Source organism: Spermophilus citellus (assembly GCF_964194105.1).
Source record: "Spermophilus citellus genome assembly, chromosome: 10".
Taxonomy (NCBI): Eukaryota; Metazoa; Chordata; class Mammalia; order Rodentia; family Sciuridae; genus Spermophilus; species Spermophilus citellus.
This window is the reverse complement of record NC_138197.1, coordinates 74,283,350-74,355,438: the sequence shown is the minus strand read 5'-3', so window position 1 is coordinate 74,355,438 and position 72,089 is coordinate 74,283,350. Positions and strand designations below refer to the sequence as shown.

The window sequence follows — 72,089 nt, the reverse complement described above, 5'->3', positions numbered from 1 at the left end:
GATTGGTTCCTTACTTTGAAGCTTCTATTTTTTCCCTCAAATTCAGAAGTTTCTGATGAATTTCTTAACATATTTATGTAGAGAGACTAAATCAATAAACTTCACTGGATTAAAAAATATAAATGACTCATTCACATTTTGCTTTTGCATTTAAATAAATTTATACTAGTTTTAGGAGCTGAAGATTGGTTACATTTTAAAAGACCTTTAAGTAAAATAATTAACTTCCTGCTAATTTATTCAAAGTTGCCAAGACCTCTTTTTATTTATTTATTTATTTTACAATATAATTCTTGATATGCCATTATACAATAATTTATCATATCTCTGATTATATATAAGGTATTTTGACACCAAATTCACATCTTCATACATGTATTTTGCATAATGATGAGGGTCTCCTTCCACCATCCATGCTATTCCCCTTCTCCCTCCCTTTCCCTCCCACCCCTATTCCCTAACTAGAGGTAATCTTCCTCCCTTGCTCTCCCAATCCCATTTTGAGTCACCCCCCTTATATCAGAGAAAACATTTGGCATTTATTTTGGGGGGATTGGCTAACTTCACTTAGCATAAGCTGCTCTAATGCCATCCATTTCCCTGCAAATGCCAAGATCTTATTTTTTTATTGATGAGTAATATTCCATTGTGTATAAATGCCACATTTTTTTATCCACTCATCTATGGAAGGGCATCTAGGTTGGCTCCACGGTTTAGCTATTGTGAATTGTGCTGCTATAAACATCGATGTGGCTGTTTCCCTATAATATGCTGTCTCTAAGTCCTTTGGGTAGAGTCTGAGAAGAGGAATAGCTGTGTCAAATGGTGGTTCCATTCCCAGTTTTCCAAGGAATCTCCATACTGCTTTCCAAATTGGCTGCACCAATTTGCAGTCCCACCAGCAGTGCCAAGACCTCTTTTTGGTAGAAATTTCATGTTCCTTTGGAAGGTACTTTAAGCTACTTTTTTTTTCTTTATTTATTTTTCACTACTATGGTGAAGAAAAGTGTTATTAAAAAATCATAAATATTAAGTGGTAAATTAAAAATTAAGGAACTATCTTTCTTAGGAATTAAGAAAGTGCCTTTTTTTAGGAATGTTCAGACTTCAATAGTTGGAAATTATTATTTACAAATTACATGTCATAAGCCATGTCATATAAAAAGGGAGAAAGACGTAATGAAGCATCCAACCATTTTATTCTAGTCTTGGACATAGAATACTTGACCTTGACTTTGAATTCCATTGGTAGCTAGTTGTGTTACCTTAGGCAACAAAATAGCTCTCATCCTTAGTTCGATGGTGTGCATAAACAATGGATATGAAAGCATATGTCAACTGTAAAGTGTTCTTTAGTGTGAAGTTCTGTTATAGTAGAGTTAAGAGTGGAAGGTTGATGTGTTGACTTTCTCTTATACCTTGAAGCAGAAGTTTGCCATGGGTGACAAGGGAGGAGGAGACAACCATTCAGAAGTGACTGACTTCATTCTTGTAGGCATCAGGGTCCGTCCAGAGCTCCACAATCTCCTCTTTCTACTATTCCTGATTATTTATGGGATGGTTCTCCTGGGGAACCTTAGCATGATTGGCATCATTGTGACCGATCCCCGGCTGAACACACCAATGTATTTCTTCCTAGGCAACCTCTCCGTCATTGACCTCTCCTACTCCACTGTTATTGTACCCAAAGCCATGGCCAACATCCTGTCTCAGAAAAAGACCATATCCTTTGCAGGTTGTGTGGCTCAGCTGTTCCTTTATGCACTTTTCATGGTCACAGAGGCCTTTGTCCTGGCAGCCATGGCCTATGACCGCTTCATTGCCATCTGCAACCCTCTTCTTTACAGTGTCCGCATGTCAAGAAGTGTCTGCATCCAGTTGGTGGCTGGTTCCTATCTCTGTGGCTGGGTCAGTTCCATCCTTCAAATCAGCGTAACCTTCTCCATGTCTTTCTGTGCCTCGCGAGTGATTGATCATTTCTACTGTGATTCAAACCCGATTGAAAAGATCTCCTGCTCTAATACATTTATCAACAAGATGGTGTCATTTAGTCTGGCTGTCCTCATTATCTTACCCACCATAGTTGTTATTGTAGTCTCTTACATGTACATCGTATCCACTGTCTTGAAGATTCCCTCAAGTGAAGGGAGAAAGAAAGCTTTCTCCACCTGCACCTCCCATCTGGGGGTAGTCAGTTTGCTTTATGGGACGGTCTCTTTTGTGTATCTCACACCTCCAAATAACCCTGAGCTTCGTAAAGTGGCTTCAGTCTGTTACATTTTGTTCACACCTATGCTGAATCCCTTAATCTACTCTCTGAGAAATAAGGATGTCAAAGATGCCATGAAAAGAGTCCTATGGAAGAAAAAACTTTCATTCTAAATCTGCTTCCGCTTGCTTTGTGGTTTCTTGCATTAACTGAATTTTGTCTGCCTGATCTTGATAGGCATTTGAAATTCAAGTGTATTTAAAAAAAGAAACGAGACATCCTCAACTGTTCTATCCCACGGCATTAAACATTTCCTGAAAAGAATGCTTCACATAAATTACTGACTCTTCCTCAAGGTAATATTTAAATCTGAATACTCAGGACATTTATAAAATTCTGCTGCATTTTTAATAACAGTTACATATCTCTTAACCACCAGGTAATAATATGTTATGTGAATGAGGACAAATAGTATTTTATTGTTTTTCTTTCCTGTATACTGAAGTAAAATTTAGACAGAAAATATTCTATGAAGTGATTAGTTTGAAAACTGCGTGTCCCATCTGGTTTATATGAAAATGATTCTGGATATAATAATAGTGCTGTGTTTTGGTTTTGATGGCATGCCGAAGATGTTAGAGCATGTGTGCATGATGAAGAGGAAGTGGAAAGAAAATTAATGAGAATACGCTGTTTAATTAAAGAAGAAACATGGAAATTGACTTTGGTTTGGTTTAAACCAAGACATTTTATATAGTGTTCTCTGAATGGAATAATCACCTCTGCTTTGCTCTAGTATAATGAAAACATCTAATGGTGTTTATAGTGTTTTTCAGTTCAGGCCTTCTATCTTTAGTATAATATAAATTATTGGTTGTGAATATGCAATAAGTAAAAGTACTATATTGACATGAACGTTTGAAAATCTCAATTAAAAGTAACGTAATACTTTACAATAACCTATATAAATAGTTAGATTATATGTATGTGTGTTTTCATATGTACATATGTGTACATGTGTCTATATGTGTATAGTTTGGTGGTTACAGAGTAATTTAACAACATGATTAATTCTAAACATCAAAAATCAATGAGAAAAGGGTCATTTAGATTCTCACAGATTTGACAGGTATCAATAGCAGCCAGGTTTGAGAGAAGATCATGCCAGAGTTGTCATGCCAGCGTGCAAGTAATTTAAGTAATGCTTCAGGTAAATAATTCCAATACCTAAATCTAGGCAATATTATCATAGACAAAAATTCAACCTAAGAAATAAAGAATAATTTCCAATTTAGTCCATATACCTAGCAATATGTAAACCTGAAATATGGATTGTCGTTTGGGTCTCTTTTTCTCTGTTGGTTAGGTAGCAAAACATCCTTTTATAGAGGCACAATGTCATGTATACTTGTGGGTTAATGTTTATTGGGATAGGAGATTTGAAGAATAATTCCTATCTAATAAATAAAGAGGGAAGCTAAGTGATGTAATAAGATGAAGTTATATTTATCCCTTTATTTCTAAATGTATCTATCTACTATTTCTCTTGATGCTTAGTTTCACAAAAATACCACCTGAGAGCAAATTTGGGATCCCAGAACATGGGAAACTGATTTTTGGCATGGTCTAGTGCTGGTCTGGAAGACTCCTTTTCTAAATTTAGGTTTTACTCATTTCCATGGTACCCTCATTAGCCTCAGGATGTTGAGTCTCTGCTGTATCTCCCAAGCAAGGGTTATTATGAACTATTGGGAAAATAAAATCAGATAGTGGATAAGAGTACAGTCTAGATCCATTTGCTTTTCTTTTAAATATAGTGCTTTCCATTTCCTGTTTGTAGTTATAACAGATTTCAGTATTTCATTGTATAACCTCACATATGTCATTGCTTGTTATTCCCAATGTTCAAGAGAATCCGGAAAAGTTGAAAATATAAGGCAGAATGCTTCCAAAAATGTTGAATTCAGATTTATCTCTCTTTTTAAAATTTTCATAAGCAATTTCCTTGGTAAGTTGTTTTTCTGTATACACAAGCCTTGTATAAAAAGTAATGCCTAACTTATCACTTGTCACTTGTGCCATCGAGATCCATCCAACCTACCCACTGTACTACCAACATGCTGTATTTTGTTTTTCGGTGGTGCATGAACTGCTTTTAAAATTTTGCCACATCTTAGAGAGTTTGAAGATTCTCTTTTGTGTTCTGAACATTATAAGTCATTGTTTAGAGGTAATTTTAAAACTACCCAAAAGTATACCTAGAGAAAACTTTGAACATGGTGCTATGACCTTAAGAGGCTGGAGATTGCATTGGCTTTCTGAAATGCTCTTACTTGTACTGCATTGATCATCTTCCCTGATTACAACTGTTTGGACATGCTTGTTTATCTATTGTACTACAACATCATGTGATGCATTTTAAATGTTATGACTGGGTGCAGTGGTGCACATCTGAAATCCCAGTGACTCAGGAGGCTGAAGCAGGAAGATTGCAAGTTAGAAGCCAGCCATAGATATTTAGTGAGACTCCGTTTCAAAATAAAAAAATAAAAAGAGTCGTGGATGTAGCTGGGTGTTAGAGTTCTCCTGGCTTCAATTCCCAGTACCAGAAAAAAAATTTATGTATAGTAGGTTTTTACTGAATATTTATTGTATTGATGCAGTGTTTAGTGTATTTTGTATCACCAGGATTTTAAGCTTTTCTGTTAATTAAGTACTGAGTCAAACTTCACAAATATAAGTCAAATTTATTAAATAAAACATTGCAGACTGGCACCTACAGCTTGTTCCATTTGCATCCTATTAGGCTAGGTTCAACTCATTATGGGATTTGAATTGTTATGCTGATTGAAGTAGCTAAAGTGATAAGGTATCCTAAAAACATCTTAGTGTTGAAACAACATTGGCTATGTTATTCTCATTCTCATGGGTGTAGTATTGTCTGTCGTCAGTTTGTCCAATTCCATCAGTATAGGTCATTAAGTCAATAGAAATTTTTTTTAAGATGTGATTTTAGTGAGGACAAAGCTATGTTGAGGGTAAAAAAAGGGAGAAGAAGTGGGAAAACATGAAAAAAGAAAAAAACATGGTATCCAGGAACTGAAAACAACCTGAGGACAGGAATTCATTTTGAGGTCATTTCTTAATTATTCCAGTTTAAAAAATAATAATAATAAGACAAGCAACAACAGCAAATCAAAAACTTTAACCAGACTGATTTCCATGTTTATTATTTTTATAGAATAAAGCTTCTAGATTTTGAACTAGTTTCTTCTTTCCTTTCATCAACATTTTAAAAACACCCATTCATACACACCCTTTGGCAATCAAATAATTGGCATCTGTTTCCTCCATTCAATGTTTGGAGTTAGGTTTCTTCTGTAACAACCTACATAAATTACCTATAGGTGGCTTAAACAAGATACAAATATTTACACATGTGTATTTTCTTTGCTTTGTGTGCACATATGCAATGGTAAGTTTGGAGAAGATGAGCTCCTACTTAACATTCCAGGAGGTTGGAAAATAGAAAACAGAGAAGCAACTTCCAAGCAGCCTCCCAACTTGTCAAATGCCACAGTGCGGAGATATTTGTTCCAAGAAATTTGGGGCTTTTGGTCCTTCTGTTGGAAACTCAAATTTTGGTGAAGGAGGCACTTATGTCCTAGCTTGACGGTGGGTTGCATTCATTTTCTCTGGGAAGGCAAGGTTCCTAACTGAAACTCTGTTAGCCTGTTCAATGTTCCCCCCTATCTTCAAGGGATACATTTCAAGTTCCCAGTGGATGCCTAAAACAGTGGATGATGCCAAACCTTCTCTCCACTATGCTTTTTCTAACTCTATAAACCCCAGGAAAGTTTAACTTATGAATTAGGCACAGTAAGAGTTTAACAATAATAACTAATAATAAAATGGAACAATTATAACAATACACTTAATAAAAATTATATGAATGTGGCCTTTCTCAAAATATCTTATTTTGCTGTCCTATATTTTTGAACTGCAGTTGAAATTGAAAGTGTATAAAGTGAAACTGTGGATACAATCCTGAAGTGCTAATTCTTCTTAAAATAAAAAAACAGAGAACTCTTTATAAGGGGAAATTTATGGTAAACAGATCAAAATAATATTCTCCCAATAACCCATGTATTTTACTGTTCAAATTCTATATGTTCTTCTTCCACATATACAATGCCAAATTTTACATGCTTTTCTTTCCATTTATACAATACTCAGATTTCCAACATCTAATATAATGCCAAAATTTTGTGTTCATACAAAACTATAGTCTGTCACCTAAGAGACAAGGCCCCAATTATACTCATTGTTACTCAACATCTCGTGTAAGATCTCTAGTTGATTTCCATTCCTCTATTGTTTATTTTAGTATCCTATTTTAAAATTTTATGATGATTAGAATAACTATTATCACTACTATAATCAATAATAAATTAAATGATATATATATAGGAATATATATCATTTAATAATGCTAAAACATAAGGCATTGAAACTCTATTAAAATATTTCCCAAAGCAGTAGATATGACCCATTCAATAGTCCTCATCTATGAATCTGGCCATGGCTTATAGTGCATATTACAACATTTTACACTTCTTTTCTGTACTTGGTATTCTTCTGGCTTTGATTTCTCCTGTTCATATTCCAATGTCTGGTGAGTTCTCTGTAATTCTATTCTTTAAGGGATCTATGCCTTGGATGGTCTTAGCTTTGTGTAGTACCTGGAGGGTAGTACTCATTGGCTGACTCTATGGTAGGCACTCTCTTCTTTTCTATCTGATTTATCTTGAGTCAGAAAAGTTCTTATCCTCAGGGGTTGTTTTTCAGTCTACTCTGGTTATGATGTTTTTATTCTTCTTTAGTGGTCATTAATTTAGGAATGGGAACATGTTCTACTAAAATATATTTAAATAAAATATGAGAGACAGCCCAAATATCCCTAAAGATCTGTAAAATTTTTGAGTTTATACTTTTATTCTGATTTTGATCACTCATAAATCAGCTACCAAAATAGTTGGGAAGATTTTGGTTGACACCTGTGTAGTGTTAGGGTGGGGTTCTTACTGGAGGGTAGCCAAGCTTCTCTTCATCTTATGGCTCTGTGTGAAGCAACTTGGTTCTAAGAATGTGGAGATGAACATAATCTGAATTAGTAGCTCATAAGGAATCTGTGTTGATCAAATTCATTCTCATATTCTCTCATTCTCATTCATTCTCTCTCTCTCTCTCTCTCTCTCTCTCTCTCTCTCTCTCTCTCTCTCTCTCTCTCTTTCTCTCTCTCTCCTTACTTCTTTCCTAGATATCCTGGTATAAGAGGACAGATAGATGAGGATGATGGAAACATGGTTAAGAGAATAATTCTATAAAAAGAGCCCACTGTATTGACTTTCCACATGCTTACTTTTCCAAAAAGTAATCTGCCTGCTGCCCTGTTTGATCTGATGGGACAGGACATATCACATTCCTTGATAAACTGACAAACTGAGGCAGGGAGCGAAGGTCTAGCAGGTAGTGTAGGTAATGAATGATGGGGGTGGAGAAGATGAGGGCTGGTTATCAAAGAAGAAACTATGGGTTGCTAACAGCTACCCTCCAGGGATCACACTGCCTAATTCAATTCAATGGATTGCTAACTCTTATCCCTTGTGCTCCTGCTCCATCCTGTCTTTAGGCCTAAAGAAGAAAGAGATGGTGGGGAGTCTTGGGGTCTACAAGAGAGCAAGACACACAACCCCCATGGAACCCAGCTCTGGGCTCCTGCCTACTCAGAAAAGCCTGTTGCTATTTCCTTTCTTAAATAAAACTTGCTTTCTACACTTGCCTCCACATTTCTTGTGTTTAGTCTTCAATAAGAACAAGAACCCATTCCTGATCTTCAAGACCAGAATCACTGGTAACTTAACTACCACAGGTGGACAGCATATCTATCCACCTGACTAATAAGCCAAAACTTCTACCATCATTGAAAACCAAATATTTTTTGCTATGTTACACAAATGACATGATTTGGACACTGTCTTTCCAGTATTCCCAAGATGTCAGAGAGGCCATTTGGACTTTTTTATCTCATACCAATGTCCAAAGAAAGAAGCACCTCAGCTGGTCTGAAAGTTGATGGCCATTCCTTTAATCACTGCTCAAGAGAAGATTTTCCTCAAAGTGTTTCTAGTGCCTCAGCTTCCTCTACTGAAACCCATCATTAGTTAACAGTTTATCAATCTAGAAAACTGTCAGATCTCTGTTTATTTACATGAGTGAGACATAAAATGTCAAATTCCTTCAAGTGCAAATTCTGCCCAATATCCCTCTTGCCTCCACCCCGCTAATACCCGGTGAAGAACTCCCATAATGTATTCACATCAAAATACCTTGCATTTCTGTCAAAATGTATCAGAAAACTTCTCAAATTTTAAAACCAGTCTGCTGTGCATTCTGAATCTATAATTAAGGAGTACTCCAGTCCAGCTGGCTGGGATCTGACTCTAGTAGCTGGTCTCATTAAAATAAGAAGTGAGGTGAGAGAAAATTAATAGCATTTTCCTTCAAGGTAACTTCCTTAAGGGAAGGAGTAAAGAAGTATGTCTTGAAGCAAGTGGACAAGAACTTCATCAGGGAACTGAGTAGTGTTTGCTTCCTTATGCAGAAGGAGTTAGGATGAAGTATAAAAAATCCAAGGGTATTTGATGTGTTTTTAATTGTCTGACACACTCAGAAATGCATTGTGTAGTTGTATAAGAGATGTTGAAGGTCTGAGTTCAACAGTTTATACTCAAAAACTGTGGGTTTCGTTTTCTGCTATTTCATCTCAGCAGGTATAAAATGTAAGAAATTGCTTTCTTATGGAGACACAAATTCCCTGTCCAGAGATGACAGTGTTAATGCTCTCAAATAAATTTTTGCTTTAAGTTATCAGAAGCACTAACATGTTTCAGTCTTTGAATTAATTATGTTATATTTTGAATTAATCATGTTATATTGCATGATGGTAGCCATATGGTCCATTAGATTCTTGTTTTTGGTAGGCAGTGATTCATTTAACCATGTGATAAGTTATTTGACAAAATATCCTCAAATAATGTGAACATTGTTTCCATAACCAACACATAATGAGTTCTTTTTCTTTTATCATATTTTCAGCCAGATGCGCAGTTCTAAACCTTAATTTTCTTTGAAGCAAGTGTATCATGTATGCCTTGGCACCAATTTGGGGGTATTTGTTCAGAATTTTGGGTGGATACAATAGAAGCTGATTTTAGGTAACCTAAGCAAGAAGTTGTATTAAAAGGATAAGGATATTGGTAACAAAAAGAATTGGTGGGGGGGGGGCAGAAAACTCATTTAAAGTAGGGTAAGAGCAAACACACTACAGAGCAAAAAGAAGTGTGACACTGACATCACGTATAACAAATTAGAATAAATAAATAATTTCATTTAAAAAATAAGTGGGACATACATCCATCTGATAAGAATGTCACAAATTGAACATATGAGCTTCTAGCATCATCAGTCTCTGAAGCAATCTGTCAAAACTTCATTCCATTTAAAAACATTCTATTGGCCTTCCTTTCTAATGGACACATTTACTTCCTTAAGAATAGAACCGTAGAACTGGGGATGTGGCTCAAGCGGTAGCGTGCTCTCCTGGTATGCGTGCAGCCCAGGTTCAATCCTCAGCACCACATACAAACGAAGATGTTGTGTCTGCCAAAAAACTAAAAAATAAATATTAAAAAATTCTCTCTCTCTCTTAAAAAATGTTCTTTAAAAAAAAATAGACCATAAAGTGATTTCAGAAGACTATATGAAACTGGAAATGGTCTACACCTCAAAAATAAACCAGGTGTTACTAAGAAGGAGAAACAGAAACCAGATGGCAAAAATACAATACTATTAATTAGAGAAATGCAGATTAAAACTATGCTGAGACTTCATCTTACTCAAGTCAGAATGGCTTTTATCAGGAATACAAGTAACAATAAATGTTGGGAAGGATGTGGAGAAAAAGGTACACTCATACGTTGCTGGTAGGACTGCAAATTGGTGCAACCACTATGGAAAGTAGTGTGGTGAGTCCTCAGAAAATCTGGAATGTAACCAACATTTGACCCAGTTATTTGTTCAAGAGGAAAAATCCAAGAGTCACTGGGATAGAAGAGAACATGCAGATACAGACTAAAGGCATCAAGCATCTTTTCAATGAGATAGTAACAAAGTTTATCCATATCAGAAATGAGATAGACATCAATATACAGGATGCATACAGGACACAAAACTGACAAGATCAGAACAGAAATTCTTCAAGACACATCATAATCAAAATGACAACCAGAGAAAATAAGGAAAGAATATTAAAAGCTGTGAGAGAAAAATGGCAGGTTATATTTAGAGGTAAACTAATAAGACTCACCTATGACTTCACTACTTAGTTCCTAAAATCAAGAAGAGCCTGGAGTTGAGATATCACAAGTTCTAAAAGAAAATAAATGCCAGCCAAAATTGCTACATCCAGCAAAACTTCATTCAAAATTGATGAAGAAATAAAAACTTTTCTTGAAAAGGATTAACTAGATCATCAAGCCAGTATTACAAAGAATACTCAAAGATATACTGTAAACCCAGGAACTTACAAACAAATCCAAACCCCCATACAGATGAAGATCACTAGAAGAGTAACCAACTAAATGAAAATCAAGACAATTAAACATATCAAACAAATCAAAATGGCAAGAAAACACAAACACATATCCATACTATGAATGAGTGTAAAGTCTCAACTCCCCAATGAAATGATGAGCAAAATGGATCAAAAACCAAGGCCGAACTATATGCTGTTTGCAAGAATCTCATCTCATAGGCACCTAGAGGTAGAAAGTTAAAGGATGGAAAAATATTCTAAAAAAAAAACAAAGTCTGAAAACAAGCAGAAGCAGCTATTCTCCTGTCTGAAAAAAAAAGCAGATTTAAATAAAAATTAGAAGAGGAAAAGGAGGCTACTACATACTGGTAAAGAGAACAATCCAAGAAGATGATATTATGATAGTAAATATATATATACCCCAAATGTAAGCATAAATAATTACATAAAAATGTACTTCTTGATAAGAGACCCCTGATATATCCCAATACAATAAAATGGAGTGTTTATAACATACCCATATCACCAAAAGACAAGTCGTCCAAACGTAAAATCAATGAAGATATTTCTGACTTAAATAATATTATAAATCAAATGGACCTAATAAATATCAACAGAACATTTCACCCCACTACAGCTGAATTTATGAACCTTCTTTTTAACAGCCCATGGAACCTTTTCCAAAATAGACCATATTCTAAGTCACAGTGTATGTCTTAGCAAATACAAAAGTGTCAATATAATTCTGTGTACCCTATAAGATCATAATGGAATAACATTAGAAATCAACACCAAGAAAAATAATTGAAACCACATAAACACATGGAGATTGAACTGTACTCTTTTAAATGAAAAATGAATTAGAGAAGAAACCAAGAAATTCTGGAAAACACATGAGGACAAACAAAATATATCAAAATCTTTGGAACAGTATGAAAGCATTACTAGAGGAAAATTTATAGCATCGAGTACCCATATTAAAAGAATAGAGGAATTCCAAATAAATAAGCTTGTGCTCCTCCTCAATGTCTTACAAATAAAGAACAAAATAATTTCAAAATCAGCAGAAGGTGGGATCTAATTAAGATCAGAGCCCAAATCCATGACATTGAGAATAAAGAAAACCACACAGGACCAATGCAACAAAGGATTGGTTCTTTGAAAGACAAATAAGATTGATCCACCCTTAGACAAACTCACCAAAGTAAGAGAAAGAAGGCTCAAATAGACAAAATTAGAGATGAAAAAGGAGATATCACCATAGACACTTCTAAAATCCAGAGGGTCATTAGAAACTATTTGAAAATTTATACTCAAACTGTGAAATCTAGAAGATACTGAAAAAGTTTTAGATTTTTATGACCTGCCCAAGTTTAACCAGGAAATACAGAAAACCTAAACAGACCAGTATTCTCTCTCATGTCCTGAGTGGGTAAGGGAAAGTGTTCCCCTCCACAGGGATGGGCTGGCTGATAAATAAAAGTTAAGAAGATAGTAATATGAAGTAATCACAGGACACAGAAAATTATGTTTCAAAGTGGGGGCAGCAACAGGCCAAGCTGTCCAGACAGGTGCAGCTTCTAAAGAGAAGAGACCACATTTATACCGGAAAAGATCAAAGGAATTTCATAGAAAGTTTTTCACCTAAAACACGATAGAGGTGAGGCTGCCTGGTTCCTGACAGGTCATGCCCATCTCTGATGCTGCTTTGGACCTCTTTGGGACAGAACTGAGAGGGAGTTCATGTGTATCTGGCCATCTTGACAGCAGGATTGCTGCGCTAAGTTCCCAAATACCAGACCTTCCCACTCACTGTCTTCAAAGACGAAAATGTCCATGCACATGTCATGGGTGGCTTCCTGCACAATATCAAGTAATAAAATTGAAATAGCAATAAAAGGCCTTCTAACAAATAAAATCCCCAGATGAGATGGATTCTCAGCCTAATTCTACCAGACCTTCAAAAAACAACCAACACCAGTCTTTCTGAAATTATTCCATGAAATTGAAACAGAAGGAACACTCCCAAATACATTCTATGAAGCCAGTATAATCCTGATATCTAAACCAGGCAAAGATGCATCAATAAAAGATACAGGCAAACATCCCTGATGAAAATAGATGCAAATCCTTAATAAAATATTACCAAACTGCATTAAAAAACACATCAAGATGTAATATACCATTATGAGGGGGGTTTCATCCCAGAGTTGCAAGGTTGGATCAACACATAAAAGTCAATAAATGTAACTGACCATTTAAATAGAATTAAGAATGAGAATCATATGGTTATCTCAATAGCTGCAGAAAATAAAATACTACAACCATTTATTGAAAAAATGCTAAGGAAGCCAGGGATAGAAGGAACTTTTCTCAACATTATAAAGGCTATATGTGAACAACTCACAGTCAACATCATACTAAAAAGAGAAAAACTGAAAGCATTTCCTTTAAAATCGGGAACAAGAAAAGGATGTCTGCTTTCACCACTTCTGTTCAACACAATTCTCAAAACTCTAGCCAGAACAATTAGGTAAGAGAAGGAAATTAAAGAGATACAAATAGGAGAAGAAGAAATCAAATTATCTCTCTTTACTGATTATATGATCCTATATCTTGAAGACCCCAAAACTCCAGGGAAAGACATATAAAGCTGATAAATGAATGCAGCAAAGCAGCAGGATACATAATCAATGCTCACAAATCAATAGCTATTCTGTACCTCAACAGTGAATCTGCTGAGAAAGAACTTATGAAAACAATTCCTTTCACAATAACCTCAAACAAACAAAAAAAGCCCCCAAACTTGAAAACCAATCTAACCATGGAGGTGAAAGATCTCTACAGTGAACATGATAGTGAACACTGAAGAGAGAAATTGAAGAAGATCTTACAAGAGGGAAAGAACTTCCATGTGCTTGGATGGACAGAATTATTATTGCAAAAATGGTATATAGATTCAATGAAATTTCCATCAAAATAAAATGCAGTTCTTCACAAACTACATACTAGATCTAAGCCAGAATGTCAAACAGGGATCTTCATAGAACTAGAAAAAATAGTCCTAAAAGTCATTTGGAAGAATAAAAAACCAGAATAACCAACACAACCCTGAACAAGAAAGGCAATGCAGGTGGCATCACGACACCTGATCTCATTTATACTACAGAGCTGTAGTAATAAAACAGCATGGTACTGGAATCTAAATAGACATGAAGACCAATGGAATAGAAGATGCAGAATGAAATCCCCAAACCTACAGACATCGGATACTTGTCAAAAATATGTTGAAGAAAATATAGCCTTTTTAACACATGGTGCCTGGATAGCTGGATATTCATATGTAAAGTAATAAAACTAGATCTCTATCTCTCTTCTTGCACAAACATAAAGTCAAAATGGATCAAAGACTTAGGAACTAGTCCAGAAATTTGCAACTGATAAAAGAAAACATAGGGTCCACGTGTTAGCACTTACTTCCTTAATAAGACCCTTAAAACTAAAAAAAAAGAAAAAAAACAAGAATAAACAAGTGGGATGGCATTAAATTTAAATGCTTCTGCACAGAAATGTAAACAATTAAGAACACAGGAGAGGGTCTAAATAATGGAAGAAAATCTTTGCCAGCTACTCCTTCAACAGGGAATTAATATCTAGAATATATAAAGAACTCATAAAACTTAACACCAATAAGTAAGTACCCCAATCAATAAATGGGCAAAAGAACCAAATAAACATTTTTCAAAAGAAGAAACATTAATGACCAACAAATACATGAAAAAAATTTTCAGCAACTCTAGCAATGAGGGAAGTGCAAATCAAAACACACTAAGAATTTTTTCTCATTCCAGTCAGAATGGCAATTATCAAGAACACAAATATAGTCATGCTGGCAAGATGTAGGGAGAAAGGTATACTCTTACATTGTTGGTGTAAAATTAGTGCAACCACTCTACAAAGCAGTATGGAGATTCTTCAAAATACTAGGAATGGGGGGCTGTGTGGGCAACACTGCATGCTGAAACTTATAACTCTGTTTTTCGGTCCCAGTCTCCTCCCGTTATTTCTTGGGTTTAGGGAGAGGCAAACACCACACAGAAGGGGGAAGGAAACCCCTTCTGTGTGGTGAACCCCCTACTGTGTGGTGTTTTCCTTGCCCTAACCCCAAGGAAGGTGTAAAGAAGGCCTCCACCTCTCTCAGAAAGTTTATTAGATAAATCTTGGGACAGTTTGGAAGCCGAGTGCCAAGAGGCAAGATAGAGGGTTGGTTCTTGGTTTGCTCTCCCACACCAGTAAGCTTTTGTACTCTTCACTTTGTGCCACTTGGCTACTTAGTTTTGGATAGCTTAGTTTTAAAAGACTCATTTAAAAAACAGTTTTAAAAAAAGCAATTTTGAAGCCACTCTCCAAATAGAGTTGGTTCTGTATCATTTGTATTAAATATGAACTTGAGAACAAATCTTCTTATGTCTGTTTTTTTTAACCACAGGGACACAGTGAATGCAGTGCCATTGTGTGTTTTCTTTTATCTTTTCCTGTGTGAAACAACTTTTATCATGGTGTTACTTTTTATTGTTTAAATAAATATACCTTGTTGAATGGTGTTGTTCTTTAGTGGTTGCTTGTGGTACGTGTGTTTCTTTTTAAATGTTTTCCTGTTTTGTTTTGTCTTGTTTTTTTGAAACTGTATAAAGTTTTTCCCCCTCAAAATAAGCATCTTATATATAATAACTCATTTGTACAAGGTTTTTAAATTTATATGTAAAATTGTATAAATTTTTTTGTTTCCTTTTTGATTTATTTTGTCTGAAACCCAGATGTCATCAAAGGACATTCACAGTTGCATTACGAATCAGTAGCATTAACAAAAGTTTCTTTAAAAGCCATTATGTAAAACAAGACCTGGACATTACTGAGGGAATCTTAGCAAAGCTGTCTGAGCGACAGAGGGAACTGCCTGTTGCCCCTTTGAACTCCTACTCAAATGACTGGACCCCCTTAGAGTTATGGACTGACTGTGTGCAAAACTTGATGTGCCAAAATTCTCAGTGACTTTAGCTTTTTCCCTGTTTTTGATGCTGTACTTTTTGTTCTGTGATGTTATATAGGTAGATTTGTATGTAGCTTTAATGTCACCTATAAAATATTGTGTTTGGTAGCAGATTGTCCTAAGCATTTTAAACAAAGAGGCATAAACACTTAAGAGCCAAAATTCTGCATATTGGATTATTCTTAAATGAAAAACCAGCTGCCAATTTTATGTATGTACACATACAAGTAGGTAGTGAATTTTAAAACAAACAAATAAAAAAGAAAAAAAAAAACCCTAGATGTGATGAAGTTGTAAAATGCTGTATAAAACTGAAAGCTATTTATTCAGTGGCATTATTATTGACATGAAGTGATTTTAAAACTGCCTTTAATTTTTCCCTGGTTTATTAAAATACTAACTATAATATTTCTTTTTGTGTGTGAATTCTTTCAATATTTCCTAACATTTATGATATTACCGGTCCATTTCATACTCTTATTCCAAGTTTATTTTTAAAGGCTTGGAAGCCATTTTTGTATTGAATAACTGTTCATGCTATACAGTGTCTGTAGCACACCATTCTGGATTAATAAAAGAAATTTAGTATGTATAGATTATGAAAAAACATAAAAAAAACAAAAAACTAGGAATGCAAACACCATATGACCTAGCTATTCTACCCTTTGGAATTTATCCAAAATACATATTTATAGCAGCAGGATTCACAATAGCCAAATTATGGAACCAGCCCAGATGCCTGCCAAGAGATGAATAGACCAATAAAATGTGATATATATGCACAGTGCAGTTTTACTCAGCCATAAAGAAGAATGAAATTATGGCATTTGCTAGTAAGCCAGACTCAGAGAATCAAGGGTCAAATGTTTTCTCTCATATGTGGAAGCTAGAGCAAAATAAAGGAAAGAAGGTTGGTGGAGTGTGTGGAGGGATTAGATATTACAATGATATAGAGAACATCAGTGGAATAGAAGAAGGAGATCAAAAGAGAAGTCTGAGGGATGGGAAAGGGGAGGAAATATAGAATGAATTTAACACAATCACATTATGGGCATGTATGTATATGCCTCAGTGAATTTTACCTTTATGAATATGTAGAAGTTACCAGTAAAAATGAATAAATAAACAAATGAAGGAAAATCAGAAGAGAAAGGAGAATGCAGGAGGGAAGTGGGGTGGGAATGTCGAGGAGAGGGGATTGAAATCAGATTTGACAAATGTATGGTTTTGTCAAAATGAACCCAACTACTATGTATAATATAAAATGCTAAAATTAAAAATTAAAAATAATGTTAAGGTGAAAATCTTTGTAAATACTACGTGAAAAAATTGTAATGGATGCTACTTGGGGAAGAGATACCTAAAGAGTTTCATTATTCTGAACTTTTGGCTTGGATTTGGGAAAAGAGGTGATGGAACAGGCACAAAATGAGCACAAGCCATTACAAATAATAACAACCTAAGTACAGAGTGAAAATAAACATGGACACAAATAACAATATTTGGGAATTTCAGCTTATTCAGAAGTGGATATAATTAAAAACTTGCTTTAAAAGCCAAAGCAAATCTAAGTGACAAGAGCAATGCTGGAGGTAACAGAAGACCCAACTTCAAATTATGCTAAACAACTACAGTAACAAAAACAGTAAGAGATTGGTATCAAAACAGACACATAGGCCAGTGGAATAGAATAGAAGATAAAGAGACAAATTCACATAGACACAGTTAACTGAATCTTGAGATGTTAAAGCAAGATGGCAATAAATCACCCAGTCAATCTTAAGACAAGAGACAGGACTCATTCACAAGTTGGTGTTCTAGATTCACCAGCTGGTGGGCCAAGGGTAGGCTGCAAGTCTACACCCTTAAATCCCCTCCCAGTGTTTGAGTACACAATTTATAGTCCCTAACCATATTAAAGCATAAGTGGCTGTGATTCAAAACCATAAGCAAACATCAGGAGATCTAAAATCATAAGCAGAAAAGTGAGTGGGCCAAAATGTCCCTAGTTGAGTACAAGTTAAAGAATGGTTACTAACTTCTAGACAATCAATCTCTGACAGGGTATATTGTTGAAGAAAAATAGAAACCAAAGAGAGGAAACTTTCCTATTATATAAGAATTGCCATTTTGTGTTAACAAACATGCTATTCTAAGAAACTGTTGATGGGTACAGAGGTGGGGCTTTCCATGGGAGAAGCATTTCTTACATGATGTGGAGTCTCAGGGAAAATGGAGTCTGTTTGGTCATTGCCTGTATAACCTGCCCCATAAGAGACAAAGCTGCCAAAAACACTGAAGAAAATGTAGACCTTTAAACAAATGGCGGTGGGAAAACTGTATCCATAAGTAGAAGAATGAAACTAGATCCTTACCTCTGACTCTGCATAAAAGTCAACTCAATTCCCTTTCAAAAGATTTGTCACTGATATACAGAAATGCCTTTGATTTATGGGTGTTGATTTTCTATCCTGCTATGTTGCTGAATTCATTTACTAGTTCTAGAAGCTTTCTGGTGGAACTCTTTGGGTCTTCCAAGTATAGAATCATATCGTCAGCAAATAGTGCTAATTTAAGTTCTTTTTTTCCTATATGTATCCCTTTGATTTCTTTCATCTAATTTCTCTGGCTAGTGTTTCAAGAACTATGTTAAGTAGAAGTGGTGAAAGAGAGCATCCCTGTCATGTTCCAGTTTTTAGAGGGAATGCCTTCAATTTTTCTCCATTTAGAATGATGTTAGCCTGAGGCTTAGCGTAGATAGCCTTTAAAATGTTGAGATATGTTCCTGTTTTTCCTAGTTTTTCTAGTATTTTGAACATGAAGGGGTGCTGTATTTTGTCAAGTGCTTTTTCTGCATCTATTGAGATGATCATGATTCTTATCTTTGAGTCTATTGATGTGGTGAATAACATTTATTGATTTCCTTATGTTGAACCAACCTTGCATCCCTGGGATGAATCCCACTTGATCGTGGTACAAAACCTTTTTGATATGTTTTTGTATTCAATTTGCCAGGATTTTATTGAGAATTTTTGTATCTATGTTCATAAGAGATATTGGTCTAAAATTTTCTTTCTTTGGTGTGTCTTTGCCTGGTTTTGGAATCATGGTGATATTGGCCTCATAGAATGAGTTTGGAACTGCTCCCTCTTTTTCTACTTCCTGAAATAAATTGAAGAGTATTGGTATTATTTCTTCTTTAAAGGTCTTGTGTAACTGTCTGGTCCTGGACTTTTATTTGTTGGTATATTTCTGATAGCATCTTCTATTTCATCACTTGATATTGGTCTGTTTAAATTGTGTATATCTTCCTGATTCAGTCCGGGAAAGTCGTATGACTTAAGAAATTTGTTAATGCCTTCACTATCTTCTATTTTATTGGAGTATAAGTTTTCAAAATAATTTATAATTATCCTCTGTATTTCTGTAGTGTCTGTTGTGATAGTATTTTTTTCATCATGTATGCTCGTAATTTGAGTTCTCTCTCTCCTTCTCTTCGTTAGTGTAGCTAAATGTCTGTCAATTTTATTTATTTTTTCAAAGAACCAACTTTTTGTTTTGTCAATTTTTTCAGTTGTTTCTTTTGTTTCAATTTCATTGATTTCAGCTCTAATTTTAATTAATTCTTGCCTTCTACTGCTTTTGCTGTTAATTTGTTTTTCTTTCTCTAGGGTTTTGAGATGTAAAGTGAGGTCATTTCTTTGTTGATTGTTTTCTTCTTTTAAGGAATGAACTCCATGCAATAAACTTTCCTCTTAGAACTGCTTTCATAGTATCCCAGAGATTTTAATCTGTTGTGTCTAGGCTCCCATTTATCTCTAAGAATTTTTTAATCTCTTCTTTGATGTATTCTGCAACCCATTGTTCACTCAGTAGCATATTTGGTCTCCAGGTGTTGAAGTAATTTTTATTTTTTATTTTGTCATTGATTTCCAATTTCATTCCATTATGATCTGATAAAATAAATTGTAGTATCTCTACTTTTTTATATTTGCTAAGAGTTGCTTTGTGGCATAGTATATGATCTATTTTAGAGAAGGATCCATGTGCTGCTGAGAAGAAAGTTTATCCGCTTGATGCAGGTTGAAATATTCTACATATGTCAGTTAAGCCTAAGTTATTGATTGTATTATTGAGTTCTCAAGATTCTTTATTCAACTTTTTTCCCAATATCTATCCAGTGGTGAGAGAGGTGTGTTAATGTCACCCAAGATTATTGTGTTGTGATCAATTTGACTCTTGAACTTGAGAAGAACTTGTTTGATGAACATAGCTGCACCATTGCTTGGGGCATATATATTTATGATTGTTATGTCTTGTTGGGGTATAGTTCCCTTGAGAAGTATGTGATTTCCATCTTTATACCTTTTGATTAACTTTGGCTTGAAGTCTACTTTATTTGATACAAGGATGGAAACTCCTGTTTGCTTCCTCAGTCCATGTGAGTGGTATTATTTGTCCCAACCTCTCACCTTAAGTCTGTGTATGTCTTACCTATCAGATGAGTCTCCTGGAGGCAGCATATGTTGGGTCTTTTTTTTTTTAAATCCAATCTGCTACTCTATATCTTTTGATTGGTGAGTTTGAGCCATTAACATTCAGTGTTACTTTAGACATGGTTTGTATTCCCAGCCATATTTGATTATTTTTGTTATTTAACTTGACTTGATTTTCTTCTTTGATTAGGTTTTCCTTTAGGGTACTACCTCCCTCTATTGATTTTCATTGTTGTTTTTTGATTCCTCTTCATGGAATATTTTTCCAAGGATGTTTTATAGTGTCAATATTCTAGCTATAAATTCTTTTAACTTTTGTTTATCATGGAAAGTTTTTATTTCATCTTCAAATCTAAAGCTTAATTTTGCTGGATTCAAGATTCTTGGTTGGCACCCATTATCTTTAAAGCTTGATATATGTTGTTCCAGGATCTTCCTGCTTTCAGGGTTTGTGTTGAAAAATCTGCCATTATCTTAATTTGTTTTCCTTTATATGTAATCTGATTCCTTTCTCTTATGGCTTTTAAAATTCTCTCCTTATTCTGTATGTTGGGCATTTTTATTATAATGTGACTTGATGTGGATCTGTTGTGATTTTGTACACTCAGCATGTGTACAAAATCTTGAATTTGGATTTCCAATTCAATCTTCATGTTTGAAATATTTTCTGATATTATTTCATTGAATAGATTGTTCATTCCTTTGGTTTAGACCTCTATGCCTTTCTGTATCACAATTATTCTTAAATTTGGTCTTTTATGCTATCCCATATTTCTTGAATGTTCTACTTGTGGTTTCTTACTATTATCACTGTGTGGTCTATATTTTTTTCAAGATTATATATTTTGCCTTCATTATCTAATGTCCTATCTTCCAAGTGGTCTATTCTGTAGGTGATGCTTTCATTTGAGCTTTTAATTTGGTTTATTATTTCTTTCATTTCGAGGATTTTCTGTTTGGTTGGTTTTTTGTTTTGTTTTGTTTTTTGTTTTTTTAGCACCTCTATCTTCCTGTTGAGGTGATCTTTTGCTTCCTGTATTTATTTATGTAACTCCTTGTTGAAGTGATCTTTCATTGCCTGTATTGGCTCTCTTATATCTTCCTTGGGTTCCCAGAACATTTTAACTATGTATATCCTAAATTTCTTCTCTTTCTCTGTCATTTCTCCTGCTGTGGCTGCCAATGATTCTAATGATGTGGTGTCTTCATTTGTTTGGGGCACCTTCTTCCCTTGTCTTTTCATGTTGCTTTTGTGTCTTGCTTTCCAGCTCTGTGGGTCTAGATTGTTATTGTTTTTACCCTATAGGTTTGTATTGCTCTTATAGGGTTCCAAGACCTCTCCTTTGTGGGAAAGGACAATGTTAACAGATCCAAATATCAACAATATGCCACCTATGAACAATTTGTTGTTATGAATACATTTATAGATTAGTCTAGATGTACAAAAATGTTGGATTCAATTATTATCTAAAATATAATCAGTAGCTTTGTAAAAAGGTTTACATTTTCTGACATTGGTCAATAACAGGGGGGGCAGGACAATATGCTGAGGAGGTAGGATGTGAGGATATAGAGTCAATATATCTTAGGAAGTATGAAGGATAAATCTAGTGAAGAGGGTCAATAGCAAGACAGTAGACAGGAAGTAATTTAGGGTAGGCAAGTATGTGGGAAGACAGTAGAATACATAAAACAAAATGTATTTTTAGAAAAATACAGATGTTAAAATAGTAAAATTTGGAGGGGGAAAATACAAATGAAAGAATAAAAAGGAAAAGAAAAAAGGGAGGCATATACAACACCTCTATATTATATTATGCAAATGACTCAGTACTCAAAGTCCTATTTCATGCAAAGTTCTTGGTTTCACATATGTTGGGGATGTGAGGGCCAGAGGATGGAGGGGTAGAAGAGAAAAAAAAACAGACAAAAACTCAAAGCAAGAAACCAGGATTGTAGCTAGCTTTAGCTATTCGTATATTTTCCTGCTTCTCTTCTCATTCAGTAAGTGGCATCGTCTGTTGTAAGCTGGTGTCTCTGCCCTCCGCATGATGGAGGTAAACAGGGTGGGAAGGCTGGTCCTGGTGCAGGGCTCCTGGATGCGGGGAGTGGCACCCACCAGTCCCCTGCAAAAAGACTGCACCTCAAGGGTCTCTTTTTGGGACTACTCACTCATATGACGTGAGTACCCGGTACTATCTCCATCTCTTGCCTAGAGATTTCTCAGTTCCTGGTTTCTCCCTCTCCCCTAGCAGTCATTTCCCAATTGAGGAAACTCTCACCCTGGGGCTCCCTTGGGCAGCTCCCTGGTTGCACTGCACACCTGTGTTGGGCAACTACTGTGTTGGGTTACCACAGCTGGGGAGGGGGGAAGGTTGGAAATCTGGAACCTGGCTGCCAGAGATCCAATCTGGGAACTGCCCCCAACTAATTGGCCAGAATGTTGAGTCAAGATGGCTGCGGTCTGCTTTCAGCACCGGGGTGTCTGGTGAGGTGAAGGGAGCCTGGTGAGTTGGGGGGAGCCAGGCAATGGCGTTTTGCTGTGGGTAGGTAGCAGCTGAGTGACCTGCATGGGAGCGGAGCAAAGTTCTGGCGATCTGCAGATGTGTTGATAGGTGATTCTGCTAAGGCGCTCACAAAGTCTCGCGTGGACAGGAACTTCCGGGCTTTGGGTCCTGCTCCAATGCCTGGTGTCCTACAGCACTGGTGATTTTTGCAGAGAGCAGCTGGATAGGGGTCCTCCAACAATTGAGATGCAGTATTCTGACTAGGCAAGATCTCCGGGTCTGGCTGTGTGGGCACCGGGCAGCTCACTCCTTTCCTGCCGCCATGATGGATCCTCTGACTCCTAAATTTTAACAGCAACAAAAAAAAAAGAATCAGTAAGTGGAATGGTATCATATTAAAAAACTTTCACATAGCAAAGGAAGCAATTAATAGTGTGAACATAGAGTGTATAGCATGGGAGAAAATCCTTGCCAATCCTTCTGACAGGGAATTAATATCTGAATAATTTAAAGGACTCAGAGAACTTAAGACCAAAACTCAAATAATACAATCAGTAAATTGGCCAATGAACTAAACAAACATTTACCTTAAGAAGAAAGGCAAATGGCTAACAAATATATGAAAAAGAGTTCAACATCCTTAGCAATCTGGTAAAGGCAAATAAAAAATACATTGAGATTCAATCTTACTCCAGTTAGAATACAATTAACAACAATTGCTGCCAAGAATGTGGGGGAACAGGTACATTTATTCATTGTTGGTAGGACTATAAGTTAGTACAACTATGGAAATCAGTATAGATTTCAATAACTGTATATTGTAGAGTAAGATTTGCTACAGTTCTACATATTTATTTCCTCCAATTTATCACTCCTTTGATTATTTCTTATATTTTAGGGGAAAAGGACATTCTGATATCTGGATCCTCATACTTAAGGTGTAGCTAGACTCACAGTATTAAGTTCACCAGTGGCAACAAGGTCTTACATTCAAATATTTATTTATAAAACATTGATATTAATTTAAATTTTGGCTATATTAATAACATAGTCTATAATATAATTTATGCTATAATATGCAAAATAGAAATTCAGCAAAAGTTAGGATCCTATGAAAAATCAGGAGAAATGAACTATAAGCTGACATATAAAAGAAGCAAAAAATAAATTTATTGTGACTGTTGAAGGTGTAAACTGAAGAATGAAAACTTCATAAAATATATTTTCTAAAGCAAGTTTTTCTATCCATGAGTCATATCCCAAAAGACCCTGTGTTAATTTAGGTGAGTAATAAGGGTAGATATCCTCCTTTTTTATTATCTGTCCCTGTTGGCCCACATGGGATGGACCTGGAGCTTTCTGTTCTAATCACTCATGGTTGACTTATTCCTCTCCTCACCCAGAGGGACAACTTTTTACTCAGTCTTTGCTGTAATTACCTGAAATTGTTGCAGTAATGCTAACTAAAGATAGCATTGATTTCTCCTGCTCTATTCCTGCAGGTCATTAGGGAATGGCTCTATTCATTGGTGATTTTATTTTTCTGTTTTACTTTCATTGGTTTCATTTTCAGGCCTATAAAATATATCCTAATACAGAAGAGCCATGCTCACAGAGTGTGATTTAAAGGTTCAGTTGCATTTTCTTTTTAGTCTTAATAAGAAATGTTCAAAGGCCTGGAAGAGGACTTAAGATATCAACTCTTTCATCTCTTGTCCGTAGGAAGGGGTGCACATTTAAAGGGGATTTTCAGGCACTACTAAGAAAATGAAGAAGAACCACTCAGTTAGAGAATGAGATATTAATCTATGGGCAGAACCTAAAATTGAGAATAAAATGTTAATCCAGCTTTTAATATCTGTGCTTAACTTTTGTGTATAATTCTTAATTCTGAAGTTGGCTTTAAGTACATTTATCTAGTTGTACATTTTTTTTTACCTTTCTAGAATTCAAGGCAGTAACTTTTGTGTCCTTGCATCCACTATTACAAAATCACTATTCAGAAGCAGTAAGGAAAGAAGAAATATTCAGGTAAGAAGTAACATAAACTTATTTATTTCACTCAAATAACTAGTCATCCTTGAGTTTGTGTGCTTTTTTTACAGTAGATAACCAATGACTTATTTTGTAGACTGGCACTATGGAGAGGAGCATGGGATAGAGCAAAGCTGTTCACGTGGCAGCCAAGAAGCAGAGGCGGGGGCTTGCGTATGCTTCAAAGAATAAAATTTATAATGAGTAAAACTTTCTTCTTACCAATTATGTAGAAAAAAATCAATACTCATCTTAGAAAGTAATACCCTTTTTATTGAAAGGCAGATGATTATATCTTGGTTATTTTTAAGTGAATGTAGACAAAGAAGAAAAAGCAATGCATTTGTACATTCTTAAAAATCATTTTGCAGTTCTGGAGATTGAACCCCTGGCCTTGAGTAGGCTGGGTGTGTGCTCTACTTCTGAGCTACTAACCTAGTCTTGCCTCTGTACTGTGAGAAGAAACTTGTTGCAAAGACTGCCACATTCTCTCATCCTGGCTGGTATACAGTAGGTGGCCCACAAGTGTTTACTGATTTAATAAATGATTGGGTGAATACACATTATTTTTTAAAAAGTAGTGATCTCAAAATAGTAATTTTCTGTCCACTAGATACTGGCCGATGTAGTGACAGATAACATACTATCACTTGAGGAACAAAAATGGGAATTAGAAATAAAATGAAAGCTTACAGCTGAATATTGTCAAATATCCATTTGTGCGGTGTGAATCTGGTGCCTTTGACAGGCCTTCTTATTTTCTCTAAAAATTTATAATCTTTTTTTTCCTCTTCTATTGTCACTGTTTTACCACAGTATTGGAGTGGAATTGTTCTCACACCCCCAGTACCTTTTTCAAAAACTAATTTAAGATTGAGTGGATTTTAGAGAGAAATGATAGCCATGGGGTAGACAGGAGTTCTAAGAATCATAACTGAGCTGTTACCCATTGGGTGTCTTCTTGTGAATTCTGTTTTTAACTTTTTAAAAGAAAAGCTGGTATTGAGAAGAGAGAGGAGAAAGATCAAGCGATGAGAAGGTGATGATAGCAACAGGAGTTGAGGGTTTGGGGAGTAGACAGAGGAGACAGAGTGGTCACCGGTGTGAGGGAGGATGGGAGCTAAGGACAAAGGACAGTGCCCCTACCCCCATGCCAGGCCGACACGGAGTAATTTTAGATCATTGGCTGCTTTTGATAAGTGATGTAATCTCTCCACTCTGCTGAGGAAGAGACTATTAAAGGAAGATTTTAAAATCTAAATACAATAAATAAATGACCATGTCACTTCATTATTCAAAACAGAAAAAAATCTTTAAGACAACCAAATCAGAGTATTTAATTGTGATAGACTCAAAGCAATTATTATGACCATTTAAATACCTTTAGAAACCTTTAATGTTAGAGATCATAAAATCAGCTTTCACAACCGATATTTCTTCTTCCTAACTGAAAAATTTTGTACATACTTTCTCTGGAAGCACATCTGGACATTGTTCATGTCAAGAAATTAAAAGCCATGTTATTTTTAAGGTTTTCTAGTTCATGATATACAACTAAAGTTATTTAAAATTCTCAGAAGTTATGAATACTATACTGACCTCTAATAATGTCTCATGTCTATTCGTGGAGTTTTAAATCACTCTTTAATTTTGATACTTCTTTTGCAATAATAATTTTTGTTTATTACAAGATTCATTTAACAAAACATGACAAAAATTATTATTACAAAAGAAGCATTATTGAGGATAAAATAAAGTGTAAATTACCAGATAAAGGTGAAAAAAAATATTTATACATCTCTCAAAACTGTCAGATATGTTAAGCTTACCACATAAATAAAGTGGTGACCTCAATATTTAGAAAGAAATAGCTCTTTAATAGTGAAAGGCATATCTGATATACTGGGAAGAGCACTGGGTGCCAAGACATATATTAGAAAGCCATGAGTTTGGTAACTCACAGGTTGTGTGATGATCAGCAATTTCTTTATTTTTTACATACATGACAATAGTATGTATGTAAAAATAAAACATTACACTCATTATTATCCACTTACAGCACATTTTTTTCATAACTCTGTATATAAAGTATCAGCAATTTCAATATACCTCAGATTCAGTTCCTATAAAAGTGGGTGGCTTAAAAGAGATGAAAATACAAATCTCAATGTCTTCTCCAAGAGAAAAGGATATTTTATGATACTAGAGCAAAGGTATAAAATTTAATTCTTAACCTTGTCTCATACCTCCTAGTAGGTTCTTGCCATGAGTGACAAGGGAGGAAGCAACCACTCGGATGTAACTGACTTCATTCTTGCAGGCTTCAGGGTGCCTCCAGAGTTCTACGTTCTCCTCTTCCTCCTGTTCCTGCTGATCTATGGCATGGTCCTTTTGGGGAACATTAGTATGATGGCAGTCATTGTGACTGACTCCCAACTGAACACACCAATGTATTTCTTTCTAGGAAATCTGTCTTTCATTGACCTCTCCTACTCCACTGTTATTGCTCCGAAAGCCATGGTCATCTTCCTGTCTGAGAAAAAAAACATATCCTTTGGAGGATGTGCTGCCCAGCTTTTCCTTTTTACACTCTTCATTGTAACAGAGGGATTTGTCCTGGCAGCCATGGCCTATGACCGTTTCAGTGCCATCTGCAATCCTCTTCTTTATAGTGTCTACATGTCAAGACGCCTCTGCAGCCAGCTGATGGCTGGTTCCTATTTCTGTGGCTGGGTCAGTTCCACCATTCAAGTCAGTGTGACATTCTCAGTGTCTTTTTGTGCATACCGAGTCATTGATCACTTCTACTGTGATTCTTACCAAATTGAGAAGATCTCCTGCTCTAATCTCTTTGTCAATAAGATGGTATCTCTGAGTTTGGCTATCTTCATTATTTTGCCCACAATAGTTGTCATTGTAATATCTTACATGTACATTGTGTCCACAGTCTTGAAGATTCCCTCCACTGAAGGGAGAAAGAAAGCCTTCTCCACCTGCACCTCCCACCTTGGGGTAGTGAGTGTGCTTTATGGGACTGTCTCGTTTGTGTATCTCGTACCTCCCAGCAATCCTGAACTCCGCAAAGTGGCCTCAGTATTTTACATACTGGTGACACCCATGTTAAACCCTCTGATCTACTCTCTAAGAAACAAGGATGTCAAACAAGCTTTGAGAAAAATCCTAGGGAACAAGAAAGCTTTACCCTAATTCTCCTTTCTTGGTGTTTCCTCATTGAGGGGCCCACTGATTTATCCTGGTTTGATTTTATTATGAGATCAAGTTTGAGTCATTCAGGGACTTTTTAAGCTGACCACCTCACTAATGATTTATTACTAACAAAGGGGTAGTATTCATCCATCATTCATTCTTCTATACAAGAGCAGTGTTATGTCTGCATATCTTAGACATCAATAAAATTTGCAGCCATTTCATGAATAGAAATACAATTTTCACTCTTTCTCATTTTATCTTTATGACAGTGGGAGAAAGGGGGATTTAACATTATTTTTTCCTCTGGGTTTACTGGCATTGTGGGAGAAAATTTGCTTTGGTAAAATGTTGAACTCACACATAAACTTCTGTGATTTGCAGAAACACCATCCCAAAGAAGAATGCTTTATGAGTTGCAAAACCTGATTCTTTTATAAAATATATTCACAGAGACTTTCTTTCAGTCTATTCTCCTTAAAAAAACTGTCACTGTGAAAGAGTCATTATTTTCTGTGCCATCTTGATTTTAACAGAGTAACTCAACTAATTTCATTGATGTTTAATTGCATTGTATTGTTTTTTATTTTTAGTATTGATTGCCACTGATTCATTGTCATATCAAAGAGGTTTAGAAACATTTTGTATCCAATCTTCTAAAATCTGAATACTTAAAAAATACAAAAGGAAAATCTTTAGTACAGGTGTCCTCTTATGAGGGAGCAAATTGAAGCAAATTGAATTAGATGCTTTCAACCATTTTCACCAGTGTGCCTTGAATTATTTAGTTTTCCTTGATGGTTGAAATATATATGTTCACAATTTTTCTGTAAGGAATTTGATATTTGAATCATATGTGATCTTTTTGTCTTTCTAATATTTGCATTGATGGTCTACTTTAATGAGAGCATTTGACCTTTATTTTTTTAGAAGTATTTGGTATCTCCAAATATTATAAAATCAATGATAAATATACTAAAGAAAATGTCAAGTGTTTACTTTTATTATTTCCTTTTTTATATTGTGGTGTAAAATCTAATGTTGATGAGAAAATGTACAAATGAGGGGATGTTGTAAAAGGTGTTGTATTCCTAGTTTCAACCCTACTAATTCTTATGCATGTTTGTCTACTTTCAAACTAACACAATGTTTCAATAAAGTCAATCAGGTTCTCAAAAGACCCCAGTGATTATAGGAAGTATACAACTCTTTTGATAGATTAGGATCACAATAGGGAGGAATAGTAAATGGTAGAACAGAAGTATTCTGGAATTCGTAAAAATAGGCTTCAATTCTAATGTGTTATAATTAGAAAAATTCTTTAATCAAAGAAAATCACTATTATTTTCACACAAAAGTGTTTTTGTACTATTCTGAATATGGCTCTAGATTTTAAAAGTTGGTTTTACTTACCCCTTATGAATATTCCAAATAAATCAATTAATACTACTTCACCATCTCTACATATCAACGATGAGTATATCTTTTTTATTTGCTTTATTGAGTGAATACCTGATAGGCTTACTTGCTGAAAATCACTTGCTTAATGTAAGAAGAGGAATATATTGGAAGGGTATGTGGAACACACTGAATCAGTAGAAATGCTAGAAAAAAAAAGGCTTCTATTTGAGTAAGAACCAAGTAACCCCAAATAATGAAGGAGCAATACCTGTTCAAGAATCAGCTATCCAAATTCAGTCTTATTACATTTGCAATATGTGAACTTCAAGTATTTTCATTTTTTTATTCCCTTTTCTATAAATTTAAATTATGACAGACACTATCATATAAGCCTCTTTACTAAGGATAGCAAGATCCTTGACTATGATCTTATCTAATTAGAAAAAAATCAAATATTCAAAGTATAATGGTATGGTTATTGAAATGGATACACCTGCCAGATCCAACAATATCAAATACTGGTGATGATTCAGAGCAATATGTTCTCTCATTCATTGATGGTATGGATATAAAATCCCATAGCAGACAACTTTCTAGCTCCTTGCAAAGTTTATAGTCTAACTCTGTAAATCAGCATTTGTGCTCCTAATATTTACAAAACTGATTTTAAAACTTATGTTCATATAGAAACTGTAAATGAATGTTTATAATATACTTATTCACAATCCCCCTGAATTGGAAACACTCATGATTTTTTTGGTAAGTGAATGATATGTATTCATACAATAAAATTTAGAAATTAAAGAACAAAGTTTTAATTCACATAGCAGTATGAATAAACCTTAAATGAATTTTTCTAAATGACATACGACTGTATTCACATAGTATTCTGGAAACAGCAAATCTATAGTGAAGGAAAATAAATCAGTATTTCCAGGGATTTTGAAAGTGTTGACTAGAGGATGCCCTGGAAATTTTCTGGGTGGATGAATTCATCTACATGGTGCTATAAAGGCAGAGACATAGTAATAAGCATTTTTTTAATCCCATAGTTTCACTGCACACAGAGTAAATGTTATGTATTTAAATTTTTTTAAAAAATGAACTCTGAGAATAGGGAACCCTTATTTGAAATGAAGACTCTGAGAAAAGAATCACACTATATTAAAAATGTATGACCTAACATCAATGTTTATAGCAGCAGAATTACAATATCTAAGCTATGGAACCAACCTACATGCCCATCAGCGGATGAATGGATACAGAAATTATGATATATGTACACAATGGGATACTACTCAGCCATAAAGAAGAATGTATTTATGACACTTGTTGGTAAATGGATGCATCTGGAGATTATCATGCTAAGTGAGATACACCATTTACAAAAATGTTCTCTCTGATATGCAGATGTGAACACACAACAAGTGGGTAGGGTGGAGAATAGAGGTTCAGTGGATTAGACAGACAGGAATGAAGGATAAGGAAGAGTGATGAGAATAGGAATGACAACCGAATGAATAGGACTTAACTTTCCTATGTACATATACGAATATGCCACAGTGAATCTCATCTTTGTGTACACCCATGAGACTGGGTTCCTAATTGAATAAGATATATTCCAAGCTTTGTATTCTTCAGTCATGTATAATTAACAAGAACAAATAAAAATTACAAAAAAATGTATGGCCTAATCTCATTGAAGCATTTGGGGGGAAAGTGCTGGTCTAAATAACTTTTGAAAACAGTGTATTTGTTGTTGTTAGAAAATTTGAGACTAAATACAAAAGGAAGATACACAAACATAACACACTCTTTGGCAATTTTGTTTCTGCAGGTTGTAAATTTACAATCTCAAAATTTCTGTGCATGCATCTGGAATTGAAAAAATGAGTAAAAGGATGGTAGATGTTGTAGATCATCAGGTTTCTCACTGTTGGAATGAGGAATTACAGATTAGTAAAGGAAAAATCTAGAGTGAATCATGATATGGAATAAGAGCTGGAGACATCAGTATGAATTTGTCATAAGGTCAATATAGATAAAGATGGATGAATGGTGAAATAGTATTTGACATATATGTATGCATGGCTTAGCATGTATATTTTCTAGTTGTTTGTTGAGAGATCCTAGAAGCAATGCCACCCAGTAGTAACAAGCACACCTAGCATCCCAACAGTGGTTTCTAATAACATTCCCAATCAAAGAAAACAAACAAAAATAAATGTAAACAGAAAAAACAGCCAGACTGGCTGATTTTATGACCAGGCAGGGAGCATCCAAGAAAAATCTTAAGAGTCTTGCATGATAAAGTATAGTGGAACTTTTATCAAACACAACAAATGAGACATTTTAAAGGGGTTCAGGAATTAATTTCAAAGAGCTTCTAATAGCCAAAGCTGGGAAACATAAAGCAATAAATTTAAAGAATACAATTTGGGATTATATTCCAGATCAAAAAAAAAATATGTACAAGTCTATAATAAATAATGGTTGACTAAATAAATAAATGGGCAAGAAGAGACATGTTTTGTCTAGAAGTTCCCCAAATCTAAGAAAAGTCCTTCCAGTTCTTCTTTTTCTAGTTTTATCCCTTTAATTTCCTTCACCAGTCTGATTGCTCTGGCTAGAGTTTTCAATTTTATTATTGAATAGTAATGGTGAGAGTAGACATCTTTGCCTTGTCCTGATTTTTGAGGAAATGATTTCAGGACTTTTTCTGTTTTATATGATGTTGGCTTTGGGTTTGTCACATAGAGCCTTCCATAAAACTATATTGTATAGGAGTGGTAATTGAAAGTCATTGTCTTGTTCCTGATTTTAGAGGAAATGCTTTCCATTTTTCCCCCCTCAGTAAAATGTTGGCTTTGGGTTTGTGGTAAATAGGCTTTATAATGTTCCAGTAAGTTTCTACTATCCCAACTTCTTTCCATGTTTTTATCATAAATAGATGCTGGATTCTGTCAAAAGCTTTTTCTGCACCTATTGACATCATCATGTGATTCTTGTCCTTAAATGCATTTACATGGTGAATTACATTTATTGATTTGCACATGTTGAATCAAGTTTGCATCCCTGAAATGAAACACACTTGGTCATGGTATACAGTCTTTTAAATGTGTTTTCTAAAAAATTTTTTAACTTTTTCTAATTAGTTATATATGATAGTAGAATGCATTTTGACACATTATACATAAATGGAGTACACTTCTCATTTTCTGGTTGTATGTGATGTAGGATTACAACAGTCATGTAATCATATATGCACGTAGGGTAATAATGTCCAATTCATTCTACTATCATTCCTACATCCATACCCAGTCCCCTCCATTCACTTCCCTTTGTCTAATCCAAAGTTCCTCTATTTTTCCCTAGGCTTCCCCTTATTGTGAATTAGCATCCAAATATCAGAGAAAACATTCAGCCTTTGGTTTTTTGCATTTGACTTATTTCACTTAGCATAATATTCTCTAGTTCCATCCATTTACTGGCAAGTGCCATAATTTCATTCTTCTTTAAGGCTGAGTAATATTGCATTATATATATATATATATATATCACATTTTCATTATCCATTTATCTGTCGAAGGATACGTAATTTGGTCCCATAGTACCAATGTGGCTTGTATGCTGATTTTAAGTCCTTTGTGTATAAATGAAGGAGTGGAATAGTTGGGTCAAATTTTGTTCCATTCCAAGTTTTCTGAGGAATCCTCATATTGCTTTCCAGAATGGTTGCTCCAATTAGTAGCCCCGCCAACAAAACATACGTGTACCTCTTCCCTACATCCTCACCAACACTTATTGTTGCTTGTATTCTTGATGATTGCCATTCTCACTGGAGTGAGATGGAATCTCAGTAGAGTTTTGATTTGTATTTCTCTAATTGCTAGAGATATTGAACATTTTTTCCATGTACTTGTTGATCAATTGTATTTTTTTCATGAAGTATTTTTTGAGTTTCTTAGCCCATTTGTTGACTGGATTATTTGTTTTTTTATGTTAAATTTTTGACTTCTTCATATATCTGGAAATTAATGCTCCATAAGAGGTGCATGTGGCAGATTTTCTCCCATTCTATATCCTGTTTCTTTGTGTTATTGATTGTTTCCTTTGCTGAGAAGGAGCTTTTTAGTTTGAATTCAACTCATTTATTGATTCTTTATTTTACTACTTGTACATTAGGAGTCTTGCGAGGAATTGGTTCCTATGCTGAAATGGTGGAGATTTGGCCCTACTTTTTTTTTTATTAGGTCCAGGGTCTCTGTTCTACTGCCTAAGCCTATGATCCTTTTGGGGTTGATTTTTGTGCAGGGTGAGATATGGGTTTTAATTTCATATGCTACATATGGATTTCTGGTTTTCCCAACACTATTTATTGAAGAGGGAATCTTTTCTCCAATGTATGTCTTTGGTGCCTTTGTGTACTGTGAGATAACCATATTCATGTGTGTTAGTCTTTGTGTCTTCCATTCTGTACCATTGGTCTACATATCTATCTTGGTGCCAATACCATGCTGTTTTTATTACTATGGCTCCGTAGTATAGTTTAAGTTTTGGTATTGTGATGCCTTCTCCTTCATTCTTCTTGCTAAGAATTGCTTTGGCTATTCTGGATCTCATTTTCCAAAATGAATTTCAGGATTGTTTTCTTTTTTATTTCTATAAAGAATTCCATTGGGATTTTAATAGGAATTTCATTAAATCTGTATAATGCTTTGTGTAGGACGGTCATTTTGACAACATTAATTCTGTCTATCCAAGAGCATAGGAGATTTTTCCATCTTCGAAGGTCTTCTTCAATGTGTTTCCTTAATGTTCATAGTTTTCATTATAGAGGTCTTTCACCTCTTTTGTTAGATTGATTCCCAAGTATTTTTTTTAGTCTATTGTAAATGGGATAATTTTCCTAATTTCTCTTTCATTGGACTTATCAATGATGTATAGGAAGGCATTTGATTTATGGGTGTTAATTTTATGTCCTTAGTTCTAGAATTTTCTGATGTATTTTGGGGGGATATTCTAAATATAGAATCATGTCATCAACAAATAGTGATAATTTGAGTTCTTCTTTTTCTATTTATCCCTTTAATTTCTTTCTTCTGTCTAATTGCTCTGGCTAGAGTTTCAAAGATGATGTTGAATAGAAGTGGTATAAAAGGACATTCTTGTCTTCGTTCAGTCTTTAGAGGGAATGCTTTCAATTTTTCTCCATTCAGAATATGTTGGCCTTAGATTAAATATATATAGCTTTTATGATGTTGAGGTATGTTTCTACTATCCCTGTTTTTTTCCAGTGTTTTGGACATGAAGGGGTGCTGTATTTTGTTAAATGCTTTTTCTGCATCTATTGAGATGAACACATAATACTTGTGTTTTTAATTAATTTTTTATTTATATATGACAGCAAAATGCACTACAATTCTTGTTATACATATAGAGCACAATTTTTCATATCTCTGATTGTATACAAAGTATACTCACACCAATTCGTGTTCATACATGTACTTTGGATAATAATGACCATCACATTCCACCATCATTTCTAACCCCATGCCCCCTCCCTTCCCTTCCCATACCTCTGCCCTATCTAAAATTCTTCTATTCCTCCCATGCTCCCCCTCCCTACCCCATTATTAATCAGCCTCCTTGTCATTGATTTTTAATTTAAATTTGTTATGCCATAGAGTATGCTCTGTCTTAGGCTATGCTCCCCTAGGAAATATTTCATAAACACTTAGAAATCTTCATATTCTAGAGTCATTTTGTGAATATTCTGTAAGCCAAGTTGGACAAGATAGTAGCTATAAATTGGGATAAACACATAGTCTGAATGAAACTTTTTACAGAAGTTTCAGTTCACCTCCATTTTTACTACTACCCATCACATGAGACCAAGTGTAGAGACTTGTGGGGTCCTATCAATGCTCAAAAAGTTTCACATTTTGGAGCATTTCAAATTCCATTTTCAAATTAAGGATGCTCAATCTGTAGTAGTTTTTAGATTTTTCTATACAACATTTTTGGTCTAGTTTTTCTTCCAATTATTATAGAAGGGGCTTTGAATTTTAATTATATTATTTGATTTGTCTTACCAATTTAGTTCTGTCAATTTTTCTTTTATTTATCTTGAAACTCTGTTATTAAGCACATTACTTATTGCTGTGTCCACCTGTATGAACCCCTTAAAAATTAACCTCTTTTCTCAAGTAATAAGCCTTATTTTGAAGTCCATATTTTGGCTTTCTTGTTGCTTACTATTTATGTGATAATTTTTTTTATTCTTTTACTGTCAAACTTTGATTTCTTTCTTTAGGGTTCTGTAGTTTTCATTGTATAGATCTTTCACCTCTTTTATTAAGTTGATTCCCAAGTTATTTTTGTTTGTTTATTTGTTGAGACTATTGTAAATGGGGTAGTTTTTCCTCATTTCCATTCCTGATATATGGAAATGCCTTTGATTTATGGGTGTTGATTTTATATCCTGCTACTTTGCTGAATTCATTTACTAGTTCTAGAAGTTTTCTGGTAGAACTTTTTGGGTCTTCTAGGTATAGAATCATATCATCAGCAAATAGTGCCATTTTGAGTTCTTCTTTTCCTATGTGTATCCCTTTAATTTCTTTCGTCTAATTGCTCTGGCCAGTGTTTCAAGACCTATGTTAAATAGAAGTGGTGAAAGAGAGAATTCCTGTCTTGTTCCAGTTTTTAGAGGGGATATCTTCAATTTTTCTCCATTTAGAATGATGTTGGCCTGGAGCTTAGCATAGATAGCCTTTATGATGTTGAGATATGTTCCTGTTATCCCTAGTTTTTCTAGTATTTTGAACATGAAGGGGTGCTGTATTTTGTCAAATGCTTTTTTTTTTTGCATCTTTTGAGATGATTATATGGTTTTTATCTTTGAGTCTATTGATGTGATGAATTACATTTATTGATTTTCTTATGTTGAATCAATCTTGCATCCCTGGGATGAGTCCCCCTTGATCATGGTGCCCAATCTTTTTGATATTTTTTTGTATTTGATTTGCCAGAATTTTATTGAGAATTTTTGCATGTATGTTCATTAGAGATGTTGGTGTGAAGTTTTCTTTCTTTGGTGTGTCTTTGCCTGGTTGTGGAATCAGGGCGATATTGGCCTCATAGAATGAGTTTGGAAGTGCTCCTGCTTTTTCTATTTCCTGAAATAAATTGAAGAGTATTGGTATTAGTTCTTCTTTAAAGTTCTTGTAGAACTTGGCTGTGTATCCATCTGGTCCTGGGCTTTTCTGGGTTGGTAGACTTCTATTTGTGTCTTCTATTTCATCACTTAAAATTGATATGTTTAAATTGTGTATATCATCCTGATTCAATTTGGACAAATTATATGACTCTAGAAATTTATCAATGCCTTTGATATTTTCTATTTTATTGGAGTACAGGTTTTCAAAGTAATTTCTAATTATCTTTTGAATTTCTGTAGTGTCTGTTGTGATATTTTCTTTTTTATCATATATGTTAGTAATTTGAGTTTTCTCTCTCCTCTTCATTAGCATGGCTAAGGGTCTGTCAATTTTGTTTATTTTTTCTGTCAATTTTTTCAATTGTTTTCTTTGTTTCAATTTTATTGATTTATGCTCTTGTTTTAATTATTTACTGTCTTCTGCTTTTGGTGTTGATTTGTTCTTCTTTTTCTAGGGCTTTGAGATGTAATATTAAGTCATTTATTTGTTGGCTTTTTTTTTCTTTTAAGTTATGAACTCCATGCAATGAACTGTTCTCTTAGAACTGCTTTTATAGTGTCCCAGAGATTTTGATATGTTGTATCTGTGTTGTCATTCACCTCTAAAAATTTTTTAATCTTCTTCTCAATGTCTTCTGTAACCCATTGTTCATTCAGTAGCATATTATTTAGTCTCCAGGTGTGGAGTGGATTTTATTTGTTATTTTGTCATTGATTTCTAATTTCATTCCATTATGATCTGATAGAATGCAGGGTAGTATCTCTACTTTTTTATATTTGCTAAGAGTTGCTTTGTAGCATAATGTATGATCTATTTTAGAGAAGATCTATGTGCAGCTGAGAAGAAAGTGTATTCTCTCATGGAAGGATGAAATATTCTAAATATGTCAGTTAAGTCTAAGTTATTGATTGTATTATTGAGTTCTAGCGTTTCTTTGATCAACTTTTGTTTGGAAGATTTGTCTAGTAATGGAAGAGGTGTGTTAAAGTCACCCAAAATTATTATGGTCTATGTGACTCTTGAACTTGAGGAGAGTTTGTTTGATGAACGTAGATGCTCCATTATTTGGGGCATAAATATTTATAATTGTTAAGTCTTGTTGATGTATGGTTCCCTTGAGCAGTATGTAGTGTGCTTCTTTATCCTTTTTGATTCACTTAGTTTGAAGTCTACTTTATTTGATACAAGGCTGCAAACCACTGTTTTCTTCTGCAGTTCATTTGATAGGTATGATTTTTCCCAACCCTTCACCTTCAGTCTGTGGATATCTTTTCTATGAGATCAGTCTCTTGGAGGCAGCATATTGTTAGGTCTTTTTTTGAAATCCAATCTGCTACTCTATGTCTTTTGAATGGTGAGTTTATGCCATTAACATTCAGGGTTATTATTGAGACATTATTTGTATTCCCAGCCATTTTTGTTTATTTTTTGTCTTTAACATGACCCCTTTTCTCCTGTGATTAGATTTTCATTTAGTGTAATATTTCTCTCTGTTGATTTTTATCATTGTTTTTCATTTCCTCTTCTTGGAATATTTTTCAGAGGATGTTCTGTAGTGGAGGCTTTCTAGTTTTAAATTCTTTTAACTTTTTTATCATGGAAAATTTTTATTTCATCATCAAATATAAAGCTTAGTTTTGCTGGATATAAGGTTGTTGGTTGGCATCCATCTTCTTTCAGAGCTTGGTATATGTTTCAGAACTTGGTATATGATCTCCTGGCTTTGAGAATCTGGGTTGAAAAATCTGCTGAGATACAAATTGGTCTTTTCTTATATGTGATATGATTCCTCACTCTTGAGGCTTTTAAAATTTTCTCCTTCTGTATGCTAGGCATTTTCATTATAATATGCCTTGGTGTAGATCTCTTGTAATTTAATACATTCGGTGTCCTGTAAGCCTCTTGTATTTGGTTTTCCAATTTGTTCTTCACGCTTAGGAAATTTTCTGATATTATCTCATTGAAGAGATTGTGCATTTCTTTGGTTTGAAACTCTGTGCCTTCTCCATCCCAATAACTCTTAGATTTAGTCTTTTGATACTGTCCCATAATTTTTGGATGTTCTGTTCATGGTTTCTTACTATCTTCACTTTGTAGTCAACTTTATTTTCCAGATTGTATACTTTGTCTTCATTATCTGATGTTCTTTCTTCCAAATGATCTAGTCTGTTGGTTATGCTTTCTATTGAGTTTTTTATTTGACTTATGGTATCCTTCATTTCAAGGATTTCTGACTATATTTTTTTCAGAGCCTCTATCTCTTTCTTGAAGTAATCTTTTGCTACTTGTATTTGCTCTCATCTGTTTGTTGGAGTGATCAATTTTTGCCTGTATTGCCTCATTTACATCATTCTTTAATTCACAGGTCACTTTAATTTTGAGCATTCTGAACTTCTTTTCTGACATTTCATTAACTTCACTGTCCATGGGTTCTGTAATTATAGTATCCTGGCTTGTTTGGGGCCCTTTTCCTCCCTTGTTTTTTCATGTTGTCATTGTGTCTTCCTTTCTTGCAGTGTGGATCTGAGATATTACAATTTCTTCCCTATATTCTTGTAGTATCCATGCAGATTGTCTGTACCTCAGCTTGATGTTGGGCTTCCAGACCCTGCTGGTGTGCCTCAGTGTATGCTACTGCATCTAAGGTTGGTGGTGGCAATAGCAGAGGTAACTTGAGATAATAGTTAAGGTGCCCCAAAGTGGAAAAAATGTCTTACAGAGATGGGGCTGCAGGAGTGAACCTCACACTCCCTTTGGAAGCCTGCTCCAAGATATAGCTCCTTCTAGGCCTTATCTGTTGTCAAAAAGTTAGGAGCTACTATGTGGGGAAGGCTATGGTGATAGCTGCAGTGTTCCAAGATGAAAATTAGCTAGGTTTAGGCTCCCAGGTGGGGAGGGGCGAATTCGGACCTAACCTGGACCTGGGGCCTACGCAAGTTGGTATGGGAGGTCTGGGCTGGGACTCGCCTTCCGCAGAAGTCTGCTGGTCAGAGGGGTGGTCCTGTGCCAGAGGCTAAGCCCTGGTGGGTGTCTGCCCAGCCAGTGCAGGAATGGGCCTGGGCCTACTGTGAGCCTGGGTCCCACTTGGGCTAGTGTGGGCAGTCTCATAATTCTTGTCTTATATCCATTGATGTGATGAATTATGTTTATTGTTTTCCATGTGTTCAACTGAACTTGTATTCCTGCAATAAACCCCACTTGATTGTGGTGCATCATCTGTTTAGTAAGCATTTGTGTGCAGTTTGCCAGAATATTATTGAGAATTTTTGCATCTATGATCATCAGGAATATTGATTCTGAAGTTTTCTTTCTTGATGTGCCTTTCTTTGATTTTGGTATCAGGGTGATAATAGCTTCAAAGAATGAGTTTGGAAGAATTCTCTCTTTTTTTATTTCATGGAATAATTTGAGAATTATTGGTGTTAATTCTTCTTTGAAGGTCTTTATAACTCAGCTGAGAATTCTTCTTGTCCTTGGTTTTTCTTTGTCAGCAGGCTTTTGATGGCATCTTCTATTTCATTGCTTGAAACTAATCTGTTTAAATTGTGTATGCCCTCCTGATTCAGTTTGGGTAGGTCATATGTTTTTAGAAATTTTTTTATTATGGAGAGCAGTGACAGAGAATGGGAGGGCAGTGACTGGTATGGGCAGGTCAGGAGGAGGGTCTCTGATGACTTCATGGCTGTAGCATGTCTGCTGCCTGGGAGTGTTTCTCTGCAAGGGTACAGGGTGCCCAGTTGCTATGGTGATGCTCCACCCAAAGGGGTTCTGTGCAAGAGTCTTATCAGCTTTGACCTTGAACTCAGGCACACAGCTCTTAGGGATAGAGGAATTCTGAGCATCAAGAAAACCACAATTTTCACCAGTGCTGCTATTCCTGAGCCTGCCCACTTAACAATAACTTCAGATCATGTTCTTCTTGAGTGCTGCTCAAAGCTCCTAACATTGCACATTAATTGGTGGAAAAGTTTCTAGTCCTATAACTTTCTTGAGCACAAAGATTTATTCTATAGTCTTTAACTTGATTATGAGACATGTAAATAAAACATGCTAAAATGGCTCTTGAGATACTGCTTCTTCATCTCCTCAGGCAGAGCAGCACTCCACATAACTTCATCTACCTATATATCTGTGTGTATGTGTTTTTCTTAATCTCCCATTGCCCCTTGCTGGTACAGTGAGTTTGACAGTGCCAGTCATGACAGTTGATATCTTCAAGATTTTCTATTTTATTGGAGTGTAAATGTTCAAAATAGTTTCTAATTACCTTCTGTATCTCAGTACTGTCCATCAAGATACTTCTTTTTTCATTGCTAATTTTAGTAATTTGAGTTTTCTCTTTCTCTTCATTAACATTGCTAAGTGTGTATAAATTTTATTTATTTTTTCAAAGAACAAACTTTTGGGTTTTGTCAATTTTGTGAATTGATTCTTTAATTTCAATTTTATTTCAGCTCTGATTTTAATTATTTACTGACTTTACTGCTTTTGGTGTTGATTTTTTCCTTTTTCTAGGGCTTTGAGATGAAATGTTAGGTAATTCATTAATTGACTTTCTACTCTTTTTTAAAGAATGAGCTCAATTCAATGAATGTTCCTTTTAGCACTGCCTTCATAGTGCCCAGAGATTTGGATAGATTGTATCACATTTCTCATTTACGTCTAATTCATTTTTTTAATTTCATCTCTGATTTCTTCAACTATCCATTCATTATTCAATACAATATTATTTAGTCTCCAGGTGTTAGAGTAGGTTCTACTTCTTTTTCCATTGTTATTTCTAATTTCATTCCATTATGATCTGATAGAATGCAGAGTATTATCTCTGTTTTGTTTTTTGTTTTGTTTTATTTTGTTTGTGATTGCTAAGAGTTGCTTTGTGGCATAAGATATAGTCTATTTTAGAGAATACGCTGTGCACAGCTAATTAAAATGTATTTACTCATTGATGAATGAAATATTATATATATCAATAATAAATATCAATAATTTAGAGTATATATATATATACTCTAAATTATTGATATTTATTCTATAGTTTCTTTTTTTATTTTTTATTTTTTGGAGGATTTATCCAGTAGTGAGAGAGGTTTTTAAAGTCACTTAGTATTATTTTGTTGTGATCTATTTGATTCTTGAAATTAAGAAGGGTTTGTTTGATGTATGCTCCATTGTTTGTTCGTGAAGCTCCATTGTTTGGGGTATAGATATTTATGATTATTATTATGTCTTATTGATGTATAATTCTCTTAAGCAGTATTAGATGTCGTTCTTTGTCCCTCCTGACTAACTTTTGCTTGAAGTCTACTTTACCTGATATGAAGATGGAAATCCCTGCTTGTTTACATGACCCATGTGAATGATATGTTTTTTCCCATTCTTTTTTACCTTCTCTCTGTGGATGTCTTTGCCTCTGAGGTGAGTCTCTTGGAGACATCATATTGTTTTCAATCCAATCTGCCAGTCTATGTCTTTTGATTGGTAAGTTTATGCCATTAACATTCAAGGTTATTATTGCAATATGATTTGTATTCCCTGTCACTTGGGTTTATTTCTGGCTTTTAATTTGAATTAGTTTCTCCTTTGATTGTCTCTTCCTTTGGTGTAGTTTCTCCCATTGCTGGTTTTCACTTTTTTTTTTCCATTTCATCTTCATGGAATATTTTGTTGACAATATTCTGTAGTGCAGGCTTTCTAGGTGTGAATTCTTTTAACTTTTATCATGGAAGGTTTTTATTTTATCTTTAAATATGAAGCCTAATTTTACTGGATATAGGATTCTTATCTGGCATCCTTTTTCCTTCAGAGTTTGCTATATTTTATTCCTGGACCTCCTAGCACTGAGGGTTTGAGTAGAGAAATCAGCTGAGATCTGAATTATTGTCCTCCTATATGTAATCTGGTATTTTTCTATGGTATTTTTCTTTAGAATTCTGTCCTTATTCTGTATGCTATGCATTTTCATTATTATGTGCCTTGATATGTCTGTTATAATTTTTTACATTTTGGGTCCTGTAAACCTCTTGTAGCTCATTTTCCATTTCATTCTTTAGTTTGGGAAATTTTTTTGATATGTCATTGAAAAAAATTGCCATTCCTTTGGTTTATATTTCTGTGTTTCCATATATCTTAATAAATCTTAAATTTGGTCTTTTAATGTTATCCCATAGTTCTTGGAAGTTCCTTTCATGGTTTCTTAACATCTTCTCTCTGTGGCCAACTCTGTTTTTGAGATGGTGTATTTTGTCTTCATTGCCTAAGGATCTCTCTTCCAAGTGGTCTAGTCTGTTGGTCTCATGCTTTATATTGAATTTTTAATTTGGTTTATTGTTTATTTCATTTCAAGAATTTCTGCTTGTTCTTTTTCAGAACCTCTGACTCTTTTTGAAGTGATATTTTACTTCCTGCATTTTCTCTCTGATTTTAGTCTATCTACCATTTTTTACTTTGTCATCAGTCACTATGAACATTCTAAACTCTTTCTCTGACATTTCTTCCACCATAATGTCGATAGATTCTGTTATTGAGGTATCTTGGTTTGCTTGAGGCTATTTATTCTGTTGCTCTTTCATGTTGTTTTTGTGTCTACTCATCTAACAGTATGGATCTGAGGTAGTTCGGTTTCTACCCAATGGGCTTATAGTGATCTTGAATGTTCCAGTACCTCACTTTTTAGGGGGAGACAAATAATTACAACAATCAAAGCAAGCAATATAGAGCATTAAACCAAATAGTTCCTAATATGACATCTACAATGTTAATTATTACAATAAACAGAAATGATATGATCAATTATTGCCTATAATAAAAGTAGCAAGTTTGCAAAAGGGTTTTCAATTTCAAATGGTGGATAGGGAGAGAACAGAGTGTTATAATATGTGATGAATATGAGGGAGAAGGAAAGAAGACAGAGTAAAAGATTAAATGAAGAGTGAAAGAGAGAACAATAGAGATAGGCTATTAGTGGAATAAGAGGGAGAATCAAGGAAAAGCGATAAGTAGGGGGAAAATATGTATAAGGTAAAAGTTATTTAAAAATTAAAAACAAGATAAAAGAATATAAAACAAAACTAAAATTTACCAACCTAACATCCTAGTTCATGAAAAACGAATCAATAAAAAATAAATGGCTTCAAAAATGCTGGAATTGGGAGAAAAAAAAAACATTAAAATGTACAAATGTCTATATACAGTCAAGTTCACAATTAAATAGAGAAATGAATTTTTAAAAAAGCAAAATAAGAAAAAAGTCTTGATTAAAAGTTAAAGAATTATTTCCATTGGAGTTCAAAATATTCTCAGCTTCTCTTCTCAGCAGTGTTAGGTGGGTGTCACCTGTTACATGATGATCCACCCTCTGAATGCTAGAGTGAAAGAAGTAGTCCCATAGGTGGAATAGTGGAGGTAGCACTTAGGCTTAGGCAGGCTCCAGGCTCTTCACTGGATGCCAATTTGTCTGAGATTTTAAACCAGTGCACCTCAGGTACCCAGTACTTGCTGGTCCATGCTGGAAGATTTTACTCCATGAATATCCCCTTGGTTTCATTTGTGTGGTGGGGAGCCAATTCTTATTCCCCTATGTCAACTCTGGACCCCATATTTACTGATCTTGGGTTCAGTTTCCAAAGTATGTCTACCACTATGGCTGTTCTGATCCTGGCCAGATCCTGCAAGGTCCTGCAAGCAGTTAGATTGGAGGGGGAAGGGTAGAGCCCAGTGGGTTTCCTGACCAGTTGTTGCCTATATCAACCTCTCTCCAAGTTTGATTTTCTTTTAGTCATTTAAGCACACTCTATGTCGTGCAGAGTGTGTATTTACTGGGCCTGTGTTTAGTGGAAAATTCAAGTTTGCCAGAAATTGGTTTTTCCAGCTTCTGCCCACCCCAAATTCGGCTGCAAAATTGTTTCTTCCTTTGGCTGGAGTAATGGCAGCTTCTTTCTCTGTACATCGATATTGTGCAGCATATCTTTCAGTTTTGTTGGGCAATGTCCCTGGTCTGTAAACACTCCCTACCCAGACACACCTGGGGCCTCCCCAAAATATGGGTTCCTTTAATTCTCTTATCCCTCTACTATGCTCATGGAGGAACTACTCTGGCTACTGCTTCTGGCCCAGCCAGAGAAGTGGCTGTGCTGCTGGGGATTTTTTTCCTTATTTTATTATATCTAACCTCCTGTGTCCCTGGTCTGCTTTAAATGTCCAGTTTTAAATTCCAGTAAAGTCCCCCAGGCCCACTTTGTGGAGAAGCTGCCTGTCTCCTTTCTTTGTTTCACACCAGGAAGCAGCCAAGGATGTAACCTTACCTATTCTACCATCTTCTCTTAATGTGTTTTGGAGTGGTTTGCTAATATTTTATTAAGAATATTTGCATCTGTGTTCATCAGGGATATTGCTTTGTAGTTCCTTTCCTTGATGTGCTTTAGCCCATGGCCAGCACAGACTTTATATGTGAAGGTTCGGCTACGTGGGAAATCCTAAGGGAGATTGAATTAAAGACACAGACTCTAATACCTTAAACCAGCTCCAGGATGGCTTCTTGTACCCCCAGCCTCTAATTACCCATTAAAGTAGCAAGGTTTACTGAAGAGGCCAGAAAGAGACAGAGAGAGAGAGAGAGAGAGAGAGAGAGAACACACCAGAGAATAGACTTTTATTGGGGAACCAAAAATTCTGGGGAAAATCCCATCCAATGAAGATTAAGGGGGGCAGTGTCCCAAGGTCAGGTGAGAAGATTGGGTCTTCAGGGGCTGTGGTCAGGCACGCCTCCACATACACAAGCCCTCAGACTCAAGAAGAGTGGGGAAAGCTCTTAACACAAAGAAGCGTCTGAGTGCCTCTCGCCCAGTCAGGGAGGTAACTCAATCACCTGCAAGGATGGCCTCCCACAATGTATTTTTGTCTTGTTTTGGTATCCGTGTGATACTGGCTTCATAGAATGAATTTAGTAGTATTCCCTCCTTTATCTTATTGAATAATTTGAGGTCTTCTTTAAACATGGATAGAACTCAGCTGAGCATTCATCTGGTAGTTTCTTGGTTGGAAGGCTTTTAGTTGCTGCTTTAATTTTATTGCATGATATTGGTCTATATCTTCCTGGTTCAGTTTGAGTAGTTCATACATGTCTAGAAATTTGTAAATGTCTCCCAGATTTTCTGTATTGGTGAATTCTACGTTTTCAAAACAGTTTCTAATGATCCCCTGGATTTCAGAAATGTCAGAGGAGGTATCTCCTTTTTGATCCCTAATTTTTTTATTACAGACTTCTCCTTTTTTGAGTAGTTTGGCTAAGAGTTTATCTATCTAGTTTATCTTTTCAAAGAATCAATTCTGTTGCATTGATCCTTTGTTGTTTTAAATTCTCTATTTAATTAATTTCAGCTCTGGTCTTAATTATTTCTGGTCTTCTACTGGTTTTGACACTAGTTCATTCTTGCTTTTCTAGAGCCTTGAGGTATAACATTTGAATATTTATTGGGGACCTTATTTTCTTTAGTTTTATGTTAAATGCAGACACTTAATCTTAGTCCCATTTCTAATAGTACTTTAAAAAGTTGCACTCAATGTGAATAATATATTCCAGAATCAAAGAAAAAATTAACTCTTCTTCATTATTTAAAAAATAATCACTTTCTTAGGAAGTCTCTAAAATTCACTATCTTGTATTTTAAAAAGCAAATTAAGATTCTTGATATTATATGTTGTGCAAGGTACATATTAGTTGTATAACTATAACTAATATTATATGTTGTGGAAAATGAACTTGAGGTAAAATAACATTCCAGAGGCAAATGTAGATGTCAAAGAGTAGCTAACAATAGTATAGGATTTATAAATGCTGAGAGGCTGAACTAGTAGCTAAGAATTTACAGTAATTTTCATAGAAATAGTGACTGTATACATGGAAAAATAAGAATTCATACCCATTTTAATCAAATGTATGATATGTCAAGATCATTGTATTGTCTTGAGCAAATAATAAAAAAAGAAAGAAAAGAAAAAGAAATGAGTGGAAACCTTTAAGTTTATTTTCAGAAGCCAGTATCATCCAGATACCCAAACCAGACAATGACACATTAAGGAAATAAAACTACAGACTATTATCCTTGATGAGCAAAAATGAAAAAAAAATCCTTAAGAAAATATTATCAAGCTACTTTAAAAACTACATTAAGAAGATTATATACCACTATCAGGTAGATTTCATTCCAGGTATGCAAGATTGGTTGAACATATGCAAATCTGTAAATGTAATCCATCATGTAATTACAGTTAGGAACAAGAATCAGATGATGATTTCCATAGATACAGAAAAAAAAATTTGGAAAATCCAGCATTTCTTGGTGACAAAAAGGCTGAAATGAATTGGGAAGGTAGGAACTTACCTAACATTGTCCAGAAAACCTAAAACCAACATTATACTAAATGGGGAAAAACTGAAAATATTTACTCTAAAATCAGCAATGAGACAAGGATGTTCACTCTCACCACTCTTATTTAATGTAATATTTATAATTCTAGCCAAAGAAACTAGGCACATGGAGGACATAAAAGTTATACAACCAAGAAAGGAAGAAGTCAAATTATCACTATTTACAGATGTCATGATTCTATATTAAGAAAATCCAAAAAGTTTTACCACCAGAATTCTAGAGCACATAAAAAACTCAGCAAAGTGAAAGGATACAAATTTAATATGCAAACATTAGTAGCTTTATTACACATGAATGATGACTCTGTTTAATAAGAGATTAAGAGAATAATATGTTAAATGGCCTCAAAATATAAAATAAAATAGAAAAAAAAACACCTGTGAATAAGTCTAAGCAATTAAAAGACCTTCACAATGAAATTTATAGTATACTAAAAAGAACAAAATTGAAGAATTCTTTAGAAGATCGAAGCATCTCCCATCTTCTTGAGTGAGCAGAATTTTTATGGTTAAAATGACAATGTTCCAAAACTGATGTACATATTCAATGCAATTCCTTAAAAATACCAATGGCATTATTCACAGAATTAGGAAAAAACAATTCCAAAATTCATTTGGAAGAATAAATGACTCGGAATAGCCAAAACAATTTTGAGCAAAAAAGCAATGCCCAACTTTGTATTATACTACAGAAGTATAGTAACAAAAATAGTGTAGTACTGCTCTAAAAACAGACATAGAGATTAATGTAATAGAAGACACAGATAAATTCACACAGAAATAGTCATCTGATGCTTGACACGGGCACAAAACATACATTGGAGAAAAGACATCCCTTTTTACAACAAATGGTGCTGGGAAAACTGGATATATGCATGCAGAAAAATGAAAATATATCCCTCTCTCTCTCTCTGCATGAAAGTCAACTCAATTTGAATCAAAGAGCTAGAAATTAGACCAGAAACTCTACAACAGCTAGAAGAAATCTAAGTGTCAACAGTAGAATATATAAGCACAAGCAATGATTTTCTCAATAGGATGCCTAAAACTTAGGAAATAATAGCAAAAAATTGTAGGTATTCTGACCTTGGAAATATACAGGGAATTGTTCCTCTGGTGATCAAACTCCCAGCGGGCTGTGGGGGTAACAGGAACCCTTTTCCCACCCTAAGAATGCTCTACAGTTTCTCCTATGTACTAGTAAGATAGCTAATACACAGAATGCCTAGCTGCTGGAGCAATGTCCTTCAATAGGAAGCTCTCTGTTAGAGTCTTATCAGCCTTGACCTTGATCTCAGACACTCAGCTCTTGGGAATAAAGGAACTCTCTTGTTAGACAACCACAATGTATCACTGAGCCTAAACTTGTCTACATAACAGTAAAAACTTTATACAATGGACTTTCTTGAGAGCTCTAAAAAGCTCCTAGTATTGCACATTGCAACTTAGTATGTAACTGAGGAATAAGCTACATAATGTTGCTAAACCTGTAACCTGCCTAGTGATACAATGAACAATATGTACCAATGATGTCATTAGTAACCTACTGATATAAATAAAGCTAGCAGGAATTAAATTAAAAAGTTTCTGCACTGAAAAGAAAACAATCAAGAGCATGAACGGAGATCTTACAGAATCAGAAAAAAATCCTTTCCGGCTACTCCCCAAGAGGAGATTAATATCTAATATACATAAAGACTCAAAAAAATTAACACCTAAAACACAAATAACCTAAACAGTAAGTATGCAGATGAGCTAAACAGACGTTTCTGAAAAGAAATAACAGTGACCAACAAATATATGAAAAAAAAAATGTTGCATATTTTCAGATGTTAGGGAAATGAAATCAAAAGCATACTGGTGACTTACAAGAAAGACAAAAAAAATCCCTTAAAATTTATTATGAAATATAATCTCTCTTTTTATATCTATTTCAATTTGTTTACCAAAAATTATGTTATGATGTTAAATTGAAAATGTGACTTTTCAATGTAGAAATTAAAATGGAAACATCCTTTTGGTTCCTATCTAAGCATTCACACAAGGAAAAAGGAAAACTTTTGTATTATTTAAGTCCTATTATGCTCTCTCTTTTTAAAAATCTAGAGTCTCTATGGTCCTCATGGACTTGGTTCTGGAACCAAGACATGTAATAATTGACTTACATTTCCTTCTCTCCCAAAGGTGACTGTCTCCCAGAAGGCAAGAGAAATCTCAATGCTGCAATTATTGGGAAAAGTTACATTGTTATAATAAATCCAAAACCCTTAAGAACAATTGTGGCTGATATTTTGGCAGATTATTAGATTCCAGATGGTTTAGGAATCTGAACCTCTACTTACATATCCACAACAATCTATTCTCCTTCCTTAAAATTATATGAGCACCTAAGAATGCAGGAGAGAAGCTATTCTGATGTTTGATTCTTGAGGTTCACTTTATGTAACTATAGAATAGAGATCCTTTTATCATTTCAGTTTTGGCGGAGCGTTATTTAGAAAATGCACCTTGATTTTCTCCTGAGAAAGACTACGTAAATTCTCAAGAAATCAACTACTGAAGGAAAGCACAGTTTAAAAAATACAGATGAGAAAAATACGTGACATTTCTGTATGGCAGGAATTTAAAACTAAGATAACTAACACTCATTTTTTGTATTATTTAAGTCCTATTATGCTCTCTCTTTTTAAAAATCTAGAGTCTCTATGGTCCTCATGGACTTGGTTCATTTTATATCAAAATCATCATTTTCCAGTACTTGTAGTTGTGCCGTAGCAATTAATTAACTTTATGTTTGCCTTTTCTAGAATTAAAAAAAGGGAAAATTTTGGATTCCACTGCTTCATCTTTAATAGATCTGATCAACTACCAAATAACACAAGGTAAAAAAATAACTTTTAAAACACTTGAGCTTTTGGCAAATAATTAACCACAAACTCATTGTTTGTTTGTTGGCTGCTTTGGGAAGAACTCTTTTTTTCCAGATAAAATGTCTTAAGCCATATATTTACTAATGTTTATGATGTTATAATATTCATGATATTTAAGATATGGATTTATTAAACATTTCTCTGACTCTGCATGCTAATTAGATATACTTTATCTATACAGTAAATATGTATTGATTATTTGCCATTTTCCAGACTTAAAACATTATGCTGATAATAAATATACAATGAACAAGTTGATTTTGATATTAAGGAATTTGTTATCAGGTGAGGAATAATGAATATTTAACAGTAATATTAAAGTATGATATTTGAAAGAGTTTCATAAGAATAAACATTGGAAATTAAAGGAATTTAGGCAAAATTAAAGGAAGACAAATAAAATATACTGTTTTTCAAAACTTCATAACTACTCAGGCTCTCTTTCACTACTAAAGTAAGCACACCTCCCCAGACCATAAAGTATGACCTAATTAAAAATCATTCTTCTTTATAATAAAGTAGTCTGCATATTTAATTTTTGATAGGATTGGTGCACATTTTATTTTTAATTTTTAAAACTGTCTTGAATTATGATAACACATTATGCCATTTTTCTCTTTGTCCTGTTATTTTCTCAGGGAAAATATTATATTGCTCATAGATTTCTTCATTTTCTATAAACCTTTAAAAAAAAATCTCTGATTCTTTTCCTCAACATAGAATGGTTTAGCCTCAAAGGCCTATTTGCATTTTATTACTGTTCAACTGCTTCAGTATTGATTGTTTTTGAAATTGCAATAAAAGGAATCATGCCTACATTTATTGAATACTTTGCTGAATATGGTGTCAAATGATTTGTCTACATACATGATTTTGTATCCACAAGAAAACTTTGAGAATTTTATTGCTCTTATTTGCCTTTTTCTGTTTGAGTTCTCTACACAACAAGGAACACTACACAAATGCTCTCTACACAATAAAGAACTCTCTCAAGGTCTCATTCAGGAAGTGAGAACCTAAATCTGTCCTAATCCAAAACTCATGCTGACCGCCACAGTATTTCATTTTCCTTGCTTTCTGCATGCTCAATTATTATTCCGCTTTTAACTACATAATAAACATTTATAGATATGCCATTTGCCAGGCACAGAATGTATCATGGTGACACTATATGGAGAACAAGTTATGTCTTAAGAAATATATTGTTATGTGAGGAATAATTAATATATAATATGAAAATATGGTGATAATATCTATTATCCTTGGGAGGTATTTTGACCCAGATGAGAGAATTAGGAAATTTATTTTAAAGATAGGAAACTTTAACATGAAAGCACCAGTAGAAGTCAGGTAAAGTAACAGAAAGATTTCCTTTTAAAAAGGCAATAGTATTAATAAACCATTAAGAATGATTAGGAGAATGTATTCTGGAGATTAGTTTCTTAGCCTTGAACTACATGCTGACCCAGCAGGTGAATTTCAACAGACTTTATTTCTCTGTACCTTACCTGTAGACATGGCAATATAAAAGTATTTACCTTATATTATTATTGCATGGATTAAACAAGCTATTATGAAAACCTTGAGAAAAGTGTCTGACATATTTAAAATGCCTTATATATATTTGCTGCTATTACTATTGTCCATACGGAATGATACATAGTCCTGAAGGGAAAGAAAAAAGTATACCATGTTCTTAATACAAGGAGTTCAAATCTACTTAAGCTGTCTAACCAATTAATGACAGTTATGAGAATGAATTCAGGATACATAAGAATGCAATTAACACTTCCCTCATATGCATATTTTGTTCCATGTACATTTCTAAAGTGACTCTTCTGAAGACCTCTTCTTAAAGAACTATGAACTGTGAGCTAAGGGAATGCAATTTATTTTTTTTAATGAAACACTATTGATATTTCATCTGGGAGAGCAATTGTCATATTTTTAATTGGTTGTGCACACCTTTTATTTTAGTAGGTATACAAATTTAGTGGGTATAGAATTCAGTTTCCATGACCTAAAAAATGCAATTGAATATCTTAAATAATTAAAAGATACAGTCACTTTCTTTATATCTCTTAGTAGTATACATCAAACCCACAGGTTTTCCTAAATGTGATTACTAAAGACCCCAATATCTCCAAATCCAGAGTACCTAAAGTGCTTCCTGAATGCAATTCATCAATTATTTGTGCTCTCTTCCAGTCACTGTTTTATGATACTGAAATTATTATGTAAACAAGAGGGGGAAATATGTAGATAGTGGTATTTTCAAATATGAAAAATGTTTCAGTAGAAATTCCATTATATGCACAGAAAAAAAAAAATCCTGCCACTCTAAGAAGTTAAGGAAAAAAAATCAATTCAAAAATCACTTAGCCAAATTCTTTTTAAGTCACAGTTTTTCTACAAGGATAAAATTAACAATGATTTCAGAATAATCTTGTAAATCTAAATACTGTACAGATGATTTATAATGCTAAGATCAAAGCTCAGAGTTCCTTTGTTTACTTTGCTTATGCCTCTCATCAGGTGTCTTCCATGGGTGACAGGGAAACAAGCAATCACTCAGAAATGACTGACTTCATTCTCATAGGCTTCAGGGTGCGCTATGAACTCCATCTTCTCCTCTTCCTGATATTTCTGCTTGTCTATGTTATGATCCTTCTAGGGAACATTGGGATGATGGCCATTATCATGACTGACCCCCGGCTGAACACACCAATGTATTTCTTCCTAGGCAACCTGTCTTTTGTTGATCTCTTCTATTCATCTGTTATTGCACCCAAGGCCATGAGCAACTTCTGGTCTGAAAGCAAGTCCATCTCCTTTGCAGGCTGTGTGGCCCAGCTCTTTCTATTTGCACTCTTCATTGTGACCGAGGGATTTCTCCTGGCAGCCATGGCTTATGATCGCTTCATTGCCATCTGCAACCCACTCCTCTATTCTGTTCAGATGTCAGCACGTCTCTGCACTCAGTTGGTGGCTGGCTCCTATTTCTGTGGCTGCATAAGCTCAGTTCTTCAAACCAGTATGACATTTACTTTATCCTTTTGTGCTTCTCGGGCCATTGACCACTTTTACTGTGATGTTCGCCCACTTCAGAGATTATCTTGTTCTGACCTCTTTGTCCACAGAATGGTCTCTTTTACCTTATCCACCATCATTATCTTGCCAACCATCATAGTCATTGTTGTTTCTTACATGTATATTGTGTCCACAGTTCTAAAGATTCGCTCCACTGAGGGCCGCAAGAAAGCCTTCTCCACTTGTAGCTCCCACCTGGGAGTCGTGAGTGTGCTGTACGGGGCTGTCTTCTTCATGTACCTCACCCCTGACAGGTTTCCTGAACTGAGCAAAGTGGCCTCCTTATGTTACTCCCTAGTCACACCTATGTTGAACCCTTTGATTTACTCCCTGAGAAACAAAGATGTCAAAGAGGCTCTTAAAAAACTTCTAGAGAAGAAAAATTCTATTCTATGAATCTTATTTCTGTTACAACAGTTGTATTGTGGCTGTTTGTTTCATACCTCTTGTAATCAGTAATGTTATTCTTCTGAAAGTGACAAAAATATTCTTAGTATCTTTTTCCAGGTGATGTACCCTTGCCAAATATTACTTTTTACCCCCCTGAGACATCATTAATCCTGAAAGTCCTGGATATGGGAGACGTTGTGGATGTTAGGGAAGAATTTTTAACAAGGAACTCTTTTACTCATCCCCAATATAATTTTATTTCACCAAATCAATGTGTATGCCATAGTGTTGAACAATGTTTCCATACTTTATTATACCATCCAAACAAATCCTGGTTCTCAGAGCTCCATGACTCAGGACTCAAACAGTGAGGAAACTACTTCTCCAGGAGGTGAGAGAAAAGGAAAAACAGTCCGTCGATAATCAGTATCCAACTGAACGCCTTGAACACTGGGAAGGTTGAAGCACATCAGATAAGGCCAAGGAACTTAATTGGAGCTGAGCTTCAGGAGGGAGTTGGGGCTGGGGGTAAAATACAAGGTCTGAAAAGACCTGTAAGTGTTGGAATATTTTGGTATAGGGAACTCCAGGATCGAAGGGGGGCAGCCTGCCTGGGGAAGACCCATAGTCTATTGGCCCAGTAAACTGGTACATAAAACTCATGGTCTGCCAGCCATGCACAAGGAGCTCAAAACATAAATACGTCTGTGAGAAAGTTGTGCAAACTTAGACCAGGAGCTTATATTTATGAATTCAAGGCAGAAACCAACACACAAATCCAGCAGATGCCAACTGTGAGCTCTAAAGTGAGTCTAGCAAATCAGGAGATTTTCTGGCATGGAGACCATTTTGCCTGGGAACAATACAGATCAGAGAGGCCAGAGAAAGCCCATGTCCCCCTTCCCCACTCCATTGATTTGGCAGTGAGCAGGATCTGCAACAGGGAGAAACCAAGAGTGACAGAGATCAGTGCTCCAAAAGCAGCTTTGCCTGGTGGTAATACAGATCAGTGGTAATAGAGAAAGCCCTCAGCCTCTATCTCCCTCCAGTTGAACCAGGATCCAATAGCACACAGAACCAGCAGAAAGCAGAAACTGAACGGAGGTGGAGTGACTGAGCTCAGTGCTTGAAAAAACCCCTTGGGAAGCAAAAAGCAACCAAAAAAACCCTTAGTATCCCTGAAAAATAGAACCCTCAATGGACAGACTCCCTCATCCCATGGGTGGTGCCCTGTGGAGAGTAGTGGGATGCAGCGCTAGATGCATGTTGATTCATTAATGCCCCAAAACCTCCTCATAAAAAACACCTACCCCTGAGAGCTTCACTTGGAGTAATACATTGTGCAACTTCCAAACAAAACTCAGGAAGTCAAGCTGCCAGCAATCTTCCAGAGCTCTTCACACCATCCCACTGAGAAGGGAAGCTGAGAAACAGAAAGGCAGTTTGGCACAAAAAGTGGAAAAAAAAAAAAAAAAACATTCATTGACTATTTTGCTATTTTGTTTTTGTTATGATTTTATTTGAATGTGTATTGATTGACAAATGATGGACATTTATGCATTTGTACATATACATATTTGTCTCTGTTGTTCTTTTTAGCTTTTAACATTTCCTTAAGGAAGCTTTTTTTTTCTTTTCTTTTCTTGTGTTCTGTATTTTTTTTCAGAAGATTAAGTCATTGTTTAGTATATTTTTGGATTGACTTCCTTTTGACTCTTTCACAAGTCAGTTTTCCTTTGTTTCTACTTCTCTCTTTTTCTTGCCAATAGCCAAACTATATTGCCCACTCTCTCACTCTTCCTTTAACTCTTTTACTTCTATTGTTAAAATTCTTGTTTTTTTTTATATTTTTTAAGGTTTTCTCCTCTTAAAAACACATCCTACATCCCCCTTGCATATGCCCCACTCACCTCTTGAATTTACAAACCCTGTTCTACAGCCCATCGCTTCTTTTCCTGTTGAAGAACTCTATCTTTAACTGGATGCTTGTACTTATTCATATATCCTCATTTTCTTTTCATTCCTACTATTTTATTTGAAGGCAGTTCTTTTTCAGGTATAAATATTTCAAAGACTAAGATGTTTGATTAGTATATATAGATTTTACTTTTTAAACTTTTATTTCTATTCTGTATTTTTTCTTTTATCTTTCTTTTAATTTTTAAAAATTTTTATTTTGTTATTTTATTTTTATTATTTCCTTTTTCTCACTTATTGTTTTCCTTCAACTCTCTTTCTCTTTTTCTCTGCAAAGAGCAAACCTCTATTGTTCTCTCTTTCATTTTTTATTTAAATTTTTACCTCTATTTTTGTTTTTCCTCATAATTTTCACATCCTATGTCACTTCTGTTCAGTCTCTTGTCATCACATGAAATTGGAAACCCTATGTAAATTAACTGTTTTTACCATGGGCAATAACTGATCATATTATTTCTGAGTATTGTAACAATTAAGATTGTAGATTTCGGTGCAAGAACTATTTTGTATAATGCCGTGAATTGTTTGCATCTGTTGTTGTTACTATCTGATTCCCCCTAAACTGTGAGGTACAAGAAATCTTCTGGGACACAATAGTTCCACAAGGTAGGAACCCTACTGTCTCAAAATCAACTGTTAGATGGGTAGACATACAAACAACATGAAAAAGCAAGGGAACAGATTGCCTCAAATAAACCAAAATAAGTCAGAATCTATCAACACTATAGTGAAAGAAAATTTGGAGAAGGAATTTAGAATGTTCATGGTTAAACTGATTTGTGAGGTAAATACAGATAACAAAAGATCACTTCAATAAAGAGATACAGATTCTGAAAACAAAACAAAAAGAAATCCTCAAAATGAAGAACTCAATAAATCAAATGATTTTATGACTAAGTTCACCTGTGTAACGGTTATTAAATGATCAACCTGAGGAAATATTTTGCAGGTGTTACACGGAGAGGAAGGAATAATGATGATGCAGAAATAAATAAACTTCATTATGTGTGTTAACTTGGAAAATTGTATTTTGAACATGCCAGGCATTGTGGAGTGCTTTGAGAGAGTACAGGTTGCTGAATCCTTATTCAGAGAACTAAAATGGGAAATAGATAATTGCAAACATCTGGGAATACTCACTCCCTCAACTGAATTCTTTATATTTTATCTTGTTTTAATTATTACTGGGGAATATTTAGTAAATATATAAAAGGAAGGAAGTCATCAAAACAGACTGTGCTCCAAAATTACTCCTCTATACCTCTGGATATATTTATTCAAATTTAATGAATTTTATCAGCTACCTTTATAAATTTCCCAGTATAATAGATTCATGAATAAATAACTATAGTCTTTAGTGAGTTTACAATTTAGTGAGAGTCAAATCTTTGGACAGACAATTAAAATCCAGAGGGGTGAGTCACAGGTATTCTTAGAGATAACACTTTTGAGTACCTAAAAGCAGCTGGTCAATAATGAGGGAAACTCTTCTTGAGCTTTTTGGAATATGGATTTAAAGGGAATAAGATTTAAGTCTGGGAAAAGTCTCCAGTGGTTCATTAATATGTGTCAATGTTAATGGAGAAAAAGGATTATTTGAAAACCTACAGGTATATATATCAAACAAATTAACTCATTAATAAACAAAGACTGTATGGTAGTTGAATCTTCCCATTTTTGAAATTTATTGAGTTTTTATGATGATCGTATAAGCAGACAAAGAGTAAATGAGCTCTTAGCAAACTAATATAAGAGAACTGCCTCAACTTTATAAAAAATATGTATTACAAATCTGCAGTTAGTATTATCTTTAATAGTGAGAAACTAGAAGATTTCCTTCTACAATGAGGAACAAGGAAAGAATTTCACCTCTCACACTTTTTCAATATTGAACCGAGAGCATTAGATAATGCAATATAATAAGAAAGTTTATGTGCTGAATTGTTTCTCTTTAAAATTTTTATGTTGAAGCCCTAACTTCTAGTCCTTAAAAATATGACTGTATTTGAAGATAGTTCTTTCAAAGATGTAATAAAGTTAAAATAAGACCATAGGTGGGCCCTAATTCAATATAAATGGTGTACTTGTAAGAAGAGGATATCAGGAGGCATGAGAAGCACCATAGGTGCATGTGCACAGAGTCTTTAATATATAAAGAATCAATAAGATTACAGTCATCTATAAACCAAAAGGAGTGGTCTCAGAGGAAATCAACTCTGACGATAACTTCATGTTGGACTTTCAGCTTCCCAGGCTATAAGAAAATAAATTTATACTCTTAAGCTCTTAATTTTCTAGGAATGTCATTTATACTCTTATGATATTCCTAGAAAAATCATGCAAATAGATATAGTTTGGGAAGGATAAAACAAAACTCTCCTTTTTGCATATAACTTGATTAAATATAGAAACTCCAAGACATCATCATCAACAACAAGAAAAACCTTAGGAAACTAATAATTGGTTATGGATAGTTTTCCTGATACAAGATTAAAATATAAAAATTAGTTTCTTTTCTGTATACCAGCAATGGACAAGTAGAATTGAAATTAAAAACACAATATTGGAAGTGATATTAGCATGATGATTAAATAAAAAGTTTCATTCCCAATTTCCTATGAGAACCACAATTTTAACAATAATATATGGACCAAAATTTGTTCATGAAAATTTCAGAATCAAGTTAGAAAGTTGCAGTACCCCCATAAAAGTCAAGAAGAGTTACCATGGGTAAGAAGAGCAATTTCATTTTATCTGTATGAGATACTTATCCAACATGGCTCAGTTCAGTCCCAGGAAAGCACTCTGGATTGTGACTTCTACCTTGGAGATGAGAGTGGATGTCCCATTCAAAGCTTGATTTTCAGAAGGCTACCTGAAGAAATGACTCGTGTCTGGCTACATTTGGAGTGCTGATGGAATCAGAATATTTTCATTTCCTATTTCTGGAGGAAGGTAAGAAATTGAGCATACATTCAGCATTTTTTGCTTTTTGGAAGATGTTCTGAGGGACTGGGTGTCAGTCTCACATTCCTTCCGAAAGCAACATATTTGTCTAGTGTTTGCTGAGATTAAGGCAGAATAGGGATTTTTTTTCTGTAACAGAACTAAAGAACTTGCCTTATTTTAGACAAACAGCACAAGGAGAAAGTGATTATAAAGTTTTAAAAAGCCTTTCTGACAAAATGCATACACAGGTTCAGAGAAGTCATATTCCCCCAAATTTGTCCTGGTAATCTATAGTTCAGCTGATTAGTGAGGGCCTTCCTCTGAAAAATAATCACTCTGTAAAGACTAGGAGATATGCATGTGTTTCAATACAAAATTATGAGACACATAAGGAGACAGAGAAACAGGACCCAATCATGGGAACAAAATAAATCTCCTGAAACTAGCATGAAAATATCAAGAGAGAGTTGAGAAATATAAAGAAGAGCCAGCCAAACAAAAATTTTGGAACTGAAGAATAAAACTAACTGAAATAACTAGCAGAATTCAGCAGCAGACCCTATTGGGTAGAAAAAGATGTTAGCAAACTTTGAGACAAGTCATTGGAAATTATGTAGTCATAGAACCAAAGGGGGGGAAAAAGAATGAAAAAGAGTAAAAACTTCCTAAAATACTTATAAATCTTCATTGAGTAGAAGAATATGTGCATTTGGGGACTTCAAGAAGAAGAGCAGAAAAAAGGAAAAATCAGTTTATTTAAACAAATGATGGCAGAAATCTTCTCAATTCTGGGGAGGAAAATGAACATTTAGATTCAAGAATTCCAGTGAACTCCAAATAGAATGATTCCAAAGTAATTTACATTGAGACACACATAATCAAATTTTCAAAAATAAAATAAAGAATTTAAAGCAATAATAGAAAATGAACTCAAAATCAGTGTTAACCTTCTCACTTTTCTCAACAAATGTTTATAGAGCCTTTCTATGGGCCAGGTTCTATATTAAGCAGTAAGGTGTCTGGCAGTCTGCCCGTTGGCTGCAAGATCACCTGGGAAGATGCCAGGGGCAGTGATGGCAGAAGGAGCTCTCAGTTTCAAAAAGTTGCTGAATCAGTGCGAGAACCAGGGGCTGGAGTCTCCTGGAGGAATTGCTACACCCCCAGTGTATGGTCAGCTTTTAGATTCGTATTTGCTCCACAATGACACGAATAATGCAAGATGTCTTTGGAAAAGGATACCACCTGCTATCAAATCTGCAAATTCTGAACTTTGAGGAATTTGGTCAGTAGGACAGAGGATCTGGGAGAGAGATTTCTCTGGAATCTATATGACCTATGACCACCAGTATCCACCGGTGGTCTCACATAGACCAGCCAATCATGGAAGCACTTAGACATGTTACTAGGAGACATGCCTTTCTTGAGGATTTTTGAGGTTATGAAAGTTACATTAGAAAAAGGATGGCAAGCCGACTCTGTCAGAAGAATGGTTTGCCCAGAAAGCCAGTTGCAGATTCCCTGGATGTTTCCTGTAACAGGTTTATTTGTTTACCAGAGCCTGCCCCAGTTCCACCAATCCTCCATGAACAGCAGTTAGCCAGACAGACTGATTATGTGGCTTTCCTTGAACATTGATGCACCATTCTGAGTTCAGTGTTCACTTCAAATCTCATACACTGACAAATATACAAATGTAAAATGTTCATTTTACAGGATGGATTATAAGCACCTCAGCATCCTTACTATGTAATTTAGATTACATATATATATATATATATATATATATATATATATATGCTAAATAGTTGTTAAAGGAATTCTCATTCTGTAATATTTAACAATTTGGTTGGAGCCTATTAGTACTATGCAGTTAGTTCATATTTCCTGGAGATTCATAATAACTCAAGCTCTTCTGCTTTGTATAGAAGAGTACGGAGCTTTCCCGCCACACAGACCCATCTGCACCACTGGTTGATAGCCACAGTGATGTGCTTGGGCTGCAGCAGTACCATGCCCAGGACCAGAACCTGAATTCCTGGGATTGTGATTCACCCTCTTTGGAGAAAATGTTTTCTTTTATCCCAACCTATGGAGAATCATTAACAGGTACAGAAATATAGCTAAGGAGCAAACAGATCTTTTTCTGAGTAAGCCAGTTTGTTAGTGTTGGTTTTCTTCCAACAGTGTGAGTACCTTAAGTTTTGGCAGTGGAGGGCTTGATGTGAGAACACGATGTTCCTAAGTATTAAGTTTGAACATCTCCTTTCAGAAGAAGAGGAAGTAAGGGCACAGTGCCTTGTGTGGGGAAGCACACAATTGTTATAAGTGTTCCAATTTTCCTCCATCCAATATTTTGCTTATATTTATACCGGGGTTCACGTCAGGCCTTTTGAAGACATGCTAAACAAGTCTCCTTCTTTATGTGACAACCCTCCAAATATTTGAAGTTGTTTATTGCATCCTTAGTTCATTTATTCTTCATTTGTGTCAATAAATATTTAATTGAATTCTTCAACTGTTTCATCTGAGCTGGTTTCTAGAGTTTTCACTACTTTGGTCTTTCTGTGGATACTTTTTAGTTTGTCATTGCCTCTCAAAATAAGAATTTCTTAATTCAATGGAAATGATGTCCATAGTGAATCTATGTAGCAAAAATTACATAATTTATGTTTTTATCTATTTTATTGGGTATTTCAGTTTTTTAACATACATGGAAATTGTAAATTTCTATTATATTTAATTGTGATAGGGACATCATGTTGTATTTAAAATGCGTTTTACAGCTGAAGAAATGTAAACTAAGAAGTCAGAGTCAATAGGGAAAGTTTGATGAGGCCAGGGTTTTAACTTCCATATGTTAAGTATACATTGTTTCTATGAGCCTTGTTTTTAATGGCTGATTGGGCTGGACCTGAAAGTTCATTAGTGGGGTTGGTTGAATAAACATTTGGTGTAGAGAGTGGAGTGCAGCTCTAAAGGGCTGATGCTGGGAACAGCAGAGGATAAAATTGAGTGGGAGCCTCAATACTTGGTTATTTACCTGGCCTGGGGTGCTTAAGGGAAAGAAGCTCACTAAATAACACTCTCCTAAAAACAGAGAAGATAATCATCACAGAAAATGGGTACAGATACAAACATTAAGAAAAAGCAAAAGAACAGACCACCCCAAACAGCCCACAACACTTTAACAACTGATCCCATTGACACCACTGCAGAAGAAATGGTGGAGAAAGAAACAGAAAGTTCTTAGTTAAAATATCCAGTGAACTAAAAAAGATGTATGGAACAAACTAATAAGAAAATATAGGAAGCGAATCATCATTTCAAAAAAGAGGTAGAATTCTGACAAAGAACCAAATAAAAATCCTGGAAATGGAAAACTCAATAAACCAATTTAAAAATTTGGTTGAAAGAATCATCATAAATTAAACCTACCCCAGCTTCAGCTGCTATTCCCAAGTTGGCCTACCACTCTTCCCCCTGAACACCTGTTGGTTACTTTCAGAGGGTCTGTTTTCTTGTCTCTTAGAAATCATATTTCTTTTATTTACTTTCTTCCATATCTAAGTCAATCATATTCAGGTTTTGAAGTGATTGGTAGTTTGTTTTTACCTGCTCATCTTTGAAGATTTATAGCCATACTTTGTCACCTAATTTTCTTTCTAATATTTTCTGTCCACAAGATTTGGTTTTTCACTCTCTGGTTGTTCTGGCTATTTTCATGTGGATAACTAAGCTGCCATTACTACCACCATGTCCCCAAATTCTAAGAACATAACTTTTTATATGGGCTCCTCTTCTCTGATACTAGAATTTGTTTGCAGAAAGCAGTGTTGTAGTCTTCCAAACCTTTGCTCCCTGGTTTCATATGTTTATGCTGTGTTACCTAAGCAAAGGGACAGTATACATGCAATTTAGATTATTAAACAGCTGGTCCTAATATACAGCTATTGTCCTATATTGTCTGGGTGAGCCCAACTTAGTCACATAAGCCCTTAAAAACAGAAAAGGAAGACAGAAGTCAGAGAGAATCAAAGCTTGTATGTCAATAATGTCACTTCTCTTATTCTGGATACTAGTAATGGGTGTCTTCTCTCTTTTTCTTATTAGTTCAACTACAGATTTCAGTTTTATTAATTTCTCAGAGAAATACCTTTTAGTTTCATTGATTTTTTCCATGTTTTTCTATTCTGTAGGTCATCACTGTAAATCCTAATATTTATAATTTGTTTTTTCCTTACTTTGGGTTTAATTTATTCTTATTTATAGGGTAAAAGCTTAGGTTCCATCCTGTGAAACTTTATTATGTAACTTTATAGCTCAGAAGCTGAAATCACGATTTGTGGTCTCTCTTTTCTAATATGAACTTTTAGGCCTGTAAATCCTTACCTGCAAATTACAGCTGTTATTATATCAGCTTCCCACAATTCTGATATGTTATGTATTCATTTTCGTTCAGTTCAAAATACTTTCTGATTTTCCTTTACCACTTTTTTTTTACCAACAGGCTATTTAGATGTATGCTATTTTTAAAAAATATATATTTTTTAAGTTGTTGATGGAACTTTATATTTTTTATTTATTTTTATGCAGTGCTGAGAATTGAACCCAGTGCCTCACATGTGCTAGGCAACCGCTCTACCAATGAACCACAACCCCAGCCCATAGATGTAAACTATCTTGAATGGAAATGTTTGTAGGCCTTTAACTCACTTGAATGTTATTGATATTTACTTAATCCCACTGGAATCAGAGAACATACTCTATCATTTTTACCAATTTAAATTCATTAACTCTTCTTTTGTAATGAAGAATACAGTCTATCCTGAAAAACGTACCATGTGCACTAGAAAGGAGTGTATATTCTATTGGTTGCAGTGCCCTATAAATATCAACTTTGGAAGATTGATTAATAGTGGTGTGAACTTATCAACTTTCTATTTCAATCAATTATTAAGAGAAAGGTATTGAAATCTCACACTGTCCATGTGTATCTATTTGTCCTTGAACTTCTCTCCATTTTGCTTCATGCATTTTGAAAATTGGTTATAAAGTGTATTAACATTTAGATTGATTTGTCCTCTTTATCAATTGACCCTTTGTTATTATGAAATGATGTCCTTTATCAGCTACTATTCTTTGGTCTGTAATCTACTTCATCTGGTATTGATGTAGTCCCTTCAGCTCTCTTTTGACTATTATTAGAATATTTTCATCAACTTACCTTTAACCTTTTTACATCTTTATATTTCAAGTGGGTTCCTTGAAAAAGAGTTTCCCCTTTTTTATACAATACAAAAATCCCTGCCTTATAATTGAGATGTTTAACTTATTTACATTTAATGCAATTATTTATGTGGTTAGATTTAAGTCTATCATCTTGCAATTGGTTTTCTGTTTGTCCTTTTTTTCCTTGCATTCCTGTGGGTTGAGAATTTTTTATTATTTAATTTTTCTTCTTCATTTATTGACTATAACCCTTTATTTTATTATTTTAGTGTTCACTTTAAGTTGTACAGTATACACCATAAACCTGCCATATTTAATACTAGACCAAACCATGTGTATTATAATAACTTTATAATAGTGTTTATTATAGACTCCTCACAGTCTTTATGTTACTCTTGCCATATATTTTTCTTGTACATATATTATAAATTCCACAAACTGATTTAGTCATATTTGTTTAAACAGTCAATTATTTAAAACCTGTTTAAATAATAAGGAAATTCTATGTGTTTATCCATGAAATTTCTATTTACAGTAGGGCTCTTACTTTTTTCACCCTTTTTTTTAACCCATATATCTATCTGGAATCATTTTCCTTTTTCTAAAAGTTTTCCTTTAATATTTCTTATACTGTAAAATTGCGGATAATAAATTCTTTCCTGAGATACAGATTTGAAAATGTCTTTCTTTCTTCTTTGTTTTTGAAAACTATTTTTACCCAATATAGAATTCTCAATGGAGTTCCTTTAAGGTTGTTTGGTATTTACAAGACTATCTCTCTGTATTCTCACTTACATTTTTTCCTATGAGGAATCTACTATAATTCTTACCTGTTTTTCTCTTTATGGAATATGTCTTTTATTTCTTACTGCTTTTAATATTTTATATTTTTCATTGGTAGTAAGCAATTTCATCATGTTTCTTCATATTTCTTATGCTTGTGATTTGTGTCAAATCTTAAATGTGCAAACTTCAAGTTTTAATCAGATATGTAAAACAGATCTGATTTCAGCCTCAAGTTCTTAAATATTTTTTCCTGTACTCCCTGCTTCTTAAGGAACTCAAATTACACATATCTTAAGGCATTTAAAATTTGTTCTATGTATCACTAATATACTTCTTTTTTGTTTTTCTCTTCGCATTTTATTTTGTATTTCTCCTATTGCTCCTATGTTCACTAGTCTTTTCTTCTAAGGTATGTAATATGCTATTATTAATCTCATCCAATGTACTTTTTAGTTACAGAACCAGTAGTTTTATAAGTTTGATTTTGTTCCTTTAAAAATCTTTTTTTAGAAGATGTGGAATTGGTACCCACTTTCATGTTAGTTCTAGTTAAGTTTCCATTGATTGAATATTCTTATTAAGGGTCATGTTATCATGCTTCTTTGCTTATCTTATGTCTTACTTGGTTGTGGATATTTTCATATTTCTAGAAATATTTTGAGCTTTTAACTAGGATGTATTTAAGTTGGGTTTTCATGACTGATTTGGTAGGTGGGTTCAAGGACAGTACTTACTCTAAGGCTAATTATTCTTCATTACTAAAGCAAGACCTACCTGTGTACTATACCCAATGCCCCATTCATTGTGAGTTCTGGTGACAGCAGGTACTATGTCAGACACTGTTTAAGACAAAGTACGGTTTCCAGTTATCCTTTTGAAATTTTTTTTACATGCACATGAACATACACATATTTGTCAAGAGTCTATTGATATTTGAAAGAGGCTGTCTGCAGATGTCTGGATATCTCTCATTGTACTACTTCTTTCTCTACCACTGTGTCCTGAAATTCTAGCCACCTGAACTATCTGAGCTATCAGTGCTATCTCTTCAACTCAATATAAACTCCTCAGACTCTGCCTGAGTTCTCTCTCCCTGAACCATAAACTGAAAATTCTTCCAACCCAATAAGCTGGAGTTATCTTTAAAGCTCTCTTTGTTATTTCCCATGTCTTAGGGATCTCTTTGCTGCCTAAATCCTTAAAAAGTTGTTTCAAATATTTTTAAATTGTTTTTAGTTGTAGCTGGACACAATACCTTTATTTTATTTTTATGTGATGCTGAGGATTGAACCCAGGGCCTCCCACATGCAAGGCAATCGAGCACTCTACCACTGAGCTACAGCCCCAGCCTGTTTCCAATATTTCGTCTGGGATTTTTGGTTGTCTCAGGTGAGAGATCCTTGTTACTTTATCTTGACTGGAAGCTAGAGTTTGTGGGCTTTTAAATAGAAAAAGTTACTCTTTTCATTTTGTCAACTGGGGACTATCACATATATTGAATTGATCCTAAAAATATTTAAGATGATGATTTCAACATTGAGTAAAAACAGTTACATAAGATTATGGCCTACATCCAGGAGTGGTGGCCTTACCTTTAATCCCAGCCAGTTCATCGTAGATGTCCTTCACCTCTTTTGTTAGATTATTCCCAAGGGTTTTTGTTGTTGTTGTTTATAGCCATCTATCCTAGCTGGCAACCGAATGCTGGGTTCACAAAATCTGACAATTCCAATAACTCAAGAAAACGACAAAGAAAGCACACAACCACACAGAAATGCCCTTTCAGTAATCCGGAGATGGCTCAGCAACTTTAAGAGTCCTTGGCAAAAGAGAAAGCCACCGGAATTCTTTATTCTTATATAGGGAACAAACAAGGGGAGTTTCCATGGAACATTCTATCCCAAAAAGGTCAAAGGAGTAGGATTACAAAGGAACAGGTGAGTGTAACTTACCGGTGACACCTACACCTGGAGCCACGCCTTGCTATCCAGGCTGGGGTAACACCCAAGTTATTGCAACCTGGCAATATCATGCCAGACTGAAGGCAGTCAGTGCCCCGGGGCATCAGGATTGAAGGCATCTGCATCCATGGCAGCTCCCGACAGTTGTTTGTTGGTTTGTTTGTTTCTTTGTTTTGAGACTATTGTGAAAGGGATGGTTTTTCTAATTGCTTTTTCAGCCAATTCACCATTGGAGTACAGAAACACAATTGATTTATGGGTATTGACTTTATATCTACTACTTTGCTGGATTCATTTATGAGTTCTAGAAGTTTTCTGGTGGAGGTTTTTGTTGTTGTTGTTGTTGTTGTTTTGGATTTTGTAAATATAGGATCATGTCATTGGCAAACAGAGATAGTTCTTCTTTTCCTATTTGTAACCCTTTAATTCCCTTCTCTTGCCTGATTATTCTGGCTATAGTTTCAAGTAATGTGTTCAATAGGAGTGGTAAAAGTGGACGTCCCTGTCTTGTTCCATTTAGAGGGAATGCTTTCAGTTTTTTTTCCATTCAGAATAACATTCCCCTTGAGTTTGTCATTTACAGCTTTTACAATGTTGAAGTAAGTTCCCTCCATTCCTAGTTTTTCCACTGTTTCAAACATGAGTGGGTGTTATATTTTGTCAAATGCTTTTTCTGTGTCTATCGAGATAATCATGTGATTCTTGTCTTTAAGTCTGTTTATGAGATGAATTATATTTATTGATTTTTTTTATTTAGAAACAACCTTGTGTCCATGGGGTGAAACCCACTTGATTATGATACACTTTCTTTTTAATATGTTTTTGTATATGATTTTTCAATATTTTTTAATTTGACATAAGGATTTTTTATTTATATATGACACCATAATGCATTACAATTCTTACTACACATATAGAGCACAATTTTTCATATCTCTAGTTGTATACAAAGTATATTCACACCAATTTGTTTCCTCATACATGTACTTTTGATAATAATGATCATCACATTCCACCATCATTTTTTAACCCCATACTCCCTCCCTTCCCCTCCAAACCCCTCTTCCCTATCTAGAGTTCATCTATTCCTCCCATGCTCCCTCTCCCTATCCCACTGTGAACCAGCCTCCTTATATCAAAGAAAATATTTGGCATTTGGTTTTTGGGGATTGGCTAACTTCACTTAGCATTATCTTCTATAACTCCATCCATTTACCTGCAAATGCCATGATTTTATTCTCTTTTATTGCTGAATAATATTCTATTGTGTATATATGCCACATTTTTATCAATTAATCTATTGAAGGGCATCTTGGTTGGTTCCACAGTTTAGCTATTGTGAATTGTGCTACTATAAACATTGATGTGGCCGTGTCCCTATAGTATGCTGTTTTTAAGTCCTTTGGGTATAGTCCAAGGAGAGGGATATCTGGGTCAAATGGTGGTTCCATTCCCACTTTTCCAAAGAATCTCCGTACTACTTTCGATATTGGCTGCACCAGTTTGCAGTCCCACCAGCAGTATATGAATGTACATTCCCCCCCCCATCCTGCCAACACTTATTGTTGTTTGTCTTCCTAATACCTGCCATTCTGACTGGAGTGAGATGAAATCTTAGAGTGGTTTTGATGTGCATTTCTCTAATTGCTAGTGATGATGAACACTTTTTCATATATTTGTTGATTAATTGTATATCATCTTCTGAGAAGTGTTTGTTCGGGTCCTTGGCCCATTTATTGATTGGGTTATTTGGTTTTGGGTGCTTAGCTTTTTGAGTTCTTTATATACCCTAGAGATTAGTGTTCTATCTAATGTGTGAGGCGTAAAAATGTGCTCCCATTCTGTAGGCTCTTTATTCACCTCACTGATTGTTTCTTTTGCTGAGAAGAAACTTTTTAGTTTGAGTCCATCCCATTTATTGATTATTGATTTTAATTCTTGTGCCACAGGAGTCTTATTAAGAAAGTTGGGGCCTAATCCCACATGATGGAGATGAGGGCCTACTTTTTCTTCTATTAGATGCAGGGCCTCTAGTTTTATTCCTCAGTCCTTGATCCATTTTGAGTTAAGTTCTGTGCATGGTGAGAGATAGGGGTTTAATTTCATTTTGTTGCATATGAATTTCCAGTTTTCCCAGCACCATTTGTTGTTATGAATTTTAGCATCTGTTTTCATCAAGGATAGAGAAGTTCCGTGGAGTAGACCAAGAGAAGTGAAGGGAAGGGAGGGGGTGTGGGAAAAGCAAAGACAGTGGAATGAATCTGACATAACTTTCCTTTGTACATATATGAATATACCACAATGAATATCACCATCATGTACATCCACAAGAAATTAATTTTAAAAAATAACTATGGGGAAATGGCAGAAAGATCAGTAGAACAAAAGGAGCAGGGAATGTGGGGGGAGGAGAAGGAGAGGCACTGGGGACTGATTTGAACAATCTATTTTCCATGCTTTTATAGTTATGTCATAATGGATCTTACTGTCATGTATAACTAAAAATAACCAATAAATAAAAATTAGAATCAAAAAGAAGATATACTAATGGCCAACAAGCATATGACAAAATGTTCAATTTCAATAATCATCAGAGATGGCAAGTCAAAGCCATAATGAGATGTGTGAGGCGTAAAAATGTGCTCCCATTCTGTAGGCTCTTTATTCACCTCACTGATCTTACCCCAAATAGAATGGTTATTGTTTAAAAAAAATTGCTGCGAGGACAAAGAGGAAAGAAACTCATACATTATTGGTGGCAATGTAAATTGGTACAGACATTATAGAAAACATCATGGAGTTCCTCAAAAAATTACAAATAGGACTACCCAACAATCCCACAACATCTATCCAAAGGAAATGACATAAGTTTACTGAAGAGATACCTTCACTATTGTGTCTATTGCAGACCATTCACAATAGCCATGATATAGAATATACCCAGTGACCATTGACGGACAAACAGATAAGGAAAGTGTGATATGTGTGTGTGTGTGTGTGTATGCATATATACATACATATATATACAAAAAATGAAGCATTATTCCATCATAAAAATGGAATTCTTTTAATTGTGGCAACATGAATGGAACTGTATCAAGAAATTAATGAAGACAGGGAGGTGGGAAGGAAGGCAGGCAGGAAGGGAGGAGGGAAGAGAGGAAGATTAATCTCATATGCATTTTGCTACATGAAAGAAGTCACTCTTCCATTCTATTCTACATATTCTATTGTACCTGTTGTGTCACATTCTAAAATAGATGAACTGATAGAGGAGTTCGACATACCAGAAGTCACCAGGATTGTGAAAGTGGTGGAAGGCTGAATAGGTAAGTAATATTTCCACGAATCAACTATTCCATATGATACTGTATCACTGGCTCCATGGCACTGTGCTAACAGCATCCATCAAAAAACACGGAACTTCATAACGCAACACATGAAACTTAAGTATCCTAAATTTAAAAAATAACTTAAGAGGTTGGGTACTCCAAGATGTAATGCAGTCTGCCATCCACCACTCCCCGACCTCTTCCCACCCCAAAATCCAACTTTACTTTATAAATGCATGAGAAGAACTACTAACCTAAGTAACTTTGCACATGAATGGAGAATACAAAAACAAAGACAAAGGGATCTGCAAGTATGTGTGTGTGTGTGTGTGTGTGTGTGTGTGTGTGTGTGTGTGTGGAGAGAGAGAGAGAGACAGAGAGAGAGAGAGAGAGAGAGAGAGAGAGAGAGAATGGGAGGTTGCCTTAGTAAAATCTAATGATCCTGGGCTTATTCTTAGTCTTGACTCCCCGGTCCTTGAATAGTACCTGAAACCTCCATTTCTTCCCCTTTACTAGCTCCTGTACCACATGTAATATCAATTAAGATACATGGTGCCAACCAAACCCATGTTTACCTCCTGTCGTGAGCCATGTCGCCTTATCATCTACTTTCTCTTTAAGTGTTGTGCTTTGGAGGAGCACAACTTGGAGGCTTAAATGATCCACTAAATGGCCATCAAGCCTTCCACAAAACTCAAGAAACACCCCACACAACTCAACCAATTGGGGTTAACTGAAGAGAGCTACTTTTACTCAAGGATGTGGGCTTCTTATGACACAGTGACTTTACACTGAGTAAAATGCCTGAGGTTTGTGGTCCTCTGAATGGGGCTATCAGAACTCTGAGGACCAAGAACCAGACTTGAAAGAGCTGCACTCTCCTGTCTTCTCCAAGAGACCTACACTGGCTTTATTAGATTTTGATTAAGAGATATGCCCAGCACATAAAAAGCACTCAATTCATGTTAACTCTGCTCATTATTATTCATACAATCAATATTTGTTGAGTGTTCACCAGCAACAAGTCATTGGGCTAGAAAAGTTCTTTACACAATGGAATGTGTAGAATGAGGTAGTAAATAATGCACTTCCTGAAAACTAGTTAGGAAATAAACTGGCTTACATATGTGGTGTAAAGACTTTGAACCCAATATTTAAGAAATTTATAAATTCATGAAACATTACTTTTTTATTATTAAAACATGTGATATGTGATAACTTATGGAGTCAGTCAGTAGAAACAAACTCAAGGTAAGGTATTTTATTCTAAAACTTCCAAATGTTAAGCAAAGGTATGTTTCCCTTTGGGAGAAAATAGCAACATGAAATATTAAAATAAATCAGAAATTTTTCCTAATTAGAGCATGCAGACACCAAAATTACCACAAGGTGGCAGTACACCTCCATGATAGCACCAAAATTACCACAAGGTGGCAGCACACCTCCATGATAGCACCCCTAATACTTAGAATAAATCCCTGTGAGCTTGAGGAAGATGTTCCCATTAAATCCTAAGTGTTTGAATATGAACCAGACATACCACTGCTAGGTATTTATCCTAAAGAATTAAAGTCATCACACTATAGTGATACATGCATACCTGTGTTTACAACAGCACAATCCACAATAGCCAAACTATGGAACCAGCCTAGGTGCCGATGAAAGGATAAAGAAAATGTGGTATATATACACTATGGAGTTTTATTCCATCACAAAGAAAACTGGAAATTACTTAATTTTCAGGAAAATGGATGGAACTTGAGAGCATTTGTTAAGCAAAATAAGCCAAACTCAGAAGGGGAAGGGTTGTATGTTTTCTCTTCATGTATGGAAACTAGACAGGGAAAGGGGGGAAAAGGTGGAACAGGGGGATTCCATGAAAAATCAAAGGGAAATCAGTAAAATAGAGAAAAGGGACTAGGGGATAGGAGGGGGGAGCACGTGTTGGGGAGTGATATCGGCCAAATTACTTTGTTATACTGTGTTTGTACAAATATGTAACAACAAATCCACAAATCCCACCATTACATACAATTTACAATTATAAAGCACCAATAAAAAATGTGAAAAGAAAGAGAAAAGTAAATGTTCAACTTAAAAATTTTAGGGTCAATTTAGCTCAATTTTCTCTTCATAACCCATAAATGAAACTGAGTTTCTGAAAAATGTGGTTATTTGTCTTAAATCAAAAAGTAGTGTCAGAACTGGGATTAGAACCTGATCTTCTAGCCCC

General features: G+C 34.9%; 3 protein-coding genes and 1 pseudogene across 4 annotated transcripts; all 4 read left to right on the top strand.

Moving 5' to 3' along the window:
* Positions 1-1,437: 1,437 nt before the first annotated feature.
* Positions 1,438-2,382, top strand: LOC308658235 (olfactory receptor 9K2-like; the record flags this gene model as incomplete). Its single annotated transcript, XM_081310831.1, has 1 exon — positions 1,438-2,382. The coding sequence occupies one exon, from the start codon at positions 1,438-1,440 to the stop codon at positions 2,380-2,382; it is 945 nt and encodes a 314-aa protein (XP_081166957.1).
* A 24,835-nt stretch (positions 2,383-27,217) lies between these two features.
* On the top strand, positions 27,218-28,159 carry LOC308658234 (olfactory receptor 9K2-like; the record flags this gene model as incomplete). Its single annotated transcript, XM_081310830.1, has 1 exon — positions 27,218-28,159. The coding sequence occupies one exon, from the start codon at positions 27,218-27,220 to the stop codon at positions 28,157-28,159; it is 942 nt and encodes a 313-aa protein (XP_081166956.1).
* Positions 28,160-52,671: 24,512 nt separating this feature from the next.
* On the top strand, positions 52,672-53,628 carry LOC308658877 (olfactory receptor 9K2; the record flags this gene model as incomplete). The annotated part of the gene is made up of 1 exon (XM_081311787.1): positions 52,672-53,628. Exon 1 carries the CDS (start codon positions 52,687-52,689, stop codon positions 53,626-53,628), a length of 942 nt encoding a protein of 313 aa, XP_081167913.1. The 5' UTR covers positions 52,672-52,686.
* A 5,978-nt stretch (positions 53,629-59,606) lies between these two features.
* On the top strand, positions 59,607-60,183 carry LOC308658233 (COP9 signalosome complex subunit 8-like; annotated as a pseudogene). The gene has a single exon. The product of its transcript is annotated as a COP9 signalosome complex subunit 8-like (transcript).
* The last annotated feature ends 11,906 nt before the right edge of the window (positions 60,184-72,089 follow it).